Genomic DNA, 72,089 nt, shown 5'->3' with positions numbered 1-72,089 from the left:
GACTCCCAATGGAAAGAGGGGAACCGGCCAGGCAGAGACAGCAAGGGCGGTTTGTGGCTCCAGAGCCTTTCCGTTCACCCTCCCACTCCTGGGCCAGACTACACTCAATCATATGACCCACTGAAGAGATGAGTCTTCAGTGAAGACTTAAATGTTGAGACCGAGTTTGCGTCTCTTACATGGGTAGGCAGACCATTCCATAAAAATGGAGCTCTATAGGAGAAAGCCCTGCCTCCAGTTGTTTGCTTAGAAATTCTAGGGACAATTAAGAGGCCTGCGTCTTGTGACGCACGTAGCGTACGTGTAGGTATGTACGGCAGGACCATATCAGAGAGATAGGTAGGAGCAAGCCCATGTAATGCTTTGTAGGTTAGCATTAAAACCTTGAAATCAGCCCTTGCCTTGACAGGAAGCCAGTGTAGGGAGGCTAGCACTGGAGTAATATGATCCATTTTTTTGGTTCTAGTCAGGATTCTAGCAGCCATATTTAGCACTAATTGAAGTTTATTTAGTGCTTTATCCGGGTAGCCAGAAAGTAGAGCATTGCAGTAGTCTAACCTAGAAGTGACAAAAGCATGGATTAATTTTTCTGCATCATTTTTGGACAGAAAGTTTCTTATTTTTGCAATGTTATGTAGATGGAAAGACGCTGTCCTTGAAATGGTCTTGATATGTTCTTCAAAAGAGAGATCAGGGTCCAGAGTAACGCCGAGGTCCTTCACAGTTTTATTTGAGACGACTGTACAACCATTAAGATTAATTGTCAGATTCAACAGAAGATCTCTTTGTTTCTTGGGACCTAGAACAAGCATCTCTGTTTTGTCCGAGTTTAAAAGTAGAACGTTTGCAGCCATCCACTTCCTTAGGTCTGAAACACATGCTTCTAGCGGGGGCAATTTTGGGGCTTCACCATGTTTCATTGAAATGTACAGCTGTGTGTCATCCGCATAGCAGTGAAAGTTAACATTATGTTTTCGAATGACATCCCCAAGAGGTAAAATATATAGTGAAAACAATAGTGGTCCTAAAACGGAACCTTGAGGAACACAGAAATTTACAGTTGATTTGTCAAAGGACAAACCATTCCTTTTCTAAAATGTTTGAGAGGAATGGAAGATTCGATATAGGCCGATAGTGTTTTATATTTTCTGGGTCAAGGTTTGGCTTTTTCAAGCGAGGCTTTATTACTGCCACTTTTAGTGAGTTTGGTACACATCCGGTGGATAGAGAGACATTTATTATGTTCAACATTGTAGGGCCAAGCACAGGAAGCAGCTCTTTCAGTAGTTTAGTTGGAATAGGGTCCAGTATGCAGCTTGAAGGTTTAGAGGCCATGATTATTTTCATCACTGTGTCAAGAGATATGCTCAAGTGTTTTAGTACTATCTCTCTTGATCCTAGGTCCTGGCAGAGTTCTGCAGACACAGGACAACTGAGCTTTGAAGGAATACACAGATTTAAAGAGGAGTCCGTAATTTGCTTCTAATAATCATGATCTTTCCCTCAAAGAAGTTCATGAATTTATCACTGCTGAAGTGAAAGCCATCCTCTCTTGGGGAATGCTGCTTTTTAGTTAGCTTTGTGACAGTATCAAAAAGGAATTTCAGATTGTTCTTATTTTTCTCAATTAAGTTAGAAAAATAGGATGATCGCGCAGCAGTAAGGGTGGTCGTCATGAGAGCCAGTTTCATCATAGCGCTTGATGGTTTTTGCGACTGCACTTGAAGAAACTTTCTATGTTTTTGACATTTTCTGGATTGACTGACCTTCATTTCTTCAAGTAATGATTGACTGTTGTTTCTCTTTCCTTATTTGAGCTGTTCGTGCCATAATATGGACTTGGTCGTAACCAAATAGGGCTATCTTCTGTATACCACCTCTACCTTGTCACAACATAACTGATCGGCTCAAACGCATTAAGAAGGAAAGAAAACAGGCACACCTGTTAATTGAAATGTATTCCTGGTGACTACCGCATGAATCTGGTTGAGAAAATGTCAAGAGCATACAAAACTGTCATCAAGGCAAAGGGTAGATACATTGAAGAATCTCAAATGCAAAAAATATTTTGATTTGTTTAACTTCTTTTATGGTTACTACATGATTCCATATGTGTAATTTCATAGTGTTGATGTCCTCACTATTATTCTACAATTTATAAAATAGTAAAAATAAAGAAAAACACTGAGTAGGTCTGCCCAAAAATGTGACTGTTACTATATATATATATATATATATATAAGGTAGGGGTGGAATACACATCTCATGAAATCTCATACGCATCTCATCATCTCAGCAAAAAAAGAAACGTCCTCTCACTGTCAACTGCGTTTATTTTCAGCAAATTTAACATGCAAAAATATTTGTATGAACATAAAATTCAACAACTGAGACATAAACTGAACAAGTTGTTAGTCACAGACATGTGACTAACAGAAATTGAAGAATTTGTCCCTGAACAATGGGGGGTCAAAATCATAGTCACAGCCAGTATCTGGTGTGGCCACCAGCTTCATTAAGTACTGCAGTGCATCTCCTCCTCATGGACTGCACAAGATTTGCCAGTTCTTGCTGTGAGAAGTTACCCCACTCTTCCACCAATTCACCTGCAAGTTCCCGGACATTTCTGGGGGGAATGGCCCTGGTCCACATCCTCTGCTCCAACAGGTCCCAGATGTGCTCAATGGGATTGAGATCCGGGCTCTTCGCTGGCCATGGCAGAACACTGACATTCCTCTCTTGCAGGAAATCACGCACAGAACGAGCAGTATGGCTGGTGGCATTGTCATGCTGGAGGGTCATGGCAGGATGAGCCTGCAGGAAGGGTACCACATGAGGGAGGAGGATGTCTTCCCTGTAACGCACAGCATTGAGATTGCCTGCAATGACAACAAGCTCAGTCCGATGATGCTGTGACACACTACCACAGACCATGACGGACCCTCCACCTCCAAATCGATCCCGCTCCAGAGTACAGGCCTCGGTTTAACACTCATTCCTTCGACAATAAATGTGAATCCGACCATCAGCCCTGGTGAGGCAAACCCGTACCTCGTCATTGAAAAGCACTTTTTGCCAGTCCTGTCTGGTCCAGTGACGGTGTGTTTGTGACGTTGTTGCCGGTGATGTCTGGTGAGGACCTGCCTTACAACAGGCCTACAAGCCTTCAGTCCAGCCTCTCTCAGCCTATTGCGGACAGTCTGAGCACTGATGGAGGGATTTTTCATTCCTGGTGTAACTCGGGCAGTTGTTGTTGCCATCCTGTACCTGTCCTGCAGGTGTGATGTTCGGATGTACCGATCCTGTGCAGATGTTGTTACACGTGCTCTGCCACTGCGAGGACAATCAGCTGTCCATCCTGTCTCCCTGTAGCGCTGTCTTAGGCGTCTCACAGTACGGACACTGCAATTTATTGCCCTTTATTGCAATTTATCTGCAGTCCTCATGCTTCTGTCCTCATGCCTGTTAACAATTCTCTGCTCTACTGCACCTGACTTCACCTCAAGTACGCACACACCTGACAGAATTTCACACCAACCATGGAGTCAGCAGGAGCAGGTACCCCGGTCAGAGGAGTCGAGGAGCGCATCCACGAACACGCGGCAATGCTGCATCTTTTCGGTGCCATGATGGATCACATGGTCCAAACCATGGACCGCTGGGAGAGACAGGAAGTCTCTCAGCGCCTCAACCAGCCCAACAGGGGTTAACTCTACCCGTCCCATCCGGACCCAGTCCCAGTGGGACCCAGTACTCCTAGGGAGTATGATGGGACGGCAGCACAGTGCCAGGGCTTCCTTTTATAACTGGACCTATTCCACCGTTCACCCAGCTCCGTCTGGAAGGGAGAGAGTGTCCGCCCTCGTCTCATGCCTCTCTGGGAGAGCTCTGGAGTGGAAAAACGCCATGTGAGGAGAAGGAGACGCGGCGTTGGACCACTTCGAGGAGTTCACCCGAAGGGATAGCGGCGGGGGAACGGGTCTTCCATTTGAGGCAGGGGACAAGGAGCTGGGTGAACGGTGAAGGAGAGGAGAGCTGGGTGAAGGGGTGAAGGAGAGCACAAGAGTTTGCGCTGGATTTCCGGACCTTGGCCGCCGGAGTGGGATGGAACGACAGGGCCCTCATCGACCACTACCGATACCGACACAGAGGAGCGGCCCATGGATCAGACTTCCATTCTCCCGGCCTCCTGCCTGGTAGCGCTGGTGTAGGAGCTGGACGTGGACATAGAGCAGGCGTTGCGTACAGAGCCCGCTCCACTCCAGTGTCCCGTCAGGCGTCGGTACGTTCCGTCTGCTGTCCGTGACCAGTTGATCTATTGGGCCCACACATCTCCCTCCCCTGGTTATCCGGGGATCGGTCGGACGGTGCGCTGTCTGACTGGGAAGTACTGGTGGCCCACCTTGGCTAAGGACGTGAGGATTTATGTTTCCTCCTGCTTGGTGTGCACCCAGTGTAAGGCTCCTTGACACCTTCCCAGAGGTAAGCTACATACCTTATCCGTTCCACAACGGCCTTGGTCACACCTGTTGGTGGTGTTACCAAGGCCTCCTCCTTCACATGGTAACACCACGATCCTGGTTGTTGTGGATCATTTTTCTAAATCCTGTCGTCTCCTCCCTCTGCCCGCTCTCCCTAGGGCCCTACGAACTGCGGGGGCCCTGTTTACACACGTATTTCGGCACTATAGGGTGCCTGAGGATATAGTGTCTGATCGAGGTCCCAAGTTCACTTCGAGAGTCTGGAGGGCGTTCATGGAACGTCTGGGGGTCTCGATCAGCCCCACCTCGGGTTTTCACCCCGAGAGTAATGGGCAGGTGGAGAGAGTGAACCAGGATGTGGGCAGATTTCTGCGGCCCTATTGCCAGGGGGAGTGGGCGGAGTGGGCGGCGTTCGTGCCCTGGGCAGAGATGGAGCAGAACTCGCTCCGCCACTCCTCCACTAACCTCTCCCCCTCTCCCCCGCGCCATTCAAAGTCCCGAGGAGAGTGAACGAGGTATGTTACAGGTTACAGCTTCCCCCTGACTACCATATTAACCCCTCGTTCCATGTGTCTCTCCTCAGGCCAGTGGTGGTTGGTCCGCTCCAGGAGCGGGAGGTTCCTCCACTCCCTCTGGACATCGAGGGGGCCCCGGCGTACTCCGTCCATTCCATCTTGGATTCGAGGCGTCGGGCAGGGGGTCTTCAGTACCTCGTGGAATGGGAGGGGTACGGTCCGGAAGAAAGGTGCTGAATTCCGGTGGCGGATGTGTTGGACCCTGAACTTCTACGGGAGTTCCACCGTCGCCGGCCGGATCGTCCTGTGCCTCGAACACGGGTCGTCCCGAGGCCGGTGTCGGAGCACCTCTGGAGCCGCGCGTCAAGGGGGGGTACTGTCACAACCTCTCCTTGTTCGGGCGGTGTTCAGCTGTAGACGACACCGGCTTTCTAGCCATCGCCTCTCCATTTTTCTATTATCCATTTGTTTTGTCTTGTTCCATTCACACCTGGTTTGCATTCCCCAATAACACTACATGCATTTATTCCTCTGTTCCCCCTCATATCTTTGTGTGAAATAATTTGTGTGTTAAGTGTTGTACGCACTAGGCTAAGTGTTTGTTATTTTCCGTGTGTTTTCACAAAGCTTATTTGTATTGTTATACATTTATGTTGCGTGACATTTGTGCACGCTATACACTTTGCCTTGTTGGCTGGAGGTTTTTGACGCAGCTACATCCATCTGTATATCATCTGTATATCTCTCCTGCCGTAATAAAGTGTGCGCCTGTTCACAACTCTCTGCTCTCCTGCACCTGCCTTCACCTCAAGTACGCACACGCCTGACAGCAGGGACCCTGGGCATCTTTCTTTTGTTGTTTTTCAGAGTCTGTAGAAAGGCATCTTTAGTGTCTTAAGTTTTCATAACTTAGACCTTAATTACCTACCGTCTGTAAGCTGTTAGTGTCTTAACGAACGTTCCAGAGGTGCATGTTCATTAATTGTTTATGGTTCATTGAACAAGCATGGGAAACAGTGTTTAAACCCTTTACAATGAAGATCTGTGAAGTTATTTGGATTTTTACGAATTATCCTTGAAAGACAGGGTCCTGAAAAGAGACGTTTATTTTTTTTAGAGTTTATATATATATACACTACCGTTCAAATGTTTGGGGTCACTTAGAAATGTCTTTGTTTTTGAAAGAAAAGTACATTTTTGGTCCGTTAAAATAACATCAAATTGATCAGAAATACAGTGTAGACATTGTTCATGTTGTAAATGACTATTGTAGCTGGAAACGGCAGAATATTGTTATGGAATATCTACAAAGGCGTACAGAGGCCCATTATCAGCAACCATCACTCCTGTGTTCCAATGCCACGTTGTTTTAGCTAATCCAAGTTTATCATATGAAAAGGCTAATTGATCATTAGAAAACCCTTTTGCAATTATGTTAGCACAGCTGAAAACTGTAGTGCTGATTAAAGAAGCAATAAATCTGGCCTTCTTTAGACTAGTTGAGTAGGCTAAAGAAGCATCAGCATTTGTGGGATCGATTACAGGCTCAAAATGGCCAGAAATATGGCACTTTCTTCTAAAACTCATCAGTCTATTCTTGTTCTGAAAAATGAAAGCTATTCCATGCGAGAAATTGCCAAGAAACTGGAGATCTGGTACAACGCTGTGTACTACTTCCTTCACATAACAGCACAAATTGGCTCTAACCAGAATAGAAAGAGGAGTGGGAGGTGCACAACTGAGCAAGAGGACAAGTACATAAGATTGTCTAGTATGAGAAACAGACGCCTCACAAGTCCTCAACTGGCAGCTTCCTTAAATAGTACCCGCAAAACACCAGTCTCAACGTCAACAGTGAAGAGGTGACACCGGGATGCTGGCTTTCTAGGCAGAGTTCCTCTGTCCAATGTCAGTGTTCTGTGCTCATCTTAATCTTTTATTTTTATTGGCCAGTCTGAGATATGGCTTTTTTTTTGCAACTCTGCCTAGAAGGCCAGCATCTGAGTCGCCACTTCACTGTTGATGTTGAGACTGGTGTTTTGAGGGTACTATTTAATGAACACAGGAGTGATGGTTGCTGATAATGGACCTCTATACGCCTTTGTAGATATTCCATAACACAAATCTGCCGTTTCCAGCTACAATAGTGATTTACAACATGAATAATGTCTACACTGTATTTCTGATCAATTTGATGTTATTTTAAAGGACAGAAAAAGGACATTTCTAAGTGACCCCAAATGTTTGAACAGTAGTGTGTATATATATGTATATATTTATTTATTTAATAAAACATGTGTGGAAAAGTGCAGAGGTCTGAATACTTTCCGAATGCACTGTATGTACATATAATGAAACAAAAAAGCTGCTTGACCGTTGGTATGAGGTTCTTACTGTGTAATGCAGTTTTTTAGTTTTCGCCAGGTTTAATGGGACCCATGTCATCCAAAACGTTGACTCAAGTTTGCCAAAAAGAATCTGGATGCACCTGGATAATCAAGACTTTTGGAAGAATGTTCTACGGGGAGCTTATTCAAAAGTCTCTTGGTGAGATGGTTCCTATTATGCCTGGTGAAAACCAAACACTGCATTCCACAGTAATTCCAGTGGTCCCAGTTGAGCATAATTTATTTCTGTTGATGTTGTTAAATGGGAAACAACACGTTAGTTGTGCAGGGCTTAATGATATTGATGGCTGTCGCTGACAACTTCCCTTGCATTACATTTTCATACTGGGTGAACAAAATACAAAAATAAAATACAAAATATAACATGTGTAAATACCTGTTGTTAAATAGGAAACAGTATGTTAGTTGTGCAGGGCTTAACGGTATTGTTAAATAGGAAACAGCACGTTAGTTGTGCAGGGCTTAACGGTATTGTTAAATAGGAAACAGCACGTTAGTTGTGCAGGGCTGAACAGTATTGTTAAATAGGAAACAGCACGTTAGTTGTGCAGGGCTTAACGGTATTGTTAAATAGGAAACAGCACGTTAGTTGTGCAGGGCTTAATGGTATTGTTAAATAGGAAACAGCACGTTAGTTGTGCAGGGCTTAACGGTATTGTTAAATAGGAAACAGCACGTTAGTTGTGCAGGGCTGAACGGTATTGTTAAATAGGAAACAGCACGTTAGTTGTGCAGGGCTGAACGGTATTGTTAAATAGGAAACAGCACGTTAGTTGTGCAGGGCTTAACGGTATTGTTAAATAGGAAACAGCACGTTAGTTGTGCAGGGCTGAACAGTATTGTTAAATAGGAAACAGCACGTTAGTTGTGCAGGGCTTAACGGTATTGTTAAATAGGAAACAGCACGTTAGTTGTACAGGGCTTAACGGTATTGTTAAATAGGAAACAGCACGTTAGTTGTGCAGGGCTGAACAGTATTGTTAAATAGGAAACAGCACGTTAGTTGTGCAGGGCTGAACAGTATTGTTAAATAGGAAACAGCACGTTAGTTGTACAGGGCTTAACGGTATTGTTAAATAGGAAACAGCACGTTAGTTGTGCAGGGCTTAACGGTATTGTTAAATAGGAAACAGCACGTTAGTTGTGCAGGGCTTAACGGAATTGTTAAATAGGAAACAGCACGTTAGTTGTGCAGGGCTTAACGGTATTGTTAAATAGGAAACAGCACGTTAGTTGTGCAGGGCTTAACGGTATTGTTAAATAGGAAACAGCACGTTAGTTGTGCAGGGCTTAACGGTATTGTTAAATAGGAAACAGCACGTTAGTTGTGCAGGGCTTAACGGTATTGTCAAATAGGAAACAGCACGTTAGTTGTGCAGGGCTTAACAGTATTGTTAAATAGGAAACAGCAGGTTAGTTGTGCAGGGCTTAACGGTATTATTAAATAGGAAACAGCACGTTAGTTGTGCAGGGCTTAACGGTATTGTTAATTAGGAAACAGCACGTTAGTTGTGCAGGGCTTAACAGTATTGTTAAATAGGAAACAGCACGTTAGTTGTGCAGGGCTGAACGGTATTGTTAAATAGGAAACAGCACGTTAGTTGTGCAGGGCTTAACAGTATTGTTAAATAGGAAACAGCACGTTAGTTGTGCAGGGCTGAACGGTATTGTTAAATAGGAAACAGCACGTTAGTTGTGCAGGGCTGAACGGTATTGTTAAATAGGAAACAGCACGTTAGTTGTGCAGGGCTGAACGGTATTGTTAAATAGGAAACAGCACGTTAGTTGTGCAGGGCTGAACAGTATTGTTAAATAGGAAACAGCACGTTAGTTGTGCAGGGCTGAACAGTATTGTTAAATAGGAAACAGCACGTTAGTTGTACAGGGCTTAACGGTATTGTTAAATAGGAAACAGCACGTTAGTTGTGCAGGGCTTAACGGTATTGTTAAATAGGAAACAGCACGTTAGTTGTGCAGGGCTTAACGGTATTGTTAAATAGGAAACAGCACGTTAGTTGTGCAGGGCTTAACGGTATTGTTAAATAGGAAACAGCACGTTAGTTGTGCAGGGCTTAACGGTATTGTTAAATAGGAAACAGCACGTTAGTTGTGCAGGGCTTAACGGTATTGTTAAATAGGAAACAGCACGTTAGTTGTGCAGGGCTGAACGGTATTGTTAAATAGGAAACAGCACGTTAGTTGTGCAGGGCTGAACAGTATTGTTAAATAGGAAACAGCACGTTAGGTGTGCAGGGCTTAACAGTATTGTTAAATAGGAAACAGCACGTTAGTTGTGCAGGGCTGAACAGTATTGTTAAATAGGAAACAGCACGTTAGTTGTGCAGGGCTTAACGGTATTGTTAAATAGGAAACAGCACGTTAGTTGTGCAGGGCTTAACGGTATTGTTAAATAGGAAACAGCACGTTAGTTGTGCAGGGCTTAACGGTATTGTTAAATAGGAAACAGCACGTTAGTTGTGCAGGGCTTAACGGTATTGTTAAATAGGAAACAGCACGTTAGTTGTGCAGGGCTGAACAGTATTGTTAAATAGGAAACAGCACGTTAGTTGTGCAGGGCTGAACAGTATTGTTAAATAGGAAACAGCACGTTAGTTGTGCAGGGCTTAACGGTATTGTTAAATAGGAAACAGCACGTTAGTTGTGCAGGGCTGAACAGTATTGTTAAATAGGAAACAGCACGTTAGTTGTGCAGGGCTTAACGGTATTGTTAAATAGGAAACAGCACGTTAGTTGTGCAGGGCTTAACGGTATTGTTAAATAGGAAACAGCACGTTAGTTGTGCAGGGCTTAACAGTATTGTTAAATAGGAAACAGCACGTTAGTTGTGCAGGGCTTAACGGTATTGTTAAATAGGAAACAGCACGTTAGTTGTGCAGGGCTGAACAGTATTGTTAAATAGGAAACAGCACGTTAGTTGTGCAGGGCTTAACGGTATTGTTAAATAGGAAACAGCACGTTAGTTGTGCAGGGCTTAACGGTATTGTTAAATAGGAAACAGCACGTTAGTTGTGCAGGGCTTAACAGTATTGTTAAATAGGAAACAGCACGTTAGTTGTGCAGGGCTTAACGGTATTGTTAAATAGGAAACAGCACGTTAGTTGTGCAGGGCTGAACAGTATTGTTAAATAGGAAACAGCACGTTAGTTGTGCAGGGCTTAACGGTATTGTTAAATAGGAAACAGCACGTTAGTTGTGCAGGGCTTAACGGTATTGTTAAATAGGAAACAGCACGTTAGTTGTGCAGGGCTTAACAGTATTGTTAAATAGGAAACAGCACGTTAGTTGTGCAGGGCTTAACGGTATTGTTAAATAGGAAACAGCACGTTAGTTGTGCAGGGCTTAACGGTATTGTTAAATAGGAAACAGCACGTTAGTTGTGCAGGGCTGAACAGTATTGTTAAATAGGAAACAGCACGTTAGTTGTGCAGGGCTTAACGGTATTGTTAAATAGGAAACAGCACGTTAGTTATGCAGGGCTTAACGGTATTGTTAAATAGGAAACAGCACGTTAGTTGTGCAGGGCTTAACGGTATTGTTAAATAGGAAACAGCACGTTAGTTGTGCAGGGCTTAACGGTATTGTTAAATAGGAAACAGCACGTTAGTTGTGCAGGGCTTAACGGTATTGTTAAATAGGAAACAGCACGTTAGTTGTGCAGGGCTTAACGGTATTGTTAAATAGGAAACAGCACGTTAGTTGTGCAGGGCTTAACGGTATTGTTAAATAGGAAACAGCACGTTAGTTGTGCAGGGCTTAACAGTATTGTTAAATAGGAAACAGCACGTTAGTTGTGCAGGGCTTAACGGTATTGTTAAATAGGAAACAGCACGTTAGTTGTGCAGGGCTTAACAGTATTGTTAAATAGGAAACAGCACGTTAGTTGTACAGGGCTTAACGGTATTGTTAAATAGGAAACAGCACGTTAGTTGTGCAGGGCTGAACAGTATTGTTAAATAGGAAACAGCACGTTAGTTGTACAGGGCTTAACGGTATTGTTAAATAGGAAACAGCACGTTAGTTGTGCAGGGCTGAACAGTATTGTTAAATAGGAAACAGCACGTTAGTTGTGCAGGGCTGAACGGTATTGTTAAATAGGAAACAGCACGTTAGTTGTGCAAGGCTTAACGGTATTGATGGGTGTCGATGGTAAAACCTGTAGCATGAAGACAACTGTGTTAGCAGTGGGCTTCTGTGACTAATACGTCGGTGTATGCTAGCTAACACACTTATTTACAGCAATCATATGCCAATCCCTAACAGGTACCATATACACACACATGTATAAATCAGTAATGTGCAGCAAACTTGTACACATTGTAAAATATAAAATGTAAAACAGTATTCAGAACGTGACCTACCCCTTGCATCACATTTTCATACTGGGAAGACCTGACGTTCGCGATCTCCCCCTATCTGCAAGCGGGGCCAATCACAACACGCCTTATTGTCATCAGAGTTGAACCAACCAACAAGAATGCTTGAACATTAAATACACCAGGCAAGTGGAAACATAACCACCCCTGTTACACATGGTAGTGGTAGTGTGATGGTTTGGGGATGCTTCGGTGCCTCAGGATCTGGATGACTTGCCTTAATAGAAGGAACTATGAATTCTACAGAAGAATATCAGTGCATCTGGCTGTGAGCTGAAGCTGAAACGCAGATGGGGTAATGCAGCAAGACAATGATGCAAAACACAATTTGATGTTTTGGTATGGCCTAGTCAAAGTCCAGACCTAATCCCAATTGAGATGTTGTGGCAGGATTTAAAACAAGCAGTACATGCTTGAAAACACCCAAAAGTCTCTGAGTTAAAGCAATTATTTTTGCTAGGTAAAGCCCCGCCTTATCTCAGCTCACTGGTCACCATAGCAGCACGCACCCGTAGCACGCGCTCCAGCAGGTATATTTCACTGGTCAGCCCCAAAGCCAATTCCTATTTCGGCCGCCTTTCCTTCCAGTTCTCTGCTGCCAATTACTGGAACAAACTGCAAAAATCACTGAAGCTGGAGACTCATATCTCCCTCATTAGCTTTAACCACCAGCTGTCAGAGCAGCTCACAGATCACTGCACCTGTACAGAGCTCATCTGTAAATAGCCCATCCAACCACCTCATCCCCAAACTGTTATTTATTTTGCTACTGTGCACACCAGTATCTCTACTTGCACACTCATCTTCTGCACGTCTATCACTCCAGTGTTTAATTGCTATATTGTAATTATTTTGCCACTATGGTCTATTTATTGGCTTTTTGCCTTGTATATAGGCTTTTTCTATTGTATTATTGACTGTATGTTTGTTTATTCCATGTGTAACTCTGTGTCGTTGTATGTGTCGCACTGCTTTGCTTTATCTTGGCCAGGTCGCAGTTGTAAATAAGGACTTGTTCTCAACTAACCTACCTGGTTAAATTAAGGTGAAATAAATGTTTTTTTTAAGTTACGCGTGGAAGAGTGAGCCAAAAGTCCTCCACAACGATGTGAGAGACTGATCAACAACTACAGGAAGTGTTTGGTTGCAGTGATAAGTGGCAGAACTGCGGAGTATCCTCTGTTGTGGGTTCTCATCCTGGTGCTGCTCAACTTTACTACAGGTAAAGTGGACAATAAGCTCATTCTGTAAGTATATTGATGCCTATTTGCGCTTTATGGTACAAACACTCTAATAAGTAACAGGTTGTTCAAATGTCTCTGTTCGGTTGATGCACTATAGTTTGTTTGCAGTCTTTGCAGGTAAAGGTGGAACAACCAGTTATTGAGTGTAAAGGGGCAATTACTTTTTCACACAGGGGAATTAGGTGTTGCATCACTTTTTTTTATTAAATAAACAAAATAAGTATCAATGTGACGATCGTCGTTGGAATGAGATGAGGACCAATGCGCAGCGTGGTAAGTGTTCATCATATATTTATTAAACAGAGAACACTAAACAAAATAACAAAGGAGAAACTAAACTGCCTCTGATTGAGAACCATACCAGGCCAAACGCAAAATACAACTTAGAAAAGGTGCGGACTCCGGCCGCAAAACCTGAACCTATAGGGGAGGGTCTGGGTGGGTGTCTGTCCGCGGTGGACCCCACTCCACCATAGTCTTTGTCCGCCTCCTAACCTGCCTCCGTGAACTAAGGTCAGAACGTAACAATCAATTTCTTTATATATTTTTGTAAACTCAGGTTCCCTTGATCTAATATTGGGTTTTGGTTGAAGATCTGATAACATTCGGTATCAAAACTATGCAGAAATACAGAACATCAGAAAGGGGGCAAATACTTTTTCACGGCGCTGTAAGTGTTTTCTTGACAGGTTCAATGTGGACAGTGTCTTATGAGCCCACGTTGCCTCAGCCACTGTAGATAGATCATGAGTTTCGACAGGGTCAGAGAACCTATATCCGGCCTCATTAGCCATGTACCATCCAGCCTCCTCCCAGGACCCGTATAGTACAGACAGAGTTGATCAGATTTACAGTAAACCATAATCAACATGAAAACAACCCTGTGTGTCAACAAAAAATACAGTGGGAAAAGGGTACTTGGGCAAAACAGGGCGTGGGTAGTTGAGTAGGTGTGTGTGAGTGTGTTCTGGCGGCAGGTAGGGTGGGTTGGTACATTGGAATCACCTGACAATTTGTTGATTAAGAGGAGACTCTGACTGTGCAGTATCAACATGGTTGGATTTACCAAGAAGTCTGGACAGTCATAGGAAAGTGTCCCGTTCACTTCTGATCCGTGGTGTTTGATAAGTGGCAGAACTATGGAGTATCCTCTGGTGTGGGTTCTCATCCTGGTGCTGCTCAACTTCACTACAGGTAAAGAGGACAAAACGCTCATTCTGGAAAGATATTGATGCCTATTTGTGCATTATGGTACATACACTTGATTAAATAAGTAACAGGTTGTTCATGTCTCTGTTTGGTTGATGCACTTCAGTCAAACAGTATCAAGTCAGAAAGATGAAGGTTTCTATTTATCTGACATTGACAACAATGTCTAGGTTAGACATTATAAATAGATAGTAGGTCATGTTGTAAATTGTGCTTTCAACTTGAAGGAACTAATTTAAACAAAAGTTGTATTTCTGTTAAAGAGCCAGAGTCTAAAGATTTGATTCATATCAAGTAAAATATTTTAGAGAACTTTAAAGACATTTGTACTGATAAAAAATACCTGAAAACATGAACTAAACTCATCAATCCATCCTCTTCTAGATGTCTCTGGCCAGGTGGTGGTTCCCTCGATGAACCCCTTAGCTGTGGGCAGTAATGTCACCCTGAACCTAGTTCCTCAAAGCCCCATCAACATAGGGACCTGGTCATATGAAACTACAACCATCGTACTTTTCTATCCTGGTGGCAGTGGTGTGAGTACAAGTTATCGAGGCAGAGTCTTATTCTCCTCCTCAGAGCTGTCCATAAGCTCTCTCCAACTCAACGACTCAGGACGATATACCGTGCAGGGAATGGAGCCAGTCCTGTATGCTGTGGTGACTTTGTCTGTCCAGGGTAAGGAACTGACCTCTGCCTGTCTGTTGATCTTTCTATGATTGTAGACTCTCACTCACTGGCACGCATCATCACTTATGTGCACACACACTCACCTGCACACTTACTTACCCATTCACATACTTTACTGCAAGCAGCTTCACATGCAAACACGCTCACCTGCACACTTACTTACCCATTCACATACTTTACTGCAAGCAGCTTCACATGCAAACACGCTCACCTGCACACTTACTTACCCATTCACATACTTTACTGCAAGCAGCTTCACATGCAAACACGCTCACCTGCACACTTACTTACCCATTCACATACTTTACTGCAAGCAGCTTCACATGCAAACACGCTCACCTGCACACTTACTTACCCATTCACATACTTTACTGCAAGCAACTTCACATGCAAACACGCTCACCTGCACACTTACTTACCCATTCACATACTTTACTGCAAGCAGCTTCACATGCAAACACGCTCACCTGCACACTTACTTTTGATACCATTCCAGTAACTTCATTCCAGCCATTATCATGAGCCGTTCTCCCCTCAGCAGCCTCCACTGATGCACATACATTACCTATGAATAATTAATCTCTGTCATAATAATAAAAGTTATTTCATGACATGAAAAGCTAACACTTAAATGTGTCAATGTTTTCTGAACCCATAGTGTAGTTGGCCAACATCATACCCTTGAAAAGAATGATACTGAACAGATCACAGAGTATGAGCAAATGGTTCGCTTACATTTCAGATAACAAGTACACAAGTCGGTTTTATGTGTGTGCAAAGGGCTCTACAATGCTCAATCCTATAACTTGGCCTCTATGATAAGTAAATCAAATAAAATAGCATATTTAGATTTCCAAAACAAGTTTTACAGTGTGAAACAAATATAAACAATATGGTTGTTATTCTACTCTCTCACCCACAGAGCCCATTTCAAACGTGATTCTAAGGGCCAACGCCACTGATCTAGTGGAATTGAACGACACTGCCATGTTCACCTGCTCTGTCTCGTCTGGCACCTCCCTCTCCTACCGCTTGCTGAATGGCAGCTCAGAGGTCACAGCTAGTGACAGAGTTCGGCTTGGTGGTGGGAACCGCACTCTCACCATAATCAGTGTGACACGATACGATGAAGGGCCGTTCAGATGTGAGGTCATCAATGGAATCAGCAACGGCACCAGCCAGCCAATTGGCCTCAATGTTAGATGTGAGTATCAGAGTATGCAGTATACTGTACATTAATCATACACAACATACATGGATTGTACCTTGTCATTGAGAGCCAGCCTTCCATGCAATGATGTAATATGCCTATTTTCATCCCAAACCATTCCTCTGTGATCACATGATCCAGGTCATTATTTGCATGGATCATTCGTACACTGTGTTTAGTTCCTCGGCATGCACAATAGAGCAGGATGGAAACATATTCTAGGTAATGTTAACCCAACACTTCATTGTTATTCGTTCCTCCCATAGATGGCCCAAGTAACCTCACCATGATGGTAGTTCCTGAGATGACCATAGGACATACAGCCTACAAGACGGGCTCTGACATCACTCTGTCCTGCTCCGCTCAGTCCAAACCCGCTGAGTCCTACAAGTGGAGGTTTAATGGGATGTTCCTCAACGAGCAAAGCCCACAGCTCAGCCTGCAGAACACCAGAGAGAACCAGACAGGAAGTTACGCCTGCCTAGCCTACAACAATGTCACACTCAGATACGCCACCATGAGCACAATGATAAAGGTTGTGGGTAAGGCAACATTATAGTTACGAAATGTCATATAGTTGGTAGTGAATATTTGATTATTGATGGTTATGAATACAACGTTATATCACGGTATTTTTTACCACCGATCCAGTGAAGTACTCACCCTCTTCTTTTGACCATAGAGCCGATATCAGCGGTTTCGTTGAACCGTGATGGGAAGCCACCGATACTGGATCAGTCGTTCACTCTGCGGTGTGAGGTGACTGGACCTGTAGACTACATTCACTGGTTGATGAATGGCCAGCTCATCTCCCTAAATAACAGAACATTCTTCTCTACCGACAACAACACAATGGTTATCAACCCAATCCAGTTTTCTGACAATGGAGAATATCTCTGTGAGGCCTTTAATGCTGTTAGCAACCTGACCAGCATGACATACAAGCTTGTGGTGAACTGTAAGTATTACAAGAGCTGGTCATCTGTGTCTGATAAAACCAATTCAGTGGCCTTGTAGTTAAAGTTTCTGCCCTGAGATATGAAGGTTGGGAGTTTGATCCCTGGATGAGTCATACCAGCGACTGTAAAAATGTGACCCAATGTGTCTTTACTTGGCACTCAGCATCAAGGAGATAAATTGGGGCATAAGGGCCTGTGATAGACTAGCGTCCTGTCCAGGGGATGTACTTACACATCAAGCTGCATCACGCTACAGAAACAGGATATACTGTAGGCTCCTGCTCCTAGGAGTTCCTGCTCCTAGGAGCTCCTGCTCTTATGCACTCCTTATAAGCCAACTTAAACTAAGACAAGGATTGTGGAAGGCTGCTTACTTACTAATCTTTGTCAAAATAGTCAAACCATAAGATTAACCATACTGTCCTGTGTTTAACAGTTGGACCAGAGAGACCTGCTATAACGACTCCGGATATAGCAATGACAGGAAACATCGTGACCTTCAACTGCTCAGCTTCCTCTCAGCCTCTCAGCCAGTTCAGCTGGTTCTTCAATGGATCCCAGGTGGCGACTGGCTCAGTGTATGAGATGGGCCCACTGACCTTAGCCTGTCATGGGGAATACACCTGTGTGGCCTTCAACAACATCACTTGCAAAAACAGCACTGTCTCCAAGATGCTCACTATTGTTGGTGAGTCAGAAACGGCTGCTTAAAATCAAGGGACTAAAAGTTTATTTACTTGTGTTCTGTTCGTTTAATGAACAACATATGTGCTGTTGAACTTACAGGATAGTATGATGGAAGTTGAGATAAAAGTGCTGAAAAAACCCTTTGATCTGCTTCCACAGCAACAGTGACCATGACCATGGTGAAGGTAATTGGAGCTCAGCCAATACTGAACGAGAGATTCTCTCTGACCTGTGGCACCGCTGGAACGGTTTACTCCATTCAGTGGATGAAGAACGGCTGGCCTCTGTATGCTGACAACAGAACAGACTTCTCTATGAACAACAATACACTGACCTTCAACTATGTCCAGCATTCTGACAACGGAGACTATCAGTGTTCTGCCTCCAACCCCCTCAGCAACATGACCAGCCCAGAATACAGACTGATCGTCAACTGTGAGTAGTTATTAACAAGTTCAACTTCGACCCCATGGCCTTCGGTGGAATCTTTTTGAACTTCCTTTAATTATATTGTAGTAAAGTCAACATGATGGTTTGGATCCCACCTCTTATACCATCTGACATTTGTTGATGACGTTTGACCTTCTGGCCAATGACAGATGTTGGGTTTAACGCACGTGTCAAACCCATTCCACAGAAGGCTGAGTGTCAGCTGGTTTTGCAAACCTAACTTGAACTTGATTTACATACTAACATCCCTTATTAGTAAAGAACTCCCCAAATCTGGCTGTCTCGGTCTCAATTGACAGGAAAAAACAAAAACCAGGAGACACTAGTTCCTCCTTGCAGTGAACTTGACACCCCCAGTCTAACTGATTGTCTATTGTATCATAGATGGACCGGAGATGCCTATAATAACAGGACCAGCATTAGGAGAAACAGGACACAGCGTGACCTTCAACTGCTCAGCTTCCTCTCAACCTCTCAGCCAGTTCAGCTGGTTCTTCAATGGATCCCAGGTGGCGACTGGCTCAGTGTATGAGTTGGGCCCACTGACCTTAGCCTGTCATGGGGAATACACCTGTGTGGCCTTCAACAACATCACTTGCAAAAACAGCACTGTCTCCAAGATGCTCACTATTGTTGGTGAGTCAGAAACGGCTGCTTAAAATCAAGTGACTAAAAGTTAATGTACTTGTGTTCTGTTCGTTTAATGAACAACATATGTGCTGTTGAACTTACAGGATAGTATGATGGAAGTTGAGAGATAAAGTGCTGAAAAACCATTTGATCTGCTTCCACAGCACCTGTGACCATGACCCATGTGAAAGTAATTGGAGCCCAGCCAATACTGAACGAGAGATTCTCTCTGACCTGTGGCACCGCTGGAACGGTTTACTCCATTCAGTGGATGAGGAACGGCTGGCCTCTGTATGCTGACAACAGAACAGACTTCTCTATGAACAACAATACACTGACATTCAACTCTGTCCAGCATTCTGACAACGGAGACTATCAGTGTTCTGCCTCCAACCCCCTCAGCAACATGACCAGCCCAGAATACAGACTGATCGTCAACTGTGAGTACTTATTAACAAGTTCAACTTTGACCCCATGGCCTTCGGTGGAATCATTTTGAACTTCCTTTAATTATATTGTAGTAAAGTCAACATGATGGTTTGGATCCCACCTCTTATACCATCTGACATTTGTTGATGACGTTTGACCTTCTGGCCAATGACAGATGTTGGGTTTAACGCACGTGTCAAACCCATTCCACAGAAGGCTGAGTGTCAGCTGGTTTTGCAAACCTAACTTGAACTTGATTTACATACTAACATCCCTTATTAGTAAAGAACTCCCCAAATCTGGCTGTCTCTGTCTCAATTGACAGGAAAAAACAAAAACCAGGAGACACTAGTTCCTCCTTGCAGTGAACTTGACACCCCTGGTCTAACTGATTGTCTATTGTATCATAGATGGACCGGAGATGCCTATAATAACAGGACCAGCATTAGGAGAAACAGGACACAGCGTGACCTTCAACTGCTCAGCTTCCTCTCAACCTCTCAGCCAGTTCAGCTGGTTCTTCAATGGATCCCAGGTGGCGACTGGCTCAGTGTATGAGATGGGCCCACTGACCTTAGCCTGTCATGGGGAATACACCTGTGTGGCCTTCAACAACATCACTTGCAAAAACAGCACTGTCTCCAAGATGCTCACTATTGTTGGTGAGTCAGAAACGGCTGCTTAAAATCAAGGGACTAAAAGTTAATGTACTTGTGTTCTGTTCGTTTAATGAACAACATATGTGCTGTTGAACTTACAGGATAGTATGATGGAAGTTGAGAGATAAAGTGCTGAAAAACCATTTGATCTGCTTCCACAGCACCTGTGACCATGACCCATGTGAAAGTAATTGGAGCCCAGCCAATACTGAACGAGAGATTCTCTCTGACCTGTGGCACCGCTGGAACGGTTTACTCCATTCAGTGGATGAGGAACGGCTGGCCTCTGTATGCTGACAACAGAACAGACTTCTCTATGAACAACAATACACTGACATTCAACTCTGTCCAGCATTCTGACAACGGAGACTATCAGTGTTCTGCCTCCAACCCCCTCAGCAACATGACCAGCCCAGAATACAGACTGATCGTCAACTGTGAGTAGTTATTAACAAGTTCAACTTTGACCCCATGGCCTTCGGTGGAATCTTTTTGAACTTCCTTTAATTATATTGTAGTAAAGTCAACATGATGGTTTGGATCCCACTTCTTATACCATCTGACATTTGTTGATGACGTTTGACCTTCTGGCCAATGACAGATGTTGGGTTTAACGCACATGTGTCAAACCCATTCCACAGAAGGCTGGGTGTCAGCTGGTTTTGCAAACCTAACTTGAACTTGATTTACATACTAACATCCCTTATTAGTAAAGAACTCCCCAAATCTGGCTGTCTCGGTCTCAATTGACAGGAAAAAACAAAAACCAGCAGACACTAGTTCCTCCTTGCAGTGAACTTGACACCCCTGGTCTAACTGATTGTCTATTGTATCATAGATGGACCGGAGATGCCTATAATAACAGGACCAGCATTAGGAGAAACAGGACACAGCGTGACCTTCAACTGCTCAGCTTCCTCTCAGCCTCTCAGCCAGTTCAGCTGGTTCTTCAATGGCTCCCAGGTGGCGACTGGCTCAGTGTATGAGATGGGCCCACTGACCTTAGCCTGTCATGGGGAATACACCTGTGTGGCCTTCAACAACATCACTTGCAAAAACAGCACTGTCTCCAAGATGCTCACTATTGTTGGTGAGTCAGAAACGGCTGCTTAAAATCAAGGGACTAAAAGTTAATGTACTTGTGTTCGTTTAATGAACAACATATGTGCTGTTGAACTTACAGGATAGTATGATGGAAGTTGAGATAAAAGTGCTGAAAAAACCTTTGATATGCTTCAACAGCAACAGTGACCATGACTCATGTGAAAGTAATTGGAGCCCAGCCAATACTGAACAAGAGATTCTCTCTGACCTGTGGCACCGCTGGAACGGTTTACTCCATTCAGTGGATGAGGAACGGCTGGCCTCTGTATGCTGACAACAGAACAGACTTCTCTATGAACAACAATACACTGACATTCAACTCTGTCCAGCATTCTGACAACGGAGACTATCAGTGTTCTGCCTCCAACCCCCTCAGCAACATGACCAGCCCAGAATACAGACTGATCGTCAACTGTGAGTACTTATTAACAAGTTCAACTTCGACCCCATGGCCTGAGGTGGAATCTTTATGAACTTCCTTTATGCATATTGTAGTAAAGTCAATGTGATGGTTTGTATCCCACCTCTTATACCATCTGACATATGTTGATGATGTTTTACCTTCTGGCCAATGACAGATGTTGGGTTTAACGCACATGTGTCAAACCCATTCCACAGAAGGCTGGGTGTCAGCTGGTTTTGCAAACCTAACTTGAACTTGATTTACATACTAACATCCCTTATTAGTAAAGAACTCCCCAAATCTGGCTGTCTCGGTCTCAATTGACAGGAAAAAAACAAAAACCAGCAGACACTAGTTCCTCCTTGCAGTGAACTTGACACCCCTGGTCTAACTGATTGTCTATTGTATCATAGATGGACCGGAGATGCCTATAATAACAGGACCAGCATTAGGAGAAACAGGACACAGCGTGACCTTCAACTGCTCAGCTTCCTCTCAGCCTCTCAGCCAGTTCAGCTGGTTCTTCAATGGCTCCCAGGTGGCGACTGGCTCAGTGTATGAGATGGGCCCACTGACCTTAGCCTGTCATGGGGAATACACCTGTGTGGCCTTCAACAACATCACTTGCAAAAACAGCACTGTCTCCAAGATGCTCACTATTGTTGGTGAGTCAGAAACGGCTGCTTAAAATCAAGGGACTAAAAGTTAATGTACTTGTGTTCTGTTCGTTTAATGAACAACATATGTGCTGTTGAACTTACAGGATAGTATGATGGAAGTTGAGAGATAAAGTGCTGAAAAACCATTTGATCTGCTTCCACAGCACCTGTGACCATGACCCATGTGAAAGTAATTGGAGCCCAGCCAATACTGAACGAGAGATTCTCTCTGACCTGTGGCACTGCTGGAACGGTTTACTCCATTCAGTGGATGAGGAACGGCTGGCCTCTGTATGCTGACAACAGAACAGACTTCTCTATGAACAACAATACACTGACATTCAACTCTGTCCAGCATTCTGACAACGGAGACTATCAGTGTTCTGCCTCCAACCCCCTCAGCAACATGACCAGCCCAGAATACAGACTGATCGTCAACTGTGAGTAGTTATTAACAAGTTCAACTTTGACCCCATGGCCTTCGGTGGAATCTTTTTGAACTTCCTTTAATTATATTGTAGTAAAGTCAACATGATGGTTTGGATCCCACTTCTTATACCATCTGACATTTGTTGATGACGTTTGACCTTCTGGCCAATGACAGATGTTGGGTTTAACGCACGTGTCAAACCCATTCCACAGAAGGCTGGGTGTCAGCTGGTTTTGCAAACCTAACTTGAACTTGATTTACATACTAACATCCCTTATTAGTAAAGAACTCCCCAAATCTGGCTGTCTCGGTCTCAATTGACAGGAAAAAACAAAAACCAGTAGACACTAGTTCCTCCTTGCAGTGAACTTGACACCCCTGGTCTAACTGATTGTCTATTGTATCATAGATGGACCGGAGATGCCTATAATAACAGGACCAGCATTAGGAGAAACAGGACACAGCGTGACCTTCAACTGCTCAGCTTCCTCTCAACCTCTCAGCCAGTTCAGCTGGTTCTTCAATGGATCCCAGGTGGCGACTGGCTCAGTGTATGAGATGGGCCCACTGACCTTAGCCTGTCATGGGGAATACACCTGTGTGGCCTTCAACAACATCACTTGCAAAAACAGCACTGTCTCCAAGATGCTCACTATTGTTGGTGAGTCAGAAACGGCTGCTTAAAATCAAGGGACTAAAAGTTAATGTACTTGTGTTCTGTTCGTTTAATGAACAACATATGTGCTGTTGAACTTACAGGATAGTATGATGGAAGTTGAGAGATAAAGTGCTGAAAAACCATTTGATCTGCTTCCACAGCACCTGTGACCATGACCCATGTGAAAGTAATTGGAGCCCAGCCAATACTGAACGAGAGATTCTCTCTGACCTGTGGCACCGCTGGAACGGTTTACTCCATTCAGTGGATGAGGAACGGCTGGCCTCTGTATGCTGACAACAGAACAGACTTCTCTATGAACAACAATACACTGACATTCAACTCTGTCCAGCATTCTGACAACGGAGACTATCAGTGTTCTGCCTCCAACCCCCTCAGCAACATGACCAGCCCAGAATACAGACTGATCGTCAACTGTGAGTAGTTATTAACAAGTTCAACTTTGACCCCATGGCCTTCGGTGGAATCTTTTTGAACTTCCTTTAATTATATTGTAGTAAAGTCAACATGATGGTATGGATCCCACCTCTTATACCATCTGACATTTGTTGATGACGTTTGACCTTCTGGCCAATGACAGATGTTGGGTTTAACGCACGTGTCAAACCCATTCCACAGAAGGCTGAGTGTCAGCTGGTTTTGCAAACCTAACTTGAACTTGATTTACATACTAACATCCCTTATTAGTAAAGAACTCCCCAAATCTGGCTGTCTCGGTCTCAATTGACAGGAAAAAACAAAAACCAGTAGACACTAGTTCCTCCTTGCAGTGAACTTGACACCCCTGGTCTAACTGATTGTCTATTGTATCATAGATGGACCGGAGATGCCTATAATAACAGGACCAGCATTAGGAGAAACAGGACACAGCGTGACCTTCAACTGCTCAGCTTCCTCTCAACCTCTCAGCCAGTTCAGCTGGTTCTTCAATGGATCCCAGGTGGCGACTGGCTCAGTGTATGAGTTGGGCCCACTGACCTTAGCCTGTCATGGGGAATACACCTGTGTGGCCTTCAACAACATCACTTGCAAAAACAGCACTGTCTCCAAGATGCTCACTATTGTTGGTGAGTCAGAAACGGCTGCTTAAAATCAAGGGACTAAAAGTTAATGTACTTGTGTTCTGTTCGTTTAATGAACAACATATGTGCTGTTGAACTTACAGGATAGTATGATGGAAGTTGAGAGATACAGTGCTGAAAAAACATTTGATCTGCTTCCACAGCACCTGTGACCATGACCCATGTGAAAGTAATTGGAGCCCAGCCAATACTGAACGAGAGATTCTCTCTGACCTGTGGCACCGCTGGAACGGTTTACTCCATTCAGTGGATGAGGAACGGCTGGCCTCTGTATGCTGACAACAGAACAGACTTCTCTATGAACAACAATACACTGACATTCAACTCTGTCCAGCATTCTGACAACGGAGACTATCAGTGTTCTGCCTCCAACCCCCTCAGCAACATGACCAGCCCAGAATACAGACTGATCGTCAACTGTGAGTAGTTATTAACAAGTTCAACTTTGACCCCATGGCCTTCGGTGGAATCTTTTTGAACTTCCTTTAATTATATTGTAGTAAAGTCAACATGATGGTATGGATCCCACCTCTTATACCATCTGACATTTGTTGATGACGTTTGACCTTCTGGCCAATGACAGATGTTGGGTTTAACGCACGTGTCAAACCCATTCCACAGAAGGCTGGGTGTCAGCTGGTTTTGCAAACCTAACTTGAACTTGATTTACATACTAACATCCCTTATTAGTAAAGAACTCCCCAAATCTGGCTGTCTCGGTCTCAATTGACAGGAAAAAACAAAAACCAGTAGACACTAGTTCCTCCTTGCAGTGAACTTGACACCCCTGGTCTAACTGATTGTCTATTGTATCATAGATGGACCGGAGATGCCTATAATAACAGGACCAGCATTAGGAGAAACAGGACACAGCGTGACCTTCAACTGCTCAGCTTCCTCTCAACCTCTCAGCCAGTTCAGCTGGTTCTTCAATGGATCCCAGGTGGCGACTGGCTCAGTGTATGAGATGGGCCCACTGACCTTAGCCTGTCATGGGGAATACACCTGTGTGGCCTTCAACAACATCACTTGCAAAAACAGCACTGTCTCCAAGATGCTCACTATTGTTGGTGAGTCAGAAACGGCTGCTTAAAATCAAGGGACTAAAAGTTAATGTACTTGTGTTCGTTTAATGAACAACATATGTGCTGTTGAACTTACAGGATAGTATGATGGAAGTTGAGATAAAAGTGCTGAAAAAACCTTTGATATGCTTCAACAGCAACAGTGACCATGACCCATGTGAAAGTAATTGGAGCCCAGCCAATACTGAACAAGAGATTCTCTCTGACCTGTGGCACCGCTGGAACGGTTTACTCCATTCAGTGGATGAGGAACGGCTGGCCTCTGTATGCTGACAACAGAACAGACTTCTCTATGAACAACAATACACTGACATTCAACTCTGTCCAGCATTCTGACAACGGAGACTATCAGTGTTCTGCCTCCAACCCCCTCAGCAACATGACCAGCCCAGAATACAGACTGATCGTCAACTGTGAGTAGTTATTAACAAGTTCAACTTTGACCCCATGGCCTTCGGTGGAATCTTTTTGAACTTCCTTTAATTATATTGTAGTAAAGTCAACATGATGGTTTGGATCCCACCTCTTATACCTTCTGACATTTGTTGATGACGTTTGACCTTCTGGCCAATGACAGATGTTGGGTTTAACGCACGTGTCAAACCCATTCCACAGAAGGCTGGGTGTCAGCTGGTTTTTCGATCCTCCCTTGAACTTGATTGATGTATTAAGGTCCCTTGTTAGTAAGGAACTCCCCAAATCTGGCTGTCTCGGTCTCAATTGAAAGGAAAAACAAAAACCAGCAGACACTAGTTCCTCCTTGCAGTGAACTTGACACCCCTTGTCTAACTGATTGTCTATTGTGTCATAGATGGACCGGAGATGCCTATAATAACAGGACCAGCATTAGGGGAAACAGGACACAGCGTGACCTTCAACTGCTCAGCTTCCTCTCAACCTCTCAGCCAGTTCAGCTGGTTCTTTAATGGCTCCCAGGTGGCGACTGGCTCAGTGTATGAGATGGGCCCACTGACCTTAGCCTGTCATGGGGAATACACCTGTGTGGCCTTCAACAACATCACTTGCAGAAACAGCACTGTCTCCAAGATGCTCACTATTGTTGGTGAGTCAGTAACTGCTACATAAAATCAAGTGACTAATTTTTTTTTACTTTGTGTACATTTGGTTTCAGATACAGTATACATGGTGTTGAACCTACAGTATAATAAAATCGAAGTTGATATAAAAGTGCTGAAAAAACCCTTTGATCTGCTTCCACAGCACCTGTGACCATGACCATGACCATTGTGAAAGTAATTGGAGCCCAGCCAATACTGAACGAGAGATTCTCTCTGACCTGTGGCACCGCTGGAACAGGTTACTCCATTCAGTGGATGAGGAACGGCTGGCCTCTGTATGCTGATAACAGAACAGACTTCTCTATGAACAACAATACACTGACATTCAACTCTGTCCAGCATTTTGACAATGGAGACTATCAGTGTTCTGCATCCAACCCCCTCAGCAACATGACCAGCCCAGAATACAGACTGATCGTCAACTGTGAGTAGTTATTAACAAGTTCAACTTCGACCCCATGGCCTTCGGTGGAATCTTTTTGAACTTCCTTTAATAATATTGTAGTAAAGTCAACGTGATGGTTTGGATCCCACCTTTTATACCATCTGACATTTGTTGATGACGTTTGACCTTCTGGCCAATGACAGATGTTGGGTTTAACGCACGTGTCAAACCCATTCCACAGAAGGCTGGGTGTCAGCTGGTTTTGCAAACCTAACTTGAACTTGATTTACATATTAACGTCCCTTATTAGTAAGGAACTCCCCAAATCTGGCTGTCTCGGTCTCAATTGAAAGGAAAAAACAAAAACCAGCAGACACTAGTTCCTCCTTGGAGTGAACTTGATACCCCTGGTCTAACTGATTGTCTATTGTATCATAGATGGACCGGAGATGCCTATAATAACAGGACCAGCATTAGGAGAAACAGGACACAGCGTGACCTTCAACTGCTCAGCTTCCTCTCAACCTCTCAGCCAGTTCAGCTGGTTCTTCAATGGATCCCAGGTGGCGACTGGCTCAGTGTATGAGTTGGGCCCACTGACCTTAGCCTGTCATGGGGAATACACCTGTGTGGCCTTCAACAACATCACTTGCAGAAACAGCACTGTCTCAAAGATGCTCACTGTTGTTGGTGAGTCAATAACTGCTGCTTAAAATCAAGGGACTAAAAGTTTATTTACTTGTGTTCTGTTGGTTTAATGAACAACATATGTGCTGTTGAACTTACAGGATAGTATGATGGAAGTTGAGATAAAAGTGCTGAAAAACCCTTTGATCTGCTTCCACAGCACCAGTGACCATGACCATGGTGAAAGGAATTGGAGCCCTGCCAATACTGAACGAGAGATTCTCTCTGACCTGTGGCACCGCTGGAACGGTTTACTCCATTCAGTGGATGAGGAACGGCTGGCCTCTGTATGCTGTCAACAGAACAGACTTCTCTATGAACAACAATACACTGACATTCAACTCTGTCCAGCATTCTGACAATGGAGACTATCGGTGTTCTGCCTCCAACACCCTCAGCAACATGACCAGCCCAGAATACAGACTGATCGTCAACTGTGAGTAGTTATTAACAAGTTTTCTGTGTCTCAAATCAAAGGAAAAAACAAAAACCAGCAGACACTAGTTCCTCCTTGCAGTGAACTTGACACCCCTGGTCTAACTGATTGTCTATTGTATCATAGATGGACCGGAGATGCCTATAATAACAGGACCAGCATTAGGAGAAACAGGACACAGCGTGACCTTCAACTGCTCAGCTTCCTCTCAACCTCTCAGCCAGTTCAGCTGGTTCTTCAATGGCTCCCAGGTGGCGACTGGCTCAGTGTATGAGATGGGCCCACTGACCTTAGCCTGTCATGGGGAATACACCTGTGTGGCCTTCAACAACATCACTTGCAGAAACAGCACTGTCTCCAAGATGCTCACTATTGTTGGTGAGATTTGGTCTAACCGTAATCCTTTAATTGATTCGTTTGGTCTACTTTCTTGAGAACAAAAAATCCCTCTGCAGCCATTAAACCTACTACAACCATTGAAACAGTGCACTTTGTTCTCAGCGCCAATCACCTCAGTGTCCATAAGCACCGGTGGAACCCAGGCGATAGAGGGTGACTCCTTTACAATGACTTGCAATATCGTTGGTGATCCTAGCTCCATTCACTGGTGGAAGAACCTCACTTTAGTGCATCTGGATAACAGGACCCACGTCTCTTTCGACAACAGAACACTGACCTTCAACCCTGTCCAGTATTCTTCCTATGGAGAATATCAGTGTATGGCCAGAAATAGTGTGAGCAACAGAACTAGCAACCGCTACACACTCCTAGTGAATTGTAAGTAATAATGGGGATGTATTCTTGTCAAAGATAGAGGTAATAACTGTGATGACATATTATGAAGTCAATAATCGACAATAAGGTAGTTATAGTTGAATGTTTCGATGTCGTCTGATTTTCACAGATGGACCCAAGCAACCTGTGATAGCTGGTGCACCCATTGCCGAAACAGAACAAAGAGTGACCTTCAACTGCTCAGCCTCCTCTCAGCCTCCCAGTCAGTTCAGCTGGTTCTTCAATGGCTCCCAGGTGGCAACAGGCTCAGAGTATGAAGCTGGCCCACTGACCTTAGCCAGTCATGGAGAGTATACCTGTGTGGCCTTCAACAAAGCCACTGGCAGAAACAGCACTGTCTCCAAGATGCTCACCGTCATTGGTAAATCAGACTACAGATTCCCATAAATGCACAAAAAGTTTATTTCTCTCAAATGTTGTGCACACATTTGTTTACATCCATGTTAGTGAGCAGTTCTTCATTGCCAAGATAATCCATCCACCAGACAGGTGTGGTATATCAAGAAGCCTTGTGCATGGGTCAATAAAAGGCCACTCTAAAATGTGCAGTTTTGTCAGAAAACACAATGCCACAGATGTCTCATGTTTTGAGAGAGCGTGCAATTGGCATGCCTCCAACATCATTTTAGAGAATTTTTCAGTACGTCCAACTGGCCTCACAACCACAGAACAAGTCCAACCATGCCAGCCCAGGACCTTCACATCCAGCTTGTTCACCTGCGGGATTGTCTGAGACTAGCCACCTGGATGGGCCTATGTCCCCTCAAGGTGACCCATGGCTGCACCCCTGGACAGTCGTGTGAAATCCATAGATTAGGGCCGAATGAATGTTTTTCAATTGACTGATTTCCTTTTATGAACTGTAACTCAGTAAAATTGTTGAATTTGTTGAACGTTGAGCTTATTTTTTTGCTCAGTAGTGTGCAGTGTCCACTCATACCTTGAACTCTCACCCCATCCTTCCACAAAGATGTACTTTTCCATCAGCCAGGATTTATCTGTGCTCCTCCGTGCATATCACAGGACTTCTCATCAGTCAGGAGAGGCCTTGAGAGTACACATTCCTACTGTCCACTGCAGTCCACTAAATAATTAAATTATTCTCAATCAGAGTTTGAACTTAACACTACTTTCAATCTCTAAAGATATAAAAACTCATACTAAGAGGATATAATGATATAAAACAGGAAATATATAAAACAGTATTATAAAACAGTAATTTACAATCCATCAGATTGCACAACCATATATATATATATATACATGTTTTATGTATCCAACTATTGCGTTGCTGGAACTAAACATTTGATCAGATGACAAATCTTGATACTGTACATAAAGCAATACACTTCCTCTGTCCTCACAGAGGCTATAAAGTCGGTGATGGTGAAACGAAACAAAACGCCGATATCATCTGACAACCTAACCCTGACCTGTGATGTCACCGGGCGCTATGACACCATCTACTGGATGAAGGACAACCTGTCTCTGGTCCTGAACAACACCTTGAACTCTGACATAACCATCTCTAACAACTCTCTGCACTTCAGTCCAGTCAAGGTGTCTAACGATGGAAACTATCAGTGCGTTGCCACCAATCTCTTTGGTCCACACACCAGCCCTAAATACCAGCTACGGGTGAACTGTAAGTACTGGTGTTTTAATCTGTTGGTAAAATATTTTAAAAGATAAGCATTTGATGTTATATAATGTAGGAAATCAGAAACCCACCACTATTATGATGGTTAGTGCTATCTGGGATCTTTGGGATGTCCCTACCCTAAACCCTAACCATAACCATAACTCTTACAAACTCTGACCTTAACCCTTACCTTAACCATTTTACATTTCACCTTCAATGGGGTGATGTCAGAGTTGGATGTCCCAAGGATTCCGTTTAGACGTTTCCCTATTACGACCCCACTTCTCTGAACCTCTCTCTGTAGATGGCCCTTTGAGTGTGAACGTCTCTGGCCCAGGCTTAGTGGTGATTGGCTCAGTAATCCTTGTCAGTCTGAAGTGCTCAGCCGACTCCCGGCCAACCAGCGAGTACCGGTGGAAATACAACAACCAATCACTGCCCACGACTGGTCCTTTGATGGCTGTAGGCGTCTCCTTGAAAAATGCAGGGATTTACACCTGTGTGGCCAAGAACTCTCTAACTAACATCTCAATGTCCAAGACCATTAGTCTGGATGTCACTGGTAAGTGGGTGGGTTGTTGTAGTAAGACCTAGGTGGGATATAATGAGTAATTAAATGTCACCAAGTTGTTTTTATTATGTTGAATTTAATTTGGTTCTAGCTTGTGTACGTGTTTGTGCAAGGATAATTTTCATGCATCATGGAAATGCAACACAGACATTTTATGAACTGGTGGGTACAGACAGGAATCGAGAAGATATATACAATTGATGTCGGAAGTTTACATATCCCCCTCCTCTCCGATTATCTTTGTCCCCTCCTCTCCCATTCTCTTTGTCCACCTCCTCTCCCAACCTCTTTGTCTCCGTTCTCTCCCATTCTTCTTTCTCTCTCAGGCCACTCGCCTGCCCCTCCATTCCAGTCCAGAGTTGGTCTGATGTTGATGGGCCTTGCAGCTCTCTCTCTGCCTCTGATCAACCACTGAGACTACCACACTGCATGTCTGTCTGCTGGCTGGGAGCCAATCACTCCCTTCCCTCTACCCTCACTGACTCCACTCGATGATCTGAAAAAGGACTGGATAGAAATAAGTGGTATTGTCTATATTGTAATTGCCCAATCGTACCATCATAGGGCTGGGTTTAGTGTGCTTAGCTCTTTTTCAATGCTTTTAGATTGTGAGGAGAGAGTCAACATGAGGTCAGAAGGGAGGGGCCTATCCCCTTAGAATAGAACCCACCTCAACAGTTTGTTTTTATGTCAATCATCTCTATAAACTGATATTATTTTAAAAAACTGGTCTTCCACATGGTAATTGAAGGCGCAAAGATTCACTGCTCAGTTGTGCTGCCTCTTTCTGATTCTAAATAAAAGTTCTTAGATATTCACTGCCTTTGTGACTGTGACTGTTGCCCTGGAGTCCATTCCTCTATAGTTCAAGTACAAATTCAGGTTTATTTAACTTGTAAATACCTTAAAGGTAAAATATTTCAATATGATAATACATTTAACTGGTGTTTATGTAAAGCATGGCTTGTTTTTGCACATATTTAATGTATAGGATTGTAAATCGTCAGAGGAGCTTAAAGCTTGTGCACATGGTTTATGTTTATACTTCCTCTTCATTAATTATTGTCTTAAATTAAGTTTTGTCTTTTCACCCATGAATGGTGCAATCTTGGGTGATTTCTTTATCGGCAAGAAGAAATGTGAATTTAATGAATTAGCAACAGAGAGATTGAGTGGCACAAAAAACGCTAAAGGATATATGAAATCTAATGATAAAATAATACATTGGAAATCAATCCACACACATAGTGAAACTTGTTATAAAAACATGTATTTCAAGGAGTATAATTATATATTACATTTTTATTTAAAAAACTAGTCAGAGTTCCTGAGCGAGCAATATGAGATTACAAAACATTGTTACAAGGGTTATAAAGTAGTTATTAAAGGTCAACTCTTTAAATTGGGATACTCATTAAGTTTTTGCCTTGGTCACCCTTTGACCTCTCTACTCTTTCCATGATCTTCTGGCATTTCCACTGATTCTTAAATCCTTTCTTTAGGCACATTGCCACAACTGGATTGTGCATAGGTCAGAGAGGATGGGATGGGAGAGAGATACACCGATTGGTGACTTTGAGAGAGTCCACTGTAACAAGTATTGTAGTAACTCTTCAATGTACTGCTGCTAGTGTTACAGAAACATAAGGCTGCTCACAGGCCTTCCTGGGTTTGCGGTAGGATTTGGCAGACTCCTGGCAGAGGCAGCCTCCACTCAAACCCTCTCTCCTCCTCCCTGAGTGACACAAAGTAAACTGCTGTATTAGCCTGAGTACCATGCAGTTTCTGCCAACTAATTGCCATTCAAAAACATTACTATCATGGGTTGTAAGAAACAGACTGACAAACAAGCTAGGATTGTAATGTATTTATTTATCAAACACAAACTACCGTATACACTTAAAATATACATAATGGACAAATAGCAATGACTTCCTAATCACTTACCCTTACAGTCACACAGTCCGTCATGGTGTCTGCGGGGGGGGGGGGGTTGATCTGGTCTCCAACTCCCCCTGGGTCCTACACTTTACCTGTAGTTTCACTGACACATGAACGTTGTATATCAGTTTCGAGAATCACTTGGAAGAGAGGATGAGAGAGAGGTTGATCAGAATGGATATGTACAGTAAGTATGATGGATATTTTTCAATGATTGATGAGTCTGTATGATGGATATTTTTATTTATTTTTTATTTTTTATTTAACCTTTATTTAACCAGGTAAGCTAGTTGAGAACAAGTTCTCATTTGCAACTGCGACCTGGCCAAGATAAAGCATAGCAGTTCAACACATACAACAACACAGAGTTACACATGGAATGAACAAAACATACTGTCAATAATACAGTAGAAAAAAAGAAAAGAAAGTATATATACAGTGAGTGCAAATTGGGTCAAATAAGAGACAGTTGAAATTGGAAGTTTACATACACCTTTGCCAAATACATTTAAACTCAGTTTTTCACAATTCCTGACATCTAATCCTAGTAAAAATGACCTGTCTTAGGTCAGTCAGGATCACCACGTTATTTTAAGAATGTGAAATGTCAGAATAATAGTAGAGAGAATGATTTATTTCAGCATTTATTTATTTCATCACATTTCCAGTGGAAAGAAGTTTACATACACTCAATTAGCATTTGGGTAGGATTGTCTTTAAATTGTTTAACTGCGGTCAAACGTTTCAGGTAGCCTTCCACAAGCTTCCCACAGTAAGTTGGGTGAATTTTGGCCCATTCCTCCTGACAGAGCTGGTGTAACTGAGTAAGGTTTGTAGGCATCCTCGCTCGTACATGCTTTTTCAGTTCTAGCCACAAATTTTCATTGACGTCAGGGCTTTGTGACATCAGCCACTCCAATACCTTGACTTTGTTGTACTTAAGCAATTTTGCCACAACTTTGGAAGTTTTCTTGGGGTCATTGTCCACTTGGAAGACCCATTTTTCGACCAAGTTTTAACTTCCTGACTGATGTCTTGAGATGTTGCTTCAATATATCCACATAATTTCCCTCATCATGATGCCATCTATTTTGTGAAGTGCACCAGTCCCTCCTGCAGCAAATCACCCCCACAACATGTTGCTACCACCCCTGTCCTTCACGGTTGGGATGATGTTCTTCAGCTTGCAAGCCTCCCCCTTTTTTCTCCAAACATAATGATGGTCATTATGGCCAAACAGTTCTGTTTTTGTTTTATCAGACCACAGGACATTTCTCCAAAAAGTACAATCTTTGTCCTCATGTGCAGTTGCAAACCGTAGGCTGGCTTTTTTATGGCGGTTTTGGAGCAGTGGCTTCTACCTCGCTGAGCGGCCTTTCAGGATATGTCAATATTGGACTCGTTTTACTGTGGATATACTGTAGATATATGTTTCCTCCAGCATCTCACAAGGTCCTTTGATGTTGTTCTGGGATTGATTTGCACTTTTCGCACCAAAGTACGTTCATCTCTAGGAGACAGAACTCATCTCCTTCCTGAGTGGTAATGACTGCTGCGTGGTCCCATGGTGTTTACTTGCATACTATTGTTTGTACAGATGAACGTGGTACCTTCAGGCGTTTGGAAATCGCTCCCAAGGATGAACCAGACTTGCGGAGGACAACCATTTTTTTCTGAGGTCAATTAGCCTATCAGGAGCTTCTAAAGCCATGATATCAATTTCTGGAATAATCCAAGCTGTTTAAAGGCACAGTCAATTTAGTGTATGTAAACTTCTGACACACTGGAATTATGATACAGTGAATTATAAGTGAAATAACGGATGGAATTAAGAATATATAAATATATGGACGAGCAATGTCAGCACGGCATAGACCAAGATACAGTAGAATGGTATAGAATACAGTATATACATATGAGATGAGTAATGCAAGATATGTAAATTATTAAAGTGACTAGTGTTCCTTTTATTAAAGTAGCCATTGATTTCAAGTCTGTATATTTAGTCAGCAGCCTCTGCGCTAGTGATAGCTGTATAACAGTCTGATGACCTTGACATATAAGCTGTTTTCAGTCTTTTGGTACCAGCTTTGATGCGCCTGTACTGACCTTGCCTTCTGGATGATAGCGGGGTGAACAGACAGTGGCTTGGGTGGTTAACCAAGGATGGTTATCTTTTTGGCCTTCCTGACAGGTGCTGTATGTGTCCTGGAGGGCAGGTAGTTTTCCCCTGGTGATGCGTTGTGCAGAGCACACCACCATCTGGAGAGCCCTGCGGTTGTGGGTGGTGCAGTTGCCGTAACAGGTGGGGATGCAGCCTGACAGGATGCTCTCAATTGTACATCTGTAAAAGTTTGTGAGGGTTTTAGTTGACAAGCCAAATTTCTTCAGCCTCCTGAAGTTGAAGAGGCACCGTTGCGCCTTCTTAACCACACTGTCTATGTGGGTTGACCATTTCAGTTTGTCAGTGATAAGTACGCAAAGGAACTTTCCACCTTCTCCACTGCAGTCCCGTCAATGTGGATAGTGGGGTGCTCCCTCTGCTGTTTCCTGAAGTCCACGATCCTCTCCTTTGTTTTGTTGAGTGAGAGGTTATTTTCCTGGCACCACACTCCCAGCGCCCTCACCTCCTCACCTCCTGTAGACTGTCTCGTGGTTGTTGGTAATCAAGCCTACTACTGTTGTGTCGTCTGTAAACTTGATGATTGAGTTGGAAGCGTGATTGGCCACACAGTCATGGGTGAATAGGGACTACAGGAGAGGTCTGAGCACCCACCCTTGTGGGGCCCCAGTGTTGAGGATCAGTGGAGGGGTTTTCTCCTACGTTCACCACCTGGGGGTGGCTCGTCAGGAAGGTCAGTATCCATTTGCACAGGGAGGGGTTTATACCCAGGGCCTCAAGCTTAATGATGAGCTTGGAGGGTATTATGGTGTTGAATGCTGAGCTATAGTCAGTGAACAGCATTCTTACATAGGTATTCCTCTTGTCCAGATGGGATAGGGCAGTGTGATGGCGATTGCATCATCTGTTGTCCTATTGGGGCGGTAAGCAAATTGAAGTGGGTCTAGGGTGACAGGTAAGGTGGAGGTGATATGGTCCTTGACTAGTCTTGCAAAGCACTTCATGATGACTGAAGTGAATGCTACGGGGCAATAGTCATTTAGTTCAGTTACCTTTGTCTTCTTAGGTACAGGAACAATGGTTGCCATCTTGAAGCATGTGGCGACAGCAGACTGGGATAGGGAGAGATTGAATATGTGCCAGCTGATTTAATATGCCAGCTGGTCTGCGCATGCACTGAGGACGCGGCTAGGGATGCCGTCTGGGCCAGCAGCCTTGCGAGGGTTAACACGTTCAAATGTCTTACGTTGGCCAGAGGGGAGCCCACAGTCCTTGGTAGCGGGTCACGTCAGTGGCACTGTATTATCATCAAAGAGGCCAAAGAAGGTGTTTACCGTGTCTGGAAGCAAGATGTCGGTGTCCGCGACGTGGATGTTTTTCCTTTTGTAGTCTGTAGACTCTGCCACATACGTCTCGTGTCTGAGCCGTAGAATTGTGACTCCATTTTGTCTCTATACTGATGTTTTCGCATGTTTGATTGCCTTGAAGAGGCAATGACTACTCTGATGGATTCTGCCATATTCCCAGTCACCTTGCCATGGTTTAATTCGACGGTTGGCACTTTCAGTTTTGCAAAGAATGCTGCCATCTATCCAAAGTTTCTGGTTAGGGTAGGTTTTAATAGTGGATACAACATCTCCTATACACTTCCTGATAAACTCAGTTACCGTCTCGATGTATTCGTCGATATTGTTCTCGGAAACTACGATATTTATGTATGTCTGTATGCAACTACTATGAGATGGCTATCTCTGTCTGCAGCGCTTCATGAAACACTCAAAACATCAGAAGGAAACAATCAAATGCTAAATGTAGTTCTTTCACAGACCTCAAATAATGCACACCAGTAGCATCTGTAATGTGTAATCTGCTATAACTCACTGTACATGATAAAGCCAAATACATGCAACAGTAAATCACAGAATGTTCCATACTTTACCTTGTCCTTGACCAGTGAATGCCAATACACAGGACAGTAAAAGCATCTTTATTCCCATGGCCACAATATCCTTGTGAATATGCAATAAAACCTCTGCCGCTGCAACTGAATGAACAACTACCCTCTGCAGTTACTTCAGCCCTTTATATAGACGTGTGTGTCAGTCTGAGATGAAATCGGCCATGATGTATGAAGCGCGTGCCCTTACCTAAACCAACACCTGCCTTGTGGCTTGTGTTTTTACGCCAAGCGTTTTGGAAAGATTAGACGAGGGCCCTTTATGATACTGTCCTGTGATCGACACAATGACATAACACTCTTCTGCCTTCATGGCTTATGTTCAATAAATATACCTTCTTTGAGAACAAACTAACAAATAACGTTCATTAAATAGAATGTTTACCTGAAGACTTGAAGGCCGCTTGAAACATTCAGCCAGACACCAATTGTGTTTCCTTGGCAAACATTAAAGACAATGATCAAATGTTCCTCTAGCAAAATAATGAGGACATTAAAGCATCATTGATCTGATAGGTCAATATGCTGCCCAGATCATCATTCAAGCGATTAGAGCAAACTAAAATGACAGTTTGTGTGAAAGGGTTAGAGATGTTCTGTTTGCACCTAGTGAAATCTCACATAGACTATCACAGGACATGAACATTCTTTCACAGTATAACGGTTTGGTGCTCGCTGGATTCCACTAATCAGTCACAGTATTGGGCTCCACACCACTAAACTGGATTGGCTGAATCGGCTGGATTATTCACCCCCATGTCGATGTAATCAGATTCTCAGAAGTCCAATTTGTAATCTGATCAGATGTAATCTGTTTCTCAGAAGACCAATTTAAAAACAGATATTTACACTTGGTCTCTTGAGCTTCCATTTTCAGGCATGTTAGAAGCTATATGGTGGAATAGGTAAATAAATACTTCTTGACAACTGACACGATCAACTAACCATACGAAGCTAAAAATATAAGGAATGGAGTGAGAGTCTTAAGTAGGATGTACAGTGCTTGCGAAAGTATTCGGCCCCCTTGAACTTTGCGACCTTTTGCCACATTTCAGGCTTCAAACATAAAGATATAAAACTGTATTTTTTTGTGAAGAATCAACAACAAGTGGGACACAATCATGAAGTGGAACGACATTTATTGGATATTTCAAACTTTTTTAACAAATCAAAAACTGAAAAATTGGGCGTGCAAAATTATTCAGCCCCCTTAAGTTAATACTTTGTAGCGCCACCTTTTGCTGCGAATACAGCTGTAAGTCGCTTTGGGTATGTCTATCAGTTTTGCACATCGAGAGACTGAAATTGTTTCCCATTCCTCCTTGCATAACAGCTCGAGCTCAGTGAGGTTGGATGGAGAGCATTTGTGAACAGCAGTTTTCAGTTCTTTCCACAGATTCTCGATTGGATTCAGGTCTGGACTTTGACTTGGCCATTCTAACACCTGGATATGTTTATTTTTGAACCATTCCATTGTAGATTTTGCTTTATGTTTTGGATCATTGTCTTGTTGGAAGACAAATCTCCGTCCCAGTCTCAGGTCTTTTGCAGACTCCATCAGGTTTTCTTCCAGAATGGTCCTGTATTTGGCTCCATCCATCTTCCCATCAATTTTAACCATCTTCCCTGTCCCTGCTGAAGAAAAGCAGGCCCAAACCATGATGCTGCCACCACCATGTTTGACAGTGGGTATGGTGTGTTCAGGGTGATGAGCTGTGTTGCTTTTACACCAAACATAACGTTTTGCATTGTTGCCAAAAAGTTCAATTTTGGTTTCATCTGACCAGAGCACCTTCTTCCACATGTTTGGTGTGTCTCTTAGGTGGCTTGTGGCAAACTTTAAACAACACTTTTTATGGATATCATTAAGAAATGACCTTCTTGCCACTCTTCCATAAAGGCCAGATTTGTGCAATATACGACTGATTGTTGTCCTATGGACAGAGTCTCCCACCTCAGCTGTAGATCTCTGCAGTTCATCCAGAGTGATCATGGGCCTCTTGGCTGCATCTCTGATCAGTCTTCTCCTTGTATGAGCTGAAAGTTCAGAGGGACGGCCAGGTCTTGGTAGATTTGCAGTGGTCTGATACTCCTTCCATTTCAATATTATCGCTTGCACAGTGCTCCTTGGGATGTTTAAAGCTTGGGAAATCTTTTTGTATCCAAATCCGGCTTTAAACTTCTTCACAACAGTATCTCAGACCTGCCTGGTGTGTTTCTTGTTCTTCATGATGCTCTCTGCGCTTTTAACGGACCTCTGAGACTATCACAGTGCAGGTGCATTTATACGGAGACTTGATTACACACAGGTGGATTGTATTTATCATCAGTCATTTAGGTCAACATTGGATCATTCAGAGATCTTCACTGAACTTCTGGAGAGTTTGCTGCACTGAAAGTAAAGGGGCTGAATAATTTTGCACGCCCAATTTTTCAGTTTTTGATTTGTTAAAGTTTGAAATATCCAATAAATGGTCGTTCCACTTCATGATTGTGTCCCACTTGTTGTTGATTCTTCAGAAAAAAATACAGTTTTATATCTTTATGTGTGAAGCCTGAAATGTGGCAAAAGGTCGCAAAGTTCAAGGGGGCCGAATACTTTCGGAAGGCACTGTATGTAACTGTGATGGAAAAAAATGTTTTGCTATCTGATGACAGCTGACCAGAACCTTTGGGAAGAATTAAACTTGGTTAAAGCGTCTCTAGTGTCCGTGGGTTATTTACTCTGAAAAATAAGAACCTAACAACTTTCACCGCACCCATTAGTTTGAGAACATTAAGCAATCAAACACACACACAGAGGACATTTTGACAAGCTACAGCTGAAGGTCAATTATGTTATTATTTTGATTTAAAAACTATTCTTTGCAGTGCCATCGTGCACACACACTCAATTGGTTGGAAGCAGCAAACAAAGAAGCAATGTCCATAGTGTAAGCTTTCATTGGTTTTAATGCATTGCATTTTGACATCACATATTCAGATTTTCCACCGTCAACATTCAAGATACAGAGGCAGGTAGGACTACACAGGCAGTATATACAAACAGTCAAAGCAGCCTTTTATAGGGAGTCTTGGGTCTCGTGTGGTGACTGCCTTTGAATAAAGAGTATAAGCTAGCTACAACACATCCATACACACTGGCTGTGGTATCATATCATAGCCAAGCCAAATACCCACCAGTCTCAGCGCTACATTGAAATGCCCTCATCATTCACTCCAAATATACCATACCCTTCCCCTTCATTCTCCATATCTGTACAGCCAAAATACGACATATTCCTGGGAAATCTTCACAAGAAACAAAAAGTTATGGTGGTAAACAGATACCGGAAACAAGTAATGCTTTAACAGTGGAGCCAACTGGCCAAGTGACACCTTGTTGCATCGTCAACATAAATGGTCTCTGTCTAAACACATATGACACCATTAAAGGGATTTTACATGATACTATTAATAACCAATCAGATCAATAGGACTGTTTATGTTTTCAAAGTGCAGAGAAAAAGACAGGAAATGCGGTAATTTGACAGAGGAAACAAAACAAACCTTCAGATTCTCCTAACCTTTCTGTGGGGAAGCTCTTATAATGTATCAGCCAGAGGAGAGATTCTGGTATATTATTCATCACATCCACCATACAGCATGAAACTAAAGAGAAGGATAATCTCTCAAATCAGCTCAATCAAATCAGTTGGTGATAAGCGGTCAAATCTGACTAGCAACACAGATGTTTGATCCTATTAGTGCTTCATGGTCCTCTACTCAGCCATTTTGGTGGTAAGTTACAATATAGTCCCATAGAATAGAGTAGTGCAGTGCAGTGGTTACCAACCCTGGTTCTGGAAAGCCTTTCAAGAGAAGGCTTTTCTTCCAGCCCAGCATTCAACATGATTAAACTAATCAAGGACTAGATCATTATTTGAATTGTGCGATGGAACAAAAGGCTGTACTAAAATACTAAATAAAAAGTGTAGTGAATGTGCTAAAAGCCTGTACTCTTGTGTCTCTCCAGGACCAGGGTTTGTACCTCTGATGTAGTGAGTGGGTCATTGGCCTTCAGTTTTCAGCCTGTTTCTCCAGCAGGCCCTTGAGGTGGGCATGTAGCGGCTGGCACACAGCCTGGTAGCCCTGGGGGGTGAGGTGGAGGTAGTCATACAGGTCCTGGTGGGAGATGCTGCCGTCCGAGTGCACAAAGCCGGGGTCCACGTTGAGGAGGGAGGCGTGGGGGAGAGAGGACACAGCCTCCTGGACCAGCTTGTTGACCTGGGCATTCCTCTCCCGCAGGGAGTTGGGCATCTTACCTCTGGGCAGCACTCCCTGTGGTTGGAAACATACATGAAAGCACAGGAAGCTGCTGAGGGGAGAACGGTTCATAATAATGTCTGGAATGGAGCAAATGGAATGGCATCAAACAACAGAAAACCATGTGTGTGATAGTATTCCACTCATTCAGCTCCAGCCATTACCACAAGCCCATTCTCCCAAATTAAGGTCCCACCAACCTACTGTGCATTATTGTCACTAAAAGGCCATGCTAGAAAGGACAAACGTCACAATATGGTTAGCAATGATAATGGAGTCCATAAAGTATGCAGTTCATAATTTAAGTTTGTGTTATCAAAAAGGTTAATGGTTGCAAAGGGGATTTTCGAGGTGAACAAAGGGTAGTGCAGTCAATCATATTAATCTAAATCTTTTCAGTTTATTACAAGAATTCAAGGAGAACATCTCCAGAAAAGAAGCCATCTCTTAGAAGGTGCTTATATTTCTTATTTCACCTTTATTTAACCAGGTAGGCTAGTTGAGAACAAGTTCTCATTTACAACTGTGACCTGGCCAAGATAAAGCAAAGCAGTTTGACACAAACACAGAGTTACACATGGAATAAACAAACATACAGTAAATAATTCAGTAGAAAAGAAAGTATATACAGCTGGTGCAAATGGAGGTAAGATAAGGGAGGTAAGGCAATAAAATAGGCCATAGTGGTGAGGTAATTACGATATAGCAATTAAACACGAGTGGTAGATGTGCAGAAGATGCAAGTTGAGATACTGGGGTGCAAAGGAGCAAAATAAATAAATACATTATGGGGATGAGGTTGTTGGATTGGCTATTTAAAGATGGGGTATGTACAGGTGCAATGATCTGTGAGCTGCTCTCACAGCTGGTGCTTGAAGTTAGTGAGGGAGATAAGAGACTCCAGCTTCCGCAACTTTTGCAGTTCGATCCAGTCTTTGGCAGCAGAGAATTGGAAGGAAAGGCGGCCAAAGGAGAATTGGCTTCGGGGATGACCAATGAAATATACCTGCTGGAGCGCGTGCTGTGGGTGGGTGCTGCTATGGTTACCAGTGAACTGAGATAAATTGAGGCTTTAACTGGCAAAGAATTGTAGATTACCTGGAGCCAGACGGTTTGGCGACAAGTATAAAGCGAGGGCCAGCCAACGAGTGCATACAGGTCACAGTGGTGGGTAATATATGGGGCTTTGGTGACAAAACAGATAGCACTGTAGACTACATCTAATTTGTTGAGTAGAGTGTTGGAGGATCGGTAGGATAGTCAGTTTTACAAGGGTATGTTTGGCAACATGAGTGAAGGATGCTTTGTTGCCAAATAGGAAGCCAATTCTAGATTTAATTTGGGATTCGAGATGCTTAATGTGTGACAGAGTTGAAAGCCTTGGCCAGGTTGATGAATACAGCTGCACAGTATTCTCTTTATCGATGACAGTTTTGATATCGTTTAGGACCTTGAGCGTGGCTGAGGTGCATCCATGACCAGCACGGAAGTCAGATTGCATAGCGGAGAAGGTACGGTGCGATTCAAAATGGTCGGTGATCTGTTTGTTATCTTCGCTTTCAAAGACCTTAGAAAGGCAGGGTAGGATAGATATAAGTCTGTAGCAGGTTGGGTCTAGAGTGTCTCCCCCATTGAAGAGGGGGATGACCGCGGCAGCTTTCCAATCTTTGGGGATCTCAGACGATACGAAAGAGAGATTGAACAGGCTAGTAATAGGGGTTGCAATAATTGCGGCAGATAATTTTAGAAAGAGAGGGTCCAGATTGTCTAGCCCGGCTGATTTGTAAGGGTCCAGATTTTGCAGCTCTTTCAGAACATAAGCTATCTGGATTTGGGTGAAGGAAAAATGGGGAGGCTTGGGAGAGCTGCTGTCGGGGGTGCAGGGCAGTTGACAGGGATAGGAGTAGCCAGGTGGAAAGCATGGCCAGCCGTAGAAAAATGCTTACTGAAATTCTCAATTATCGTGGATTTATCAGTGGTGACAGTGTTTCCTAGCCTCAGTGCAGTGGGCAGCTGGGAGGAGGTGCTCTTATTCTCCATGGACTTTACAGTGTCCCAGAACTTTTTGGAGTTTGTGCTACAGGATGCAAATTTCTGTTTCAAAAAGCTAGCCTTAGCTTTCCTAGCTGCTTGTGTATATTGGTTCCTAACTTCCCTGAAAAGTTGCATATCGTGGGGGCTATTTGATGCCACAGGATGTTTTTGTGCTGGTCAAGGGCAGTCAGGTCTGGAGTGAACCAAGTGCTATATCTGTTCCAGGTTAAATTTTTTTGAATGGGGCATGCTTATTTAAGATGGTGAGGAAGGCCCTTTAAAGAATAACCAGTTATCCTCTACTGACAGGATGAGGTCAATATCCTTCCAGGATACCCGGGCCAGGCCTGCTCACTGAAGTATTTTAGAGAGTGTTTGACAGTGATGAGGGGTGGTCGTTTGACCGCAGACCCATTATGGGTGCAGGCAATGAGGCAGTGATCGCTGAGTCCTTAGTTGAAGACAGCAGACGTGTATTTGGAGGGCAAGTTGGTGAGGATGATATCTATGAGGGTGCCCGTGTTTACAGATTTGGGGTTGTACCTGGTAGGTTCATTGATAGATCATTTGTGTGAGATTGAGGGCATCAAGCTTAGATTGTAGGGTGGCCGGGGTGTTAAGCATGTCCCTTAGCATGGCTTAGGTCATCTAGCAGCACGAGCTCTGAAGATAGATGGGGGGCAATCAATTCACATATGGTGTCCAAGGCACAGCTGGGGACAGAAGGTAGTCTATAACAAGGGGCAACAGTGAGAGAGACTTGTTTCTGGAAAGGTGGATTTTTAGAACTAGAAGCTCGGATTGTTTGGGCAGACCTGGACATTATGACAGAACTCTGCAGGCTTTTTCTGCAGTAGATTGCCACACCGCCCCATTTGGCAGTTCTATCTGGTCGGAAAATGTTATAGTTAAGGATGGACATTTCAGGGTTTTTGGTGGTCTTCCTAAGTCAGGATTCAGACACGGCTAGGACATTCGGGTTGGCAGAGTGTGCTAAGGCAGTGAATAAAACAAACTTGGGGGGAGGCTTCTAATGTTAACATGCATGAAACCAAGGCTTTTACGGTTACAGAAGTCAACAAATGAGAGCGCCTGGGGAATGGGAGTGGAGCTAAGCACTGCTGGGCCTGGATTAACCTCTACATCACCAGAGGAACAGAGGAGTAGGATAAGGGTACAGCTAAAGGCTATAAGAACTGGTTGTCTAGTACGTTCGGAACAGAGTAAAAGGAGCATGTTTCTGGGTGCGATAGAACTGGAGGTTTAGCTAAGTCATATTGAGCAGGACTAGAGGCTCTACAGTGAAATAAGACAATAATCACTAACCAGAAGAGCAATGGACAAGGCATATTGACATTAGGGAGAGGCATGCCTAGCAGAGTGACCACAGGGGTCCAGTGAGTAGTTAAGCTGGCTGGAGACACGGCAATTCAGACAGCCAGCGGGCCAGGGCTAGCAAGCTAGCAGAAGGGCCTTAGAGGTACGTCGCAACAGAAGAAGTCTGTTGTAGCCTCCTCATGCGGAGCCTCGCCGTGATGGTTTAGTAGGGTTCCGTGTAGTAAAGGTTCCCAGTCCAATTGGCAAAATAGGTACAGTGGCCCAAGAAAATTGGCCGATCGACCTATTCAGCTAACAGTCCGATATGCTCTAGACAGTGAAAATAAGTCCGGTGTGCTCTGGTTTGAATAATTTTCAAACTGGCGCAAACTGGCGAGAGATTTCCGAGCTAGAGGTTAGCTGATGTCTGCTAGCAGTGGTTAGCTAACTACTACCTAGTAGCTAGTTAGCTGGCTAGCCTCTGTTGGGCGATTCTGGTTCGAAAGTAAAGTAAAATACTTTAGAAAATAGCAGATCATACCACATTGGGTGAGGATGGTTGCAGGAGAGTATATTGAAGTTGATGTTTAGGAAAAATATAAAAAAGATAAGAAAAAATATATATATACACGGGACAAGACGAAAACAAAGACATCTGAGTGCTACGACATCTTGGAATATATTAATCCCACAGCACTGAGTGTTGACTAAACACCAGCCTGAAGGAAGTCACAAAATCAGCAGCTACAGAATCGCAGTGTCACAGATACAGTTGAAGTCGGAAGTTAACATGCACTTACTTCCGGCGCAGACAGAGATGGCCGCCTCGCTTCGCGTTCCTAGGAAACTATGCAGTTTTTTGTTTTTTTACGTGTTATTTCTTAGATTAGTACCCCAGGTCATCTTAGGTTTCATTACATATAGTCGAGAAGAACTACTGTATATAAGATCAGCGTCAACTCACCATCAGCACGACCAAGAATATGTTTTTCGCGACGCGGATCCTGTGTTCTGCCTTACAAACAGGACAACGGAATGGATTGCATGCAGAGACCCAAAAAAACGACTCCGAAAAAGAGGGAAACGAGGCGGTCTTCTGGTCAGACTCCGGAGACGGGCACACCGTGCACCACTCCCTAGCATTCTTCTTGCCAATGTCCAGTCTCTTGACAACAAGGTTGATGAAATCCGAGCAAGGGTAGCATTCCAGAGGGACATCAGAGACTGTAACGTTCTGTGCTTCACGGAAACATGGCTCACTGGAGAGACGCTATCCGAAGCGGTGCAGCCAACGGGTTTCTCCACGCATCGCGCCGACAGAAACAAACACATTTCTGGTAAGAAGAGGGGTGGGGGCGTATGCCTTATGGCTAACGAGAAATGGTGCGATGAAAGAAACATACAGGAACTCAAATCCTTCTGTTCACCTGATTTTGAATTCCTCACAATCAAATGTAGACCGCATTATCTACCAAGAGAAGCTTGACACATCGATGGCTCTGAACGAACTTTATTTAACTCTTTGCAAACTGGAAACCATTTATCCGGAGGCTGCATTCATTGTTGCTGGGGATTTTAACAAGGCTAATCTGAAAACAAGACTCCCTAAATTTTATCAGCATATCGATTGCGCAACCAGGGGTGGAAAAACCTTGGATCACTGTTACTCTAACTTCAGCGACGCATTTAAGGCCCTGCCCCGCCCCCCTTTCGGAAAAGCTGACCACGACTCCATTTTGCTGATCCCTGCCTACAGACAAAAACTAAAACAAGAAGCTCCCACGCTGAGGTCTGTCCAACGCTGGTCCGACCAAGCTGACTCCACACTCCAAGACTGCTTCCATCACGTGGACTGGGACATGTTTCGTATTGCGTCAGACAACAACATTGACGAATACGCTGATTCGGTGTGCGAGTTCATTAGAACGTGCGTTGAAGATGTCGTTCCCATAGCAACGATTAAAACATTCCCTAACCAGAAACCGTGGATTGATGGCAGCATTCGCGTGAAACTGAAAGCGCGAACCACTGCTTTTAATCAGGGCAAGGTGTCTGGTAACATGACAGAGTACAAACAGTGCAGCTATTCCCTCCGCAAGGCTATCAAACAAGCTAAGCGTCAGTACAGAGACAAAGTAGAATCTCAATTCAACGGCTCACACACAAGAGGCATGTGGCAGGGTCTACAGTCAATCACGGACTACAGGAAGAAATCCAGCCCAGTCACGGACCAGGATGTCTTGCTCCCAGGCAGACGAAATAACTTTTTTGCCCACTTTGAGGACAATACAGTGCCACTGACACGGCCTGCAACGGAAACATGCTGTCTCTCCTTCACTGCAGCCGAGGTGAGTAAAACATTTAAACGTGTTAACCCTCGCAAGGCTGCAGGCCCGGACGGCATCCCCAGCCGCGCCCTCAGAGCATGCGCAGACCAGCTGGCTGGTGTGTTTACGGACATATTCAATCAATCCCTATACCAGTCTGCTGTTCCCACATGCTTCAAGAGGGCCACCATTGTTCCTGTTCCCAAGAAAGCTAAGGTAACTGAGCTAAACGACTACCGCCCCGTAGCACTCACTTCCATCATCATGAAGTGCTTTGAGAGACTTGTCAAGGACCATATCACCTCCACTCTACCTGACACCCTAGACCCACTCCAATTTGCTTACCGCCCAAATAGGTCCACAGACGATGCAATCTCAACCACAATGCACACTGCCCTAACCCATCTGGACAAGAGAAATACCTATGTGAGAATGCTGTTCATTGACTACAGCTCGGCATTCAACACCATAGTACCCTCTAAGCTCGTCATCAAGCTCGAGACCCTGGGTCTCGACCCCGCCCTGTGCAACTGGGTACTGGACTTCCTGACGGGCCGCCCCCAGGTGGTGAGGGTAGGTAACAACATCTCCTCCCCGCTGATCCTCAACACTGGGGCCCCACAAGGGTGCGTTCTGAGCCCTCTCCTGTACTCCCTGTTCACCCACGACTGCGTGGCCACGCACGCCTCCAACTCAATCATCAAGTTTGCGGACGACACAACAGCGGTAGGCTTGATTACCAACAACGACGAGACGGCCTACAGGGAGGAGGTGAGGGCCCTCGGAGTGTGGTGTCAGGAAAATAACCTCACACTCAACGTCAACAAAACTAAGGAGATGATTGTGGACTTCAGGAAAGAACAGAGGGAACACCCCCCTATCCACATCGATGGAACAGTAGTGGAGAGGGTAGCAAGTTAAGTTCCTCGGCATACACATTACAGACAAACTGAATTGGTCCACTCACACAGCATCGTGAAGAAGGCGCAGCAGCGCCTCTTCAACCTCAGGAGGCTGAAGAAATTCGGCTTGTCACCAAAAGCACTCACAAACTTCTACAGATGCACAATCGAGAGCATCCTGGCGGGCTGTATCACCGCCTGGTACGGCAACTGCTCCGCCCTCAACCATAAGGCTCTCCAGAGGGTAGTGAGGTCTGCACAACACATCACCGGGGGCAAACTACCTGCCCTCCAGGACACCTACACCACCCGATGTTACAGGAAGGCCATAAAGATCATCAAGGACATCAACCACCCGAGCCACTGCCTGTTCACCCCGCTATCATCCAGAAGGCGAGGTCAGTACAGGTGCATCAAAGCTGGGACCGAGAGACTGAAAAACAGCTTCTATCTCAAGGCCATCAGACTGTTAAACAGCCACCACTAACATTGAGTGGCTGCTGCCAACACACTGACACTGACTCAACTCCAGCCACTTTAATAATGGGAATTGATGGGAAATTATGTAAATATATCACTAGCCACTTTAAACAATGCTACCTTATATAATGTTACTTACCCTACATTATTCATCTCATATGCATACGTATATACTGTACTCTATATCATCGACTGCATCCTTATGTAATACATGTATCACTAGCCACTTTAACTATGCCACTTTGTTTACATACTCATCTCATATGTATATACTGTACTCGATACCATCTACTGTATCTTGCCTATGCTGCTCTGTACCATCACTCATTCATATATCCTTATGTACATATTCTTTATCCCCTTACACTGTGTATAAGACAGTAGTTTAGGAATTGTTAGTTAGATTACTTGTTGGTTATTACTGCATTGTCGGAACTAGAATCACAAGCATTTCGCTACACTCGCATTAACATCTGCTAACCATGTGTATGTGACAAATAAAATTTGATTTGATTTGACTTAGGTTGGAGTCATTAAAACACATTTTTCAACCACTCCACAAATGTCTTGTTAACAAACTACAGCTTTGGCAAGTTGGTTAGGACATCTACTTTTTGCATGACAAGTAATTTTTCCAACAATTATTTCCAGACAGATTATTTCACTGTATCACAATGCCAGTGGGTCAGAAATTTACATACACTAAGTTGACTGTGCCTTTAAACAGTTTGGAAAAATCCAGAAATTATGTCATGGCTTTACAAGCTGCTGATAGGCTAATTGACATCATTTGAATAAGTTGGAGGTGTACCTGTGGATGTATTTCAAGGCCTACCTTCAAACTCAGTGCCTTCTTGCTTGACATCATGGGAAAATCAAAAGAAATCAGCCAAGACCTCAGAAAAAAAATTGTAGACCTCTACAAGTCTGGTTCATCCTTGGGAGCAATTTCCAAACGCCTGAAGGTACCACGTTCATCTGTACAAACAATAGTACGCAAGTAAACACCATGGGACCACGCAAACGTCATTACCGCTCAGGAAGGAGGCGCTTTCTGTCTCCTAGAGATGTATGTACTTTGGTGCAAAAAGTGCAAATCAATCCCACCCAGAACAACAGCAAAGGACCTTGTGAAGATGCTGGAGGAAACAGGTACAAAAGTATCTATATCCACAGTAAAACGAGTCCTATATCGACATATCCTGAAAGGCCGCTCAGCAAGGAAGAAGCCACTGCTCCAAAGCCGCCATAAAAAAAGCCAGCCTACGGTTTTCAACTGCAGATGAGGACAAAGATCATACTTTTTTGAGAAATGTCCTCTGGTCTGATGAAACAAAAAGAGAACTGTTTGGCCATAATGACCATCGCTATGTTTGGAGGAAAGGGGGGGGGCTTGTAAGTCGAAGAACACCTTCCCAACCGTGAAGCACGGGAACGGCAGCATTATGTTGTGGGGGTGCTCTGCTGCAGGAGGGACTGGTGCACTTCACAAAATAGATGGCATCATGATGAGGGAAATTATGTGGATATATTGAAGCTTCATCTCAAGACATCAGTCAGGAAGTTAAAGCTTGGTCGCAAATGGGTCTTCCAAAAAAGCATACTTCCAAAGTTGTGGCAAAATGGCTTAAGGACAACAAAGTCAAGGTATTGGAGTGGCCATCACAAAGTCCTGACCTCAATCCCATAGAAAATTTGTGGGCAGAACTGAAAAAGCGTGTGCGAGCAAGAATGCCTACAAACCTGACTCAGTTACACCTGCTCTGTCAGGAGGAAAGGGCCAAAATTCACTCAACTTATTGTGGGAAGCTTGTGGAAGGCTACCCGACACGTTTGACCCAAGTTAAACAATTTAAAGTCAATGCTACCGAATACAAATTGAGTGTATGTGAACTTCTAACCAACTGGGAATGTGATGAAAGAAATAAAAGCTTAAATAAATATTTCTACTATTATTCTGACCTTTCACATTTTTAAAATAAAGTGGTGATCCTAACTGACCTAAGACAGGGAATTTTTACTAGGATTAAAATGTCAGGAATTGTGAAGAACTGAGTTTAAATGTATTTGGCTGTGTATGTAAAACTTCCAACTTCAACTGTACATAATAATTGTGTCCTCAGCAAAGTCTGGCAGAAAACTTTAACCAGAACATTCAACACCGGCAGACATTTGATACTGGCAGTTAAACAGGTCAAAGATAGAACAATCAGTACTTAGTAACAGTAAATCAAATACAGGAAAATGATTAATCAAACATTTCCCATTAATGGTTTAAGTCACATTTGTGGTAGAAAAGAGGTAGAGTACAACCTACCAGCACAAGAGTGTAAGCCTTCGGCAGCTTGTCCTTAATGAGTTGGACTATGGCCATGATGCCTCCACAGATCTGTTCTGCAGTGTGACCATGATTATTGGTGCCCACCCACAGCACCACAACCTGATGAGGCAGAGACACAAACATGAACTTGGTGAGCAGTTTCATTCATACCACTTGATTTAAAAACATGTTCAATGGTTGATACTGAAAGTGCTTGTTGACCCAGGAACAGGCTTGGGACCACGGGTCTGTGCAGCCATTAGGGTTTAAATCGAAACAATGAGGAGTATATGATCAACTCAAATGTAACATACTAACATGTTTGTGTCGGTGTATATACATGCCTTTGGGCTAATGTGGCCCAACTCTCCATTGCTCAATCTCCACAAGACATGCTGTGTTTCATCACCTCCCACCCCAAAGTTGAGAGCGTGGAGAGGAGAAAACAGGTCTCGCCACACCTGACAAAGACACATCAACACCATTATGTTAACTAGCATAACATAGCAGCTAACATGTGCTTTCTTCAGCAATGACAAGACTTGTAATCAGAAAATATTTCAATGTGGCAAATGATTTTGGCTTAAGTTCCAAACAACAAACGTCACCAATGTTTGCAGTCCCATTACAGCTGCCAGGATAGAGAGATTACCTCAAACTGGTGCAAGAGCTGGACAAGAGAGTCTCCTACAAACAGGACATCAGGTTCCTTGTCCTTGCTGTTAGACACAAAGTGGTTATGCTGTATGCAGAGGGAGAGAGGAATGGAGATACCTAGTCAATGCATTCAACCCAAAATGTGTCTTCCACATTTAACCTAACCACTCTGAATCAGGACACGAGAGGAAATTGACCTTCCAAGACTATAACTGCTGCTGTTATTCTAAAATGGCAGATGTAATGTATTGGTGAGGCAAACAGCAGGACACACACCAAAGACATCCATCGCCCATCTCCCTGGGTGTCCACGCCAGGAGTGGGTGTGGCGGCGGGGTTGGAGTCTTCTGAGCTCATCACTTTGTCTGTCTAGTGTCAGAAAGAATCAAAGTGAAAATTATGTCTCAGTAGATTAGAGCTGATGGATGCTTATTGTATGTGAATCAATAAAGCAACTAACTATGGGTAGCTAGCTAGGTAACTACAGTAGAATACCGCAAAACCATTCCAAGTGAAATGTGTAACCCTATTAACAAATGGGCGTACACTGGCATTATGGGACCTAATAATAGTATATAATGAATAACGATGGCAGAAACGAATACTTTAGCACAAATAACCAAAACACGAGCTAGCTAGCTGACCATTTCTGTAGCCTGGCATATTTCAAGCCAGGCTACAGGAATAGTCAGCTAGCTATACAGTACTGTAGCTAGCTAATCATTCAGTTAGTATAAAGTGCTACGAACCAATGATGCATTGGCAATGTGGTGCATCAACATACCGGCGTTCAGACTTTTTCATATTAATAGATGAGATCGCTGAATAGCTAACATTTATTATTGTTTTACAATACCGTAATGGTGGTTCAGTCCGCCTGACGTCGCTGAAAGTAACATTTCAAGTAACTACAGAATGTACCATTGACCACTCATAGGTGAGCTACTTCAGTAAAATACCGTTTTGTTTTCAGTCTAGTAATATGTATACGCATATAAGTAGTAATGTGTATGAATACCTCCCTGAAACACGATTTTCACAGTAAATTACGGCTATCAACGTGACTGCCAAAGGGAATTATAGTTGCGGATAAAATCTAGCCTACCTCCTCATGTCTAGATTTGGACTCGCCCAGTGGTGTTCACGAGTAAAATGCGCGCCGCCGTCGCGCAGACTTGATGTTTTTGTCATTTAGCAGAAGCTCTTATCCAGGGCAATAGAGTGCTTACATTCTCATACTTTTTTTCTGGCGGGCCGGGCGCAGTGCGCGATGGCCAGGTGCACAGTGTTTCCTCTGACACATTGGTGCGTCTGGGTTGTGTTGGAGGCGCGCTGTGTTAAGAAGCAGTGTGGCTTGGTTGGGTTGTGTTTCGTAGGAAGCAGGGCTTTCGCGTGGTAGCGATGAGACAAGATTGTAATTACTAACAATTGGATACCACACAAAGGGGGTAAAATTTTAAATTCTTAATGTTAAAAAAAAAGGTTAGTGAGGGAGATATAAGTCTCCAACTTCAGCAATTTTTGCAATTCGTTCCAGTCATTGGCAGCAGAGAACTGGACGGAAAGGTGACCAAAGCGGGTGTTAGCTTTGGGGATGACCAGTGAGATATACCTGCTTGAGCGCTTGCTACGGGTGGGAGTTGTTAAGTTGACCAGTGAGCTGAGGTAAGGCGGAGCTTTACCTAGCAAAGACTTATAGATTACCTGGAGCCAGTGGGTCTGGCGATGAATATGTAGCGAGGGCCAACTGACAAGAGCATACAGGTCGCAGTGGTGGGTGGTATAAGGGGCTTTGGTTACAAAGCGGATGGCACTGTGATAGACTGCATCCAGTTTGCTGAGTAGGTGACGCAACAGAATGCCTTGTGGAGATTGAGCGATGGAGAGTTGGCCCACATCAGCCCAAAGGTATGTATACACCCAGACAACACGTTAGTACATTACATTAGAGTTGATCATACACTACTCCTTGTTCAGATTTAAACCCTAATGGCTGCACAGACCCGTGGTCCCAAGCATTTTCCTGGGCCAAAAAGCACTTTCAGTATCTATCATTGAACATGCTTTTAAATCAAGTGGTATGAATGAAACTGCCCACCAAGTTGATGTTTGTGTCTCTGCCTCATCAGGTTGTGGTGCTGTGGGTGGGCACCAATAATCATGGTCACACTGCAGAGCAGATCTGTGGAGGCATCATGGCCATAGTCCAACTCATCAAGGACAAGCTGACTTGCAGAGGACACACGGATAATTATCTCTGACACTGTGATTCTGTAGCCGCTGATGTTGTGACTTCCTACAAGCCTATCGGGCTGGTGTTTACTCAACACTCGTTGCTGTGGGATTAATATATAAGTGCCTTCTCAGAGAAGCTTGTTAGACATGCCTCTTGGCTTCTGTTCTGGAGATGTTCTCTGTGAATTCTTGTAATAAACTGAAATGATTTAGATTAATATGATTGACTGCTCTCCCCTTTGTTCACCTCGAAAATCCCCTTTACAACCATTAACCTTTTTGATAACACAAACTTAAATTATTAACTGCATACTTTATGGACTCAATTATCATTGCTAACCACAGTAACGAGTGGGCTGGAAGAAAAGCCCGCACTAAAGGCTTTCTAGAACCAGGGTTGGTAACCACTGCACTACTCCATTCTATTGGACCATAATGTATGGGGCGGCAGGTACCCTAGTGGTTAGAGCGTTGGACTAGTAACAGAAAGGATGCTGGATCAAATCGCCAAGCTGACAAGGTAAAAATCTATCGTTCTAACCCTGAACAAGGCAGTTAATCCACTGTTCCTAGGCCGTCATTGTAAATAAGCATTTCTTTACTGACTTGCCTAGTTAAAAAATGTAGAGGACCGCTAAGCACTAATAGGCTCAAACATCTGTGTTGCTAGTCAGATTTGACTGCTTATCAGCAACTGATTTGATTGAGCTGATTTGAGAGATTATCCTTCTCTTTAGTTTCATGCTGTATGGTGGATATGATGAACAATATGCCAGGATCTCTCTCCTCTGGCTGATAGATACATTATAAGAGCTTCCCCACAGAAAGGTTAGGAGAATCTGAAAAGCTACCATACTAAAGGTTTGTTTTCTTTCCTCTGTCAAATTACCACATTTTCTGTCTTTTTCTCTGCACTTTGAAAATATATACAGTCCTAGTGATCTTATTGGTTACTAATAATATAATTTAAAGTCCCTTTAATGGTGTCATATGGGTTTAGACACAGACCATTTATGTTGACGATAAAACAAGGCGTTGTTTGGCTCCACTGTTAAAGCATTACTTGTTTCCAGTATCTGTTTACCACCGTTGCTTGTTGTTACATGTGAAGATTCCCTGAATATGTCGTATTTTGGCTGTACCAAGATATGCATAGTAGGGCAGAGACTGGTCGGTATTTGACTTGGATGATACTGTATGACACTGTAGTCAGTGTGTATGCATGTGTTGTAGCTAGCTTATTTTTTTCTTGCACTCTTCATTCAAAGGCAGTCACCCCACGAGACCCAAGACTCCTTATAAAAGGCTGCTTTGACTGTTTGTATATACTGCTTACAACGATGGTTGTGTTGTTAATCTTGGATTGTGAAAAATAGGAATGTGTGATGTCAAAATGCTATGCATTAAAAACCAATGAAACCTTAAGCTTCTGGACATTGCTTCTTTGTTTGCAACTTCCAACCACTGAAGTGTATCTGCATGATGGCTCTGCAAAGATGTTTTTTTTAACCAAGATAATAAAATAATTGACCTTTAGCTGTAGCTTGTCAAAACATCTAGTGTGTGTTCCAGTGTGTGTGTGTGATTGATTAATGTACTCAAACTAATGGGTGCAGCAAGAGTACACATGGAACACAACAAGGAGCGATGTGTTGGATTGCGATGACCAAACAGTTTTATACCTGCATGTGTTGTAAGCACATCCAAGATACTGTGTACCTGTATGAATTGAGTTATGTCTGAGCAGAGAACCACAAGAGAGCTGTCTAGTGACAAACAGTACCGTGATGAGACGTTGGACTCACTAATTCGTTTGGTTATTTGGATTTGTCAGTTGTCATGAAGTATTTGTTTATCAGTTCCACCTAACAGCTTCAAACATGCCTGAAGTGTAAATATCTGTTTTTAAGTCGGTCTTGAGGTTTTGTCGACGTGGGTGTGAATGATCCAGCCAATCCAGCGTAGCGGTGTGGAGCCCAATTTCATGACTGATTAATGGAATCCAGCAAGTACCAAACCGTTATGCCGTGTAAGAAAGTTTATTTCCTGTAATTGTCAATGTAAGATTTGACTGCAATTGACTTCTCTAACCCTTTCACACAAACTCATTTTAGTTTGCTCGAATCGCTTGAATGATGATCTGGGCAGCATATTTGTCACGATCATGTGGAGAGACAGACCAAAGCGCAACGTGATATCGGTTCAACATCTTTTTTATTATAGGAGAACTGAAAAAAAGAAAGAATACACGACACGTGACACTCATGCAGTGCTCACAGGGAACTACACAAAAACAAGATCCCACAAAACACAGTGGGGAAATGGCTGCCTAAATATTGGGAACCATACCAGGCCAACATAGAAATAAACACTAGATCACCCACCCTAGTCACACCCGACCTAACCAAAATAGAGAATAAAAAGGCTCTCTATGGTCAGGGTGTGACCATATTGATCTATCAGATCAATGACACTTTAATTTTCTCATTGTTTTGCTAGAGGAACATTTGATCATTGTCTTAATGTTTTCCAAGGAGACAGAATCACAGTGTCTAGCTGAATGTTTCAAGCGGCCTTCAAGTCTTCAGGTGAACATTCTATTTAATGAACGTTATTTGCTAGTTTGCTCTCAAAGAAGGTATATTTATTGAACATAAGCCATGAAGGCAGAAGAGTGTTTTGTGCCATAGTGTATCACAGATCAGTATCATAAAGGGCCCTCATCCACCTGTCAGGCTGACTTCACTCATCAGTAACACTATGAGGTGTTGTTTTGGCAAATGTCCACTCTTTCCAAAACTCTTGGTGTATATGACACAAAAAGCCACAAGGCAGGTGTTGGTTTAGGAAGGGGGACATGCCTCATACGACATGACCCATTTAATCTCAGACTGAGACACATCCATATGAAGGGGTGAAGTAACTGCAGAATTTAGTTGTTCATTCAGCAGAAGCTGCAGAGGTTATAATGCACATTCACAAGGATGGTGTGGCCATAGGAATGAGATTAAAGATGCTAATTCTGTTCTGTGTATTGGCATTCACTGGGCAAGGTAAAGTATTGAACATTCTGTTTGATTTAATGAAGGGAACACTAAAATAACACGTCCTACATCTGAATGAATGAAATATTCTTATTAAATACTTTTGTCTTTACATAGTTGAATGTGCTGATGAAAAAATCACTCAAAAATTATCAATGGAAATCAAATTTATCAACCCATGGAGGTCTGGATTTGGAGTCACACTCAAAATTAAAGTGGAAAACCACACTACAGCTGATCCAACATTGATGTAATGTCCTTAAAACAAGTCAAAATGAGGCTCAGTAGTGTGTGTGGCCTCCACGTGCCTGTATGACCTCCATACAACGCCTGGGCATGCTCCTGATGAGGTGGCGGATAGTCTCCTGACCTGGAATAAAGCATCCGCCAACTCCTGGACAGTCTGTGGTGCAACGTGGCGTTGGTGGATGGAGCGAGACATGATGTCCCAGATGTGCTCAATTGGATTCAGGTCTGGGGAACGGGCGGACCAGTCCATGGCATCAATGCCTTCCTCTTGCAGGAACTGCTGACACACTCCAGCCACATGAGGTCTAGAATTGTCTTGCATTAGGAGGAACCCAGGGCCAACCACACCAGCATATGATCTCACAAGGGGTCTGAGGATCTCATCTCGGTACCTAATGGCAGTCAGGCTACCTCTGGCGAGCACATGGAGGGCTGTGCGGTCCCCCAAAGAAATGCCACCCCACACCATGACTGACCCACCGCCAAACCGGTCATGCTGGAGGATGTTGCAGGCAGCAGAACGTTCTCCACGGCGTCTCCAGACTCTGTCACGTCTGTCACATGTGCTCAGTGAGAACCTGCTTTCATCTGTGAAGAGCACAGTGCGCCAGTGCCAAATTTGCCAATCTTGGTGTTCTCTGGCAAATGCCAAACGTCCTGCACAGTGTTGGGCTGTAAGCACAACCACCACCTGTGGACGCCGGGCCCTCATACCACCCTCATGGAGTCTGTTTCTGACCGTTTGAACAGAAACATCCACATTTGTGGCCTGCTGGAGGTAATTTTGCAGAGCTCTGGCAGTGCTCCTCCTGCTCCTTCTTGCACAAAGGCGGAGGTAGCGGTCCTGCTGCTGGGTTGTTGCCCTCCTACGGCCTCCTCCACGTCTCCTGATGTACTGGCCTGTCTCCTGGTAGCGCCTCCATGCTCTGGACACTACGCTGACAGACACAGCAAACCTTCTTGCCACAGCTCGCATTGATGTGCCATCCTGGATGAGCTGCACTACCTGAGCCACTTGTGTGGGTTGTAGACTCCATCTCATGCTACCACTAGAGTGAAAGCACTGCCAGCATTCAAAAGTGACCAAAACATCAGCCAGGAAGCATAGGAATTGAGAAGTGGTCTGTGATTATCACCTGCAGAACCACTCCTTTATTGGGGGTGTCTTGCTAATTGCCTATAATTTCCACCTGTTGTCTATTCCAATTGACATGTGAATTTGATTGTTTCCTTCTGATGTTTTGAGCGTTTCATGAAGCGTTGCAGACAGACATAACCATCTCATAGTAGTTGCATACAGACATCCATCATACATTAATATTCATCATACAGACATATCCATCATACAGACACATCAATCATGCAGACTCATCCATCACACATACAGTGGAAATTATTCAGACCCCTTGACTTTTTCCACATTTTGTTATGTTACAGCCTTATTCTAAAATGGATTAAATCGTTTTTCCCTCATCAATCCTAATAACATAGCAAAAACCGGTATTTAGACATTTTTGCAAAAGTATTCAGACCCATTGCTATGAGACTCGAAATCGAGCTCAGGTGCATCCTGTTTCCGTTGATTATCCTTTAGATGTTTTTACAGCTTGATTGGAGTAAATTAAATTGATTGTACATGATTTGGAAAGACACTCACCTGTCTATATAAGGTTGACAGTTGACAATGCATTTCAGAGCAAAAACCAAGTCCTGAGGTCGAAGGAATTGTCCGTGGAGCTCCGATACAGGATTGTGTCAAAGAGCCAAGATGGCGTAGCAGTGCAGACGTGTTTTGCTCGTCCTCTTGTGTACTTTTGTATTTTTTCGTATTTTTTTGTATATATTTCAATTTGATTTTCAATCTCTTCTCCATTTTAGTTCAATTATACCTTCCAGTAACCTGCCTCACCCAATGTGATACGGAACCGCTGTTATTTGTCATTTTTAGACCTTATAGCAAGAACCACAGCCATCAGATGCTAACCAGCTAATTAGCTACAAGCTATTTAGTCATTGTTAGTCACTGCTAGTGACCTTTACCTTCTGCACAGGTACCAGCCCTTTTTTGAAATATATATATTTGCCTGGATAATACTCACCAGCCTACCAGTAACGGACTGTCTCTCCATTACAACGCCGGATTCCTGCCGTAATCCCTGGACTATTCTCCTGATACCCAGTACCGAAGCTATCCCTGAGGTCCACCTCCCGGCCTACTCAGTTGTTCACCCGGACTCCACTCAAACACGGCTAGAACACACTACTCCACAGGATCCTTGCTGTATGCTCTGGACCTTGGCACCGGATCACCGCTGCTACCGAGTGGCTATAGTGCCTAACGCCTCTGCCCCAAAGCTAGCACCAGTTAGCCGTGAGCCAGGCACATCTCCCGGATAGAAAACTACATTACTACAACTACAATACCTCTTTCACCACCTGGCTTGGGTCCTTAGTCGACACGGCGCCCTGCCGCACCACCACGACAGGTCTGCCGACGACTACTCCATCCGCTGTGTCTTCAACCGGCCTCCTTCGGAGCAGACACTTCTACTAGCCCCGGGCTACTAACTTTAAAAGCTGCGTCGCCCATGTGCTAGCGTATTAACGACAACTCCGCGGCCTCCCTGTTCCATCTATTACTGCCCCCTGGACCCTATGATCACTTGGCTACATAGCTGATGCCCGCTGACTGTCCATTAATCACAATATTCCATTCTGTTTATATATATATATTTATTTATTTATTTATTTATATTTTTTGTTTATCTGCCGGCCCCAGCCGCGAACTCTGGCTCTGTGTGTAGTTAACTGACCCTCTGTCCATTCATCGCCATTTTACCTGTTGTTGTTTTAGCTGATTAGCTGTTGTTGTTGTCTTCGCTAGCTCTCCAAATCAACACTTGTGATTACTTTATGCCTCGCTGTATGTCTCTCTCATATGTCAATATGCCTTGTATACTGTTGTTTAGGTTAGTTATCATTGTTTTAGTTTACAATGGAGCCCCTAGTTCCACTCATTATACCTCGGATACTTTGTCCCACCTCCCACACATGTGGTGACCTCACCCATTATATCCAGCTTATCCAGAGATACAACCACTCTTATCATCACTCAGTGCCTGGGCTTATCCCCGCTGTACCCGCACCCCACCATTCCCGTCTGCACATTATGCCCTGAATCTATTCTACCACGCCCAGAAATCTGCTCCTTTTATTCTTTGTCCCCAACGCTCTAGGCGACCAGTTTTGATAGCCTTTAGTCGTACCCTCATCCTACTCCTCCTCTGTTCCTCGGGTGATGTGGAGGTAAACCCAGGCCCGCGTGACCCCAGGCACCCTCATTTGTTGACAATGTAACAATGTGAGAAACGCAAACTCGGTCTTTACTGAAGACTCATCTCTTCAGTGGGTCATATGATTGAGTGTAGTCTGGCCCAGGAGTGGGAAGGTGAACGGAAAGGCTCTGGAGCAACGAACCGCCCTTGCTGTCTCTGCCTGGCCGGTTCCCCTCTTTCCACTGGGATTCTCTGCCTCTAACCCTATTACAGGGGCTGAGTCACTGGCTTACTAGGGCTCTTTCATACCGTCCCTAGGAGGGGTGCGTCACCTGAGTGGGTTGATTCACTGATGTGGTCTTCCTGTCTGGGTTGGCGCCCCCCCTTGGGTTGTGCCATGGCGGAGATCTTTGTGGGCTATACTCAGCCTTGTCTCAGGATGGTAAGTTGGTGGTTGAAGATATCCCTCTAGTGGTGTGGGGGCTGTGCTTTGGAAAAGTGGGTGGGGTTATCTCCTTCCTGTTTGGACCTGTCCGGGGGTGTCCTCGGATGGGGCCACAGTGTCTCCTGACCCCTCCTGTCTCAGCCTCCAGTATTTATGCTGCAGTAGTTTATGTGTCGGGGGGCTGGGTCAGTTTGTTATATCTGGAGTACTTCTCCTGTCCAATTCGGTGTCCTGTGTGAATCTAAGTGTACGTTCTCTAATTCTCTCCTTCTCTCTCTCTTTCTCTCTCTCGGAGGACCTGAGCCCTAGGACCATGCCCCAGGACTACCTGACATGATGACTCCTTGCTGTCCCCAGTACACCTGGCGTGCTGCTGCTCCAGTTTCAACTGTTCTGCCTTATTATTATTCGACCATGATGGTCATTTATGAACATTTGAACATCTTGGCCATGTTCTGTTATAATCTCCACCCGGCACAGTCAGAAGAGGACTGGCCACCCCACATAGCCTGGTTCCTCTCTAGGTTTCTTCCTAGGTTTTGGCCTTTCTAGGGAGTTTTTCCTAACCACCGTGCTTCTACACCTGCATTGCTTGCTGTTTGGGTTTTTAGGCTGGGTTTCTGTACAGCACTTTGAGATATCAGCTGATGTACGAAGGGCTATATAAATAAATTTGATTTGATACCCAAGAAGACTCAAGGCTGGCATCGCTGCCAAAGATGCTTCAACAAAGTAAAGAGTAAAGGGTCTGAATACTTACGTAAATGTGATATCTCATTTCATTTTTAAGAAATTAGCAAGAATGTGTAAAAACCTGTTTTTGCTTTTTCATTATGTGTCGATTGATGAGGGGGGGGGGCGAACGATTTAATCAATTTGAGAATAAGGCTGTAACCTAACAAAATGTGAAAAAAGTCAAGGGGTCTGAGTACTTTCTGAATGCACGGTATGGAGGCTTAAATATCCTGACCTCGTGAGATATACATGCACATGGTGGAGGCTCAATCAAGCAAGTCTTGACTACTTTCTTATGTCACTATCCCAAAAGATTAAAAGTGTTGATGGGGGACAGAATGCGGTCGGACCATCAAATAATTGGCATACTCTTACAGATTTTCCATGTGGGTGAGGATATTGGACATTTTATATTTACATTTTATATTTTACATTTAGCCTATTGGATGATAACTTGTTTTTAACTAGGACAGAATAATTTATAGCTGACTTTTTCTGACATAACATAGGTACAGCAGATTCCATATTAACAAAGGAAATGGAAGGACTAACAGTACAAATAGATAGCAATAAAAACTATAACATAAAGGCTCAGAATAAGTTAGAGGAAAAACAAAAAGAAATGGAGGAACTTAATCAAGAAAGATGAAATGTAATATATTCTAAAAAATATAGCAAACTTGATGGAATATGTGGAAAAATGCACCAAATATATTTTATCTTCAACATAGAAATGCGACCAACAATTATTTACCGAAACTTGTTACAAATGAACGAGTCACCCATGATTCCCCAAACAATATTTTGAAAGAGGAAGGAAGGTTTCGTTTCAGTCTCCTCCATCTCCACTCACTGAAGCTAATTGTATGGATTGTTTTTCTTTAATAATGTAAAATTACCAGCTGTACAGAAAGACTCATGTGAAGGTCAAACTACAGAGAGGGGAACTTCGAGATGCAATTAAAGCCTTTAAGTCCGGGAAATCTCCAGGGCTGGATGGCATACCAGTGGAGGTATACTAAACCTTTTTTATATACTCAGAGGACCGTTATTAGCATGTTTTAACCACTCCTATATTAATGCTAGATTATCAGACTCTCAACAAAAAGGTCTGATTTCATTATTACAAAAACAGGATCCAAGTGGTAAATATAAAGATCCAGTCCATTTACACAATTGGAGGCCTCTTACACGTCAGTGTTGTAATGGAAAAAATCGAGCAAAATGCATAGCGCATAGCAAAAAAAAGGTATTGTCTGATGTTATTCATCCTAATCAGACAGGTTTTTACATGGACGATACATTGGAGATAATATAAGACAAGTACTGAAACAATAGGACACTGAAACATCTGGGAAACTAGGCCTGGTATTCAGGCTTTTGATAAAGTACTACTGGAGTTTATATGTACGTAAATGCCCGGAATATTTCAATTTTGGAGAATCTCTTATAAAATGGGTTAAAGTTATGTGTAGTAACCCTAAGTGTAAAATAGTAAATAATGTATTTATTATTGCCATTGAAATGTTAGCTGTTAAAATCAGATCCAACAATAATATCAGGGGTGAGAAATACAGGGCTTAAAAACAAAGGTGTCATTGTACGCTGATGATTCATGTTTTGTTTTAAATCCACAATTTGGATCCCTCCACAGCCTCACAGAGGATCTAGATATTTTTTCACACCTCTCTGGATTACAACCAAGTTCTGATAAGTGCACTATATTACATACTGGATCAATAAATAATACAACTTTTACATTACTGTGTAGTTGACCAATAACATGGTCTGACGGTGATGTGGACATACTCGGTATACATATCCCAAAAGAAAGAAATTAACTCACTCCAATACATTTTTAAAGAAAGTTAGCAAAAATAGATCTTGCTACTATGGAAAGGAAAATACCTGTCTATTTGTGGAAAAACCACTACTGCAAAAATGGAAGAGGCAAGTGAAAGGGGGAAAGATAATTTTGAAAGTTTTTTTATTTTTAATTTTTTTATTTCACCTTGGCCAGGTCGCAGTTGCAAATGAGAACTTGTTCTCAACTAGCCTACCTGGTTAAATACATTTAACCAGGTAGGCTAGTTGAGAAAAAGTTCTCATTTGCAACTGCGACCTGGCCAAGTTAAAGCATAGCAGTGTGAACAGACAACACAGAGTTACACATGGAGTAAACAATTAACAAGTCAATAATACAGTAGAAAAAAGGAGAGTCTATATACATTGTGTGCAAAAGGCATGAGGAGGTAGGCGAATAATTACAATTTTGCAGATTAACACTGGAGTGATAAATGAAGTGATAAATGATCAGATGGTCATGTACAGGTAGAGATATTGGTGTGCAAAAGAGCATAAAATAAAATAAATAAAAACAGTATGGGGATAAGGTAGGTAAAAATGGGTGGGCTATTTACCGATAGACTATGTACAGCGGCAGCGATCGGTTAGCTGCTCAGATAGCAGATGTTTGAAGTTGGTGAGAGAGATAAAATTCTCCAACTTCAGCGATTTTTGCAATTCGTTCCAGTCAAGGGCAGCAGAGAACTGGAACGAAAGGCGCCCAAATGAGGTGTTGGCTTTAGGGATGATCAGTGAGATACACCTGCTGGAGCGCGTGTTACGGGTGGGTGTTGCCATCGTGACCAGTGAACTGAGATAAGACGGAGCTTTACCTAGCATGGACTTGTAGATGACCTGGAGCCAGTGGGTCTGGCGACGAATATGTAGCGAGGGCCAGCCGACAAGAGCATACAGGTCGCAGTGGTGGGTGGTATAAGGTGCTTTAGTGACAAAACGGATGGAACTGTGATAAACTGCATCCAGTTTGCTGAGTAGAGTGTTGGAAGCAATTTTGTAGATGACATCGCCGAAGTCGAGGATCGGTAGGATAGTCAGTTTTACTAGGGTAAGTTTGGCGGCGTGAGTGAAGAAGGCTTTGTTGCGGAATAGAAAGCCGACTCTTGATTTGATTTTCGATTGGAGATGTTTGATATGAGTCTGGAAGGAGAGTTTACAGTCTAGCCAGACACCTAGGTACTTATAGATGTCCACATTCTTCAAGTGCAGTCGCAAAACCATCAGCGCTATGATGAAACTGGCTCTCATGAGGACGCCACAGGAAAGGAAGACCCAGAATTGCCTCTGCTGCAAAGGATAAGTTCATTAGAGTTACCAGCCTCAGTAATTGCAGCCCAAATAAATGCTTCACAGAGTTCAAGTAACAGACACATCTGAACAACAGCTGTTCAGAGGAGACTTCATGAAATCAGGCCTTCATGGTCGAATTGCTGCAAAGAAACCACAACTAAGGGGACACCAATAAGAAGAAGATACTTGCTTGGGCCAAGAAACACGAGCAATGGACAATAGACCATTGGAAATATATCCTTTGGTCTGATGAGTCCAAATTTGAGATTTTTGGTTCCAACAGCTGTGTTTTTGTGAGACACACTGTGAAGCATGGAGGAGGAGGTGTGATGGTGTGGGGGTGCTTTGCTGGTGACACTGTCTCTGATTTATTTAGAATTCAAGTCACACTTAACCAGCATAGCTACCAAAGCATTCTGCAGCGATATGCCATCTAATCTGGTTTGCGCTTAGTGGGACTGTCATTTGTTTTTCAAAAGGCACAATGACTCAACACACCTCCAGACTGTGTAAGGGCTATTTGACCAAGAAAGAAAGTGATGGAGAGCTGCATCAGATGACCTGGCCTCCACAATCACCCGACCTCAACCCAATTGAGATGCTATGGGATGAGTTGGACCACAGAGTGAAGGAAAAGCAACCAACAAGTGCTTAGCATATGTGGGAACTCCTTCAAGACTGTTGTAAAAGCATTCCAGCTAAAGCTGGTTGAGAGAATGGCAATAGTGTTTATAGCTATCATCAAGTCAAAGTGACTACTTTGAAGAATCTATGATCTAAAATATATTTTGATTTGTTTAACACTTTTTTGGTTACGACATTATTCCATATGTGTTATTTCATAGATTTGATGTCTTCACTATTATTCTACAATGTAGAACCACATCCCTTTGCAAAGACACCTTTTGGAATCCTGTTTTCTAAGAGTGTATATGCCATCTACATCAAAGCTTTTTGATGTCCCTTTATCCTTTATTACACTTGCTCATGGATTGCTTCTCACTCAGGAATATTGACTGGGATTTAATGACATGTATCTGCCTGTCTCTCTGTTTACCGTTTATTATACAAACCCACTAACCACAGGTCCTGCCTCCACACACATCACTCTAGTCACTGTTTACTGTATAAACACGGTTCAGATGTAAATAACTCTTCTAAGGTCATATATAAATACAGTAACCATCCTGGTCAGGAGAGATGAACAGGGTTACGATACAAGGAAGTTGGAAATTAGCCAAAGGGTAAAATGTTTTTACAAAACTGCCATTTAGGGGAAGCAAGGGGAAGATATCAGGACAGGGACATTTGGAATACCTTTGTACTGTCATCTCTATTGTAATGCAAGGTCTCTTTCATGATCATGTGAAAAGTCAATTGTTATGGAAATGCTGGGATGTGTTTTTCTATGGAAATTATGTTAAAGGAAATTATGAGGCAACTATGATGGTGATACGATATGGAAAAATATCATCCTGAATATTAAGGCTATACTCACTTCATGTTACACACATAGATACTCAACCATGCAAATTGGCTGGGTTATTATTTATTTGGACATCACACATTAAAATAAAAATCAAATCAAATTTTATTTGTCACATACACATGATTAGCAGATGTTAATGCGAGTGTAGCGAAATGCTTGTGCTTCTAGTTCAGACAATGCAGTAATAACCAATGAGTAATCTAACCATTTTCACAACAACTACCTTTTACACACAAGTGTAAAGGAATGAAGAATATGTACATAAAAATATATGAATGATTGATGGTACAGAACGGCAAAGTCAAGATGCAGTAGATGGCATCGAGTACAGTTTAAACATATAAGATGAGAAATGTAGGGTGTGTAAACATAATAAAGTTGCATTGTTTAAATTGGCTAGTGATACATGTATTACATCAAGATGGCAAGATGCAGTAGATAGTATAGATTACAGCATATACTGTACATATGAGATAAGTAATGTAGGATGTGTAAACATTATATGAAGTGGCATTGTTTAAAGTGGCTAGTGATACATTATTAAAGTGGCTGGAGTTGAGTCAGTATGTTGGCAGCAGCCATTCAATGTTAGTGGTGGCTGTTTAACAGTCTGATGGCCTTGAGATTGAAGCTGTTTTTCAGTCTCTCGGTCCCTGCTTTGACGCACCTGTGCTGAACCTCGCCTTCTGGATGATAGCGGGGTGAACAGGCAGTGGCTCTTGTGGTTGTTGTCCTTGATTATCTTTTTGGCCTTCCTGTGACATCGGGTGGTGTAGGTGTCCTGGAGGGCAGGTAGTTTGCACCCGGTGATGCGGTGTGCAGACCTCACTACCCTCTGGAGAGCCTTACGGTTGTGGGCGGAGCAGTTGAAGTACCAGGCGGTGATACAGCCCGCCAGGATGTTCTCAATTGTGCATCTGTAAAAGTATGAGAGTGCTTTTGGTGACAAGCCAAATTTCTTCAGCCTCCTTAGGTTAAAGAGGCGCTGCTGCACCTTCTTCACCACGCTGTCTGTGTGGGTGGACCAATTCAGTTTGTCCGTGATGTGTACACCGAGAAACTTCAAACTTACTACCCTCTCCACTACTGTCCCGTCGATGTGGATAGGGGGGTGCTCCCTCTGCTGTTTCCTGAAGTCCACGATCATCTCCTTTGTTTTCTTGATGTTGAGTGTGAAGTTATTTTCCTGACACCACACTTCGAGGGCCTTCACCTCCTCCCTGTAGGCCGTCTTGTCATTGTTGGTAATCAAGCCTACCACTGTAGTGTCGTCTACAAACTTGATGATTGAGTTAGAGGCGTGCATTGCCACGCAGTCATGGGTGAACAGGGAGTACAGGAGAGGGCTCAGAACTCACCCTTGTGGGGCCCAAGTGTTGAGGATCAGCGGAGTGGAGATGTTGTTACCTACTCTCACCACCTGGGGGCAGCCCATCAGGAAGTCCAGTACCCAGTTGCACAGGGCGGTCGAGACCCAGGGCTTGATGACGAGTTTGGAGGGTACTATGGTGTTAAATGCTGAGCTGTAGTCGATGAGCAGCATTCTCACATATGTATTCTTCTTGTCCAGATGGGTTAGGGCAGTGTGCAGTGTGGTTGAGATTACGTCGTCTGTGGACCTATTGGGGTGGTAAGCAAATTGGAGTGGGTCTAGGGTGTCAGGTAGGGTGGAGGTGATATGGTCCTTGACTAGTCTCTCAAAGCACTTCATGATGACGGAAGTGGGTGTAATGGGGTGGTAGTCATTTAGCTCAGTTACCTTGGCTTTCTTGGGAACAGGAACAATGGTGGCCCTCTTGAAGCAAGTGGGAACAGCAGACTGGGATAAGGATTGATTGAATATGTCCGTAAACACACCAGCCAGCTGGTATGCGCATGCTCTAAGGACGTGGCTGGGGATGCTGTCTGGGCCTGCAGCCTTGCGAGGGTTAACACGTTTAAATGTTTTACTCACGGCTGCAGTGAAGGAGAGTCCGCAGGTTTTGGTAGAGGGTCGTGTTAGTGGTACTGTATTGTCTTCAAAGCTAGCAAAGCAGTTGTTTAGTCTGTCTGGGAGCAATATATCTTGGCCCGCGACGGGGCTGGTTTTCTTTTTGTAATCCGTGATTGACTGTAGACCCTGCCACATAGCTCTTGTGTCTGAGCCGTTGAATTGCAACTCTACTTTGTCTCTATACTGACGCTTAGCTTGTTTGATTGCCTTGCGGAGGGAATAGCTACACTGTTTGTATTCGGTCATGTTTCCAGTCACCTTGCCCTGATTAAAAGCAGTGGTTCGCACTTTAAGTTCTGCGTGAATGCTTCCATCAATCCACGGTTTCTGGTTTGGGAATTTTTGAAAAGTTGCTGTGGGTACGACATCGCCGATGCACTTGCTAAGAAACTCGCTCACCGAATCAGCGTATTCGTCAATGTCGTTGTTTGACGCAATGCGGAACATATCCCAGTCCACGTGATCAAATCAATCTTGAAGCGTGGAATCAGATTGGTCGGACCAGCATTGAACAGACCTGAGTGCGGGAGCTTCCAGTTTTAGTTTCTGTCTATTGGCTGGGTTGCAACAAAAGAGTCGTGGTCAGTTTTTCCGAAAGGAGGGCGGGGGAGGGCCTTATATGCATCGCGGGAGTTAGAATAACAATGATCCTGGGTTTTACCAGCCCTGGTTGCATTATCGATATACTGATAGAATTTAGGGAGTCTTATTTTCAGCTACAATTAATCCAGCCTCAGGATATGTGGTTTCCAGTTTACATAGTCAAATTAAGTCAAATGAAGTTTGTTCAGGGCCATCGATGTGTCTGCATTATATTCTTACTGTAATCCAGACATAATACACAATCTCACTAAATCACATCCAATTTCATACACATCAACCTATTCAGATTTTCTACACACATTTTATCTTGACCCAATTTTCTAACATCTGTGGCATTGGCTCACAGGCAAATAGGCAAGTCAATGAAACAAATATTGCTAGAACCTGTTTCTTGAATTCTAAATATCAGACATTTGAAATCTCTAATTTTGACCATCATAATACCTCCTAATGCAGTAACTTTACAAGCACTAATTATGGTCAATTTTGACTGAGAATAGTATCTAGTTATGGTAAGGGATGAAATAAGTATAGTCAGTCATAATTGTAATGGTTTAGCAGATTATTAAAAAAGAAGATCATTCTTTACATGGCTAAAAGAAAAGGATAACCGATAAGCCAGCCGGCAAGATGGCGACCGGCAAGTTCAGCATGGTGGCAGCACTTTTACTTTATGTATTTGTTTGAAATGTTACTGGAAATAATTGCATCTGCTATTTAGATGAAGGAATAGTACCTTCTCAGCAACTTCTCAGTCATGCAAACACTTTTGATGGCATCCAGCACTTCAGATTTGGAAGGAATGTTATATACCAAACTTTCATATCACCTTGGCACAAACCAAAACGATCATCGAAATCCAGTCTGAAATCGCAAATTAATGGTGGAGATCTTATAATAACTCTATGCCTTCTCTTATCTGGTGATATCCATCAATACCCTGGACCTCACTTTATCACGAACCCCATCAAACGGCCTATGTACCCATCCTCCTCTTGTGAACGGTGGATAAAGAGTAACAGCAAAGCTTTGGACTGTTTGGAGTGCGCGCAGTGGATTCATCTAAAATGCAGCGACTCTAGCTTTGGACATGGGGTCAATGAAGCTTACCGTTGCTGTCGGTGTGCTGTACCGACGGGGTGTGTGAGCACTGAAGGTGGAGTGGGACCAGAGGACTTACTGAGGGTGGAGAGTGCACCGGAGGAGGGGGTCCACAGCGGAGCGGAGGCAACCAGAGGTGAGTGACGGGGTACATGGTGGTGAGGATGATGGAGTGGCACCTGGGCAGGGGTGCTCCATGGCGACAGAGAGGCCACCGGAGGCAAGGCAGTGGGAAGATGGCAGCGCATTGGGAGGCGAGTTACAAGAGGATCGGGAATTCAATGAGGGCTTTGGGAAGAAGGGCTTACATTTTGTGCACTTAAACGTCCGAAGCCTACTACCGAAGATCAATGAGATATGCCTGCTGGTTTGCAAATCAGAGATGGGTGTCTTATGTTTTACTGAGACATGGTTGGATTCATCTGTTTGTGACTCAGATATTGAGATAGGTACTCTTTTGTCAGGTAGGATCGGAATCGTAACGGTGGGGGAATATGTGCGTTTGTAAGATCAGACATTGCTTTTAACGTCAGATCAGATTTAAACGCTGATCTTGAGATTGTCTGGCTGGATATCTGCCTTCCCAAAACCAAGCCAATTTTGTTGGGGGTGTGTTATAGGCCGCCCCAGCAGAATGCATTCTATGAAGGTCTTGAAATTGTGTTGTCAAAATGTAATGATTCGCTGTTGAAGGAAATCATTTTGTTAGGGATTTTCAATACTGATGTTGGCAAAAAGAATAGCCCAACCCACAATGTATTTATGCACTTTTGTAGATCACTTGCTCTGACCCAAATTATAAAAGATCCCACCAGGATATGTGAAACAGTGCAAAGTACAGTTGACTTAATATTGGTGTCTGATAAATCTAAAATATCGCGGAGTGGAGTAATAGTCTATGGAATCAGTGATCATTTTATTATATTTTGCACAAGTAGGATTTTTAAAAATATTTTTAAATGTCACAAAACCGATCAAATCAGAGGAATCAAAAAATACCTTTAAGTATAAAAAAGCCTTTAAATGTAGATTCCTTGATGTGGTGAATATAATGGCTCCCATTAGACGGGTCAGGGTATAGCAGAGATCTAGCCCTTGGTTTAGTCATGAGATTCTAGAATATATCCAAGCAAGGAATAAGGCCTATGAGACATTTAAAAACTCTCAAGAGCAGCATGATTCTGTCCTATATAAACGTCACAGAAATTAAGCACAGAGCAGGATGGATGAAGCTAAGAGGGGTTACTTTGCTGAGAAAATAATTGAAAACAAAAATGACCCTAAAAAGCTTTGGAAATCTTTAAGGAACTAGGCTGTAGTAGTACTACCAAAAACAAACTAAACACTATTGGACTGAACATCAAAGGGGAGATGGTATATGAAAAAGCAGAGGTTGCCAATTAATTCTACTCTGTTTTTACTTCTGTTGCCAGCAAGCTGGTTAGCAAGCTTCCCACCAGCCAAAATAGTCAGTACGCTGGCAGAGCTTAAACGCTCCAAAGCCACAGGCCTCGATAATATTCCTGCAAGGTTTCTTATAGATTCGGCTGAGCAAATTGGCGCTTGTATTACTCATATTGTTTTTTATTTTTATTTTCTTTATTTCACCTTTATTTAACCAGGTAGGCAAGTTGAGAACAAGTTCTCATTTACAATTGCGACCTGGCCAAGATAAAGCAAAGCAGTTTGACACATACAACGACACAGAGTTACACATGGAGTAAAACAAACATACAGTCAATAATACAGTATAAACAAGTCTATATACGATGTGAGCAAATGAGGTGAGATAAGGGAGGTAAAGGCAAAAGAAAGGCCATGGTGGCAAAGTAAATACAATATAGCAAGTAAAACACTGGAATGGTAGATTTGCAATGGAAGAATGTGCAAAGTAGAAATAAATATAATGGGGTGCAAAGGAGCAAAATAAATAAATAAATTAAATACAGTAGGGAAAGAGGGTAGTTGTTTGGGCTAAATTATATGCGGGATAAGTACAGGTGCAGTAATCTGTGAGCTGCTCTGACAGTTGGTGCTTAAAGCTAGTGAGGGAGATAAGTGTTTCCAGTTTCAGAGATTTTTGTAGTTCGTTCCAGTCATTGGCAGCAGAGAACTGGAAGGAGAGGCGGCCAAAGAAAGAATTGGTTTTGGGGGTGACTAGAGAGATATACCTGCTGGAGCGTGTGCTACAGGTGGGAGATGCTATGGTGACCAGCGAGCTGAGATAAGGGGGGACTTTACATAGCAGGGTCTTGTAGATGACATGGAGCCAGTGGGCTTGGCGACGAGTATGAAGCGAGGGCCAGGTTGCAATGGTGGGTAGTATATGGGGCTTTGGTGACAAAACGGATTGCACTGTGATAGACTGCATCCAATTTGTTGAGTCGGGTATTGGAGGCTATT

The 72,089-nt window shown here is 43.5% G+C and overlaps 1 protein-coding gene and 1 long non-coding RNA gene across 4 annotated transcripts; one reads left to right on the top strand and one right to left on the bottom strand.

The window, feature by feature from the left end:
* Window positions 1-39,956: 39,956 nt before the first annotated feature.
* On the bottom strand, window positions 39,957-52,270 carry LOC135521953 (platelet-activating factor acetylhydrolase IB subunit alpha1-like). Of its 3 annotated transcripts, none has more exons than XM_064947780.1 (6): window positions 52,221-52,270; window positions 51,641-51,733; window positions 51,360-51,449; window positions 51,052-51,168; window positions 50,705-50,827; window positions 39,957-41,342 (listed from the first exon to the last, which is right to left on the bottom strand). In XM_064947780.1, the coding sequence occupies exons 2-6, from the start codon at window positions 51,719-51,721 to the stop codon at window positions 41,082-41,084; spliced, it is 672 nt and encodes a 223-aa protein (XP_064803852.1). In that variant the 5' UTR covers window positions 51,722-51,733; window positions 52,221-52,270; the 3' UTR covers window positions 39,957-41,081. The 3 variants fall into 3 exon arrangements, with proteins under 3 accessions (XP_064803852.1, XP_064803851.1, XP_064803850.1); XM_064947779.1 differs by having other exon boundaries at window positions 52,149-52,255; XM_064947778.1 differs by having other exon boundaries at window positions 52,114-52,224.
* A 260-nt stretch (window positions 52,271-52,530) lies between these two features.
* LOC135521952 (uncharacterized) lies at window positions 52,531-53,817 on the top strand. The gene is made up of 2 exons (XR_010452628.1): window positions 52,531-53,272; window positions 53,494-53,817. It is a non-coding gene; the product is annotated as an uncharacterized LOC135521952 (long non-coding RNA).
* The last annotated feature ends 18,272 nt before the right edge of the window (window positions 53,818-72,089 follow it).

This window comes from Oncorhynchus masou, chromosome 30 (genome assembly GCF_036934945.1).
Source record: "Oncorhynchus masou masou isolate Uvic2021 chromosome 30, UVic_Omas_1.1, whole genome shotgun sequence".
In the NCBI taxonomy this organism is placed as follows: domain Eukaryota; kingdom Metazoa; phylum Chordata; class Actinopteri; order Salmoniformes; family Salmonidae; genus Oncorhynchus; species Oncorhynchus masou.
Note: the sequence above shows the minus strand (reverse complement) of the source record. Positions and strands in the feature narration are given on the sequence as shown.

What these genes read in the sequence shown, in the direction of transcription:
- LOC135521953 (XM_064947778.1), bottom strand. Translation starts at nt 52,146, where the DNA reads ATGTTGATGCACCACATTGCCAATGCATCATTG. An exon ending in ATGGGCGATGGATGTCTTTG is followed by an intron (nt 51,450 to 51,640) that starts GTGTGTGTCCTG and finishes CTCTGCATACAG; the next exon opens with CATAACCACTTTGTGTCTAA. An exon ending in AGGCTTACACTCTTGTGCTG is followed by an intron (nt 41,343 to 50,704) that starts GTAGGTTGTACT and finishes TTCCAACCACAG; the next exon opens with GGAGTGCTGCCCAGAGGTAA.